The sequence below is a fragment of the Mesoplodon bidens genome (genome assembly GCF_964165515.1).
Source record: "Mesoplodon bidens genome assembly, contig: HAP1_SCAFFOLD_190, whole genome shotgun sequence".
Lineage (NCBI taxonomy): Eukaryota > Metazoa > Chordata > Mammalia > Artiodactyla > Ziphiidae > Mesoplodon > Mesoplodon bidens.
Window position 1 is genome coordinate 406987 of NW_027671870.1, and position 71437 is coordinate 478423.

Sequence of the window (71437 nt, forward strand, 5' to 3'; positions counted from 1 at the left end):
AAGCTGTTTTTCAGTCTGTGTGAAGGGTGCTCTATTTCTGTCTTGTCCTTCCTCTACGGGTGTTGCCCTTTGGGATTACCATGTGAAAGTCTGGATTCTCCCTATTCCCAACTACCCTTGTATTTGTTAGGCTTTAAATGTAATGGTTCCCCCAGCCCTCTGAGACTAAGGATACGTGTAGCTTGTCATTCCATTCGTTGTTGCTTTTAGCTTGAGCTCTTGCTGTTTGGCTTCTGTGGTTACAGTCTTTTGAAGTCATTGGCTTTTCAGCTCCTAGGCTGTATGAGTTGAATCAGCAAATGCCTCAAGGAGAAAAGCTGCACCAAATGTCAAGCTTGCGTCTGTGTTTCCCTTCTCTCCAGAACTTGGCCCACTTGTCTTGGTGTCTCTCTAACATTCAGATGCTGGCGAACAGATGTTTTCTTACTGTATCCAGGTTTTCTAAAATTTCTTTAGACTTCACCTGATCTTATGTTATTATTGAAGTATCATCTCAATTATCCCTAGGAAGAAAATGTACAATTTTATGTTTTTTTAATTTTCTATATTACCTCAGTTTCTGTAGAGACCTTTTACCTGATTGTTCAGTCTAGTTCCTGTGTTACCAGTGAGATGGAGATAGGTGGAGTCTAAGAATATTGGGGGGAAATCACTGATGAATGATATGGCTCGTTCTTTTTGTTTATCCTCTCCTTATTTACCCTGGCAGCCTACATTTGCCCTTCTTGATTTGACCCAGTTGCTCAAATAAGCAACCCACTCTGGCAAAGACCTGACTTTACTCTCATAAATGTCTGCATGTTAGGATAAGTTAGATGATGAACACCATGCCAAAGTTCTTTCTGTGACCAGTCAGAATGGCCATCATCAAAAAATCTACAAACAATAAATGCTGGAGAGGGTGTGGAGAAAAGGGAACCCTCTTGCACTGTTGGTGGGAATGTACATTGATACAGCCACTATTGAGTACAGTATGGAGGTTCCCTAAAAAACTAAAAATAGAACTACCATAGGACCCAGCAATCCCACTACTGGGCATATACCCTAATAAAACCATAATTCAAAACGAGACATGGGGCTTCCCTGGTGGCGCAGTGGTTGAGAATCTGCCTGCCGATGCAGGGGACACGGGTTCGTGCCCCGGTCCGGGAAGATCCCACATGCCATGGAGCGGCTGGGCCCATGAGCCATGGCCGCTGAGCCTGCGCGTCCGGAGCCTGTGCTCCACAGCGGGAGAGGCCACAACACTGAGAGGCCCACGTGCCACAAAAAAAAAAAAAAAAAAAAAAAGAGACATGTACCACCATGTTCATTGTGGCAGTATTTACAACTGCCAGGACATGGAAACAACCTAAGTGTCCATCGACAGATGAATGATAAAGAAGATGTGGCACATATATACAGTAGAATATTACTCAGCCATAAAAAGAAATGCAATTGAGTTATTTGCAGTGAGGTGGATGGACCTGGAGACTGTCATACAGAATGAAGTAAGACAGAAAGAGAAAAACAAATACCGTATGCTAACACAGATATATGGAATCTGAAAAAAAAAATTCTTCTGAAGAACCTAGGGGCAGGACAGGAATAAAGATGCAGACGTAGAGAATGGACTTGAGGACACGGGGAGGGGGAAGGGTAAGCTGGGATGAAGTGAAAGAGTGGCCTGTACATATACACACATATATCCACTCCCAAGTGTAAAATACAAACTAGTGGGAAGCAGCCGCATAGCACAGGGAGATCAGCTCGGTGCTTTGTGGCCACCTAGAGGGGTGGGGTAGGGAGGGTGGGAGGGAGACGCAAGAGGGAGGAGATATGGGGATATATGTATATGTATAGCTGATTCACATTGTTATATGCAGAAACTAACACAGCATTGTAAAGGAATTATAGTCCAATAAAGATGTTAAAAAAACAAAAAGTTAGAGAGTAAAAAAATTCAAAAGAATTAGCCACACTCCTCCAACAGATTCTCTAACATTTAGCAGAACAGAATTCACACTGAATCTGGTTTATGAGTAAAAGACAAGTCAACTTGAAAGTGGATCAGAGATGACAACATTTCTTTTCCACGTGCCTGCTTTGGAGCCATATTTCTGCGGACCACTCAAAACCTTCCTCCTGAGTATTCTGTGATATATTAGAACCAGGAATAAGGGGTGTTAGTGCTGGAAGGGTCAGCCAGTGGTCTGCGATTTAATTCACATAGCCTTTCTGCACCAGACTCTTTAAGATCATTGAGCTAGCCTAAGAATTTTGAAGCTGTAGAATTCAAGACAGTACATTACAATAGGCCAATATTACTATTCTCCTGCTCTGACATTCTCCACTGATGGGCAGATGAAGGAGAAGGAAGGGCAGTCACCAGTAAGTGAGAGTAAATGAAACTGGAATATTATAATTCAGTATCATTTGAGTGACTGAATTGGCTGGCAGAGTGTTCTCCAGTTAAGGGTGAGGGAAGATTAATTCTGCACATGACACCACCACTGTATTTATACAAGTCTATTGGGACAGTTGTTTGCCTTGAATTGTTTTCTTCATTCATTTCAGTCAGAGAGTTGTGTTGACTGATTTTCCTTTTTGATGTATGAAATACCTGTTTGACTGAATTTACCATGTAATTTACACTAATGCACTGGAAAAATGATACATTAGTCAAATTGGATTGGCAGGTATGAAAATGTTGACCCCAGAACTAGACAGAAATATAATATTGCCTTCTACAGAAATTAAGTCATATGCCCTGGATTTTGGGGAAATGTTCCAATTTTAACTATTTTGCCACGTTTCAAAAATGTAGGGCCACTGATCCCATAGTAAAAATAAGAAGATCTGTGAAGTCCAGAAAAACATAGTTTTGTGTGACTCTGACAATCACATAACACAAGAGAAAAAACTATTATGATAAATTTTACTGAGTTTCATACTTATCCAGAGGTGTTTCTAGGTTAAAGTTTTGAGTCTTACTCTAAAAGTTCTTTAGGAACAAACACTACAAATATATTCATAGAAAACCCTCTTTATTTATAATTCCATTCTTCCAACATTTATAGTTACTATGACAGACCATTTCTCCATGACCCATCCTGTGATTCTCTGCTCCTATCAAACATTTGGAAATTGGTGGCATGAGCAGGAAAGTGAAGCAGTTTTTGAGATTATTGAATAATGCTGATTTTATAAAGACTGCTTTCTTCCATAGTTGACAAACTTATGATGGTACCGACGGTTGGATACTACTCTTAGTGATGAAAAAGTTCTTAAGGAATCTTCCATTCACCAATCTGTGTTCTTGTTGAAAGCAAAGTTAATTCCTTTCAAAATTAACATATTAGCTTAATAATAATTTTTAATCTTAAAATAATCTATCTGTGAGAATGGGAAGTTTGGGTAGGAAAAAGTGACAGAAGATGGGACAAAAAGAATTCATAGAAAGACAAAACAGAATTGTTAAAATGGTGGGTATGAACTTCTGTTTCCAACTATATCAGTTTACCTTAGGCCAGATAAATCATAAGCAACATTGGACTGTGAGCGTTAGAAAGCTACTGAGGTAGCCATTACCTAGAAAGGTAAAATAGAGAAAGAAACTCACTGAAGTGAGAACAATATTCTGCACATGCTTTTTCTAGCCCAGTTATTTAGAAACTACTGATGAAGAGCAAAAGTCTGAGAAACCAAATGTGGCTCCTAAGAGATAGAAAAGCCAGTAGATCTTAGGACAACGTCATAGGACTAAGGAAACCAGAGTTGGAATTGAGAAATAACAAGGCAGCTAGAATTTTAAGGACCAAAATCACAAAGAGAGTAAAGATTCAGAGAACGGAGCTGGATTCAGCAACAGTGTTCCCTTGCAGTATTTTCCATGCATAATAGGTAGAGAAGGCAAGATGCTAAGAAGTCAAACAAAAGCTAACTGAAGTCAAAGCAAAGACTTAGTTGGCTCATAACGCTGAAGAGACAAAATTGGGGTTCAGAACCTATGAAAGATTTGTGGCCCAATGGAAAGCTAATGAATTAGGACATTGAAAGTCTCTACATATGTGTGTGTGTGTATGTGTGTCTGTGTTTGTGTGTGTGTGTGTGTCTGTGTGTTAGGAAGGTTGGTGCAACATCTACACTGAACCTTATAAAGAAGGAAAATGAGTATGAATTTGGTCCAGTGACTGAGGTGATCTTTCCTTCTGCTCCCTACCTAAGAATAGGAAATTCTCTACTCAGGAAAATACAGTTGACCCTTGAACAAGGTAGGGGTTAGAGACGCTGACTCCCTGTACAGTCAAAAATCCACATATAACTTTACGGTCGGCCTTTCTTATCTGTGGTTCCGAATGTGAGGATTCAGCCAACCACAGATCATGTAGTACTGTATTACTTATTGAAAAAAAATCCATGTATAAGTGGACCTGTGCAGTTCAAATCCAGGTTGTTCAAAGGGCAACTGTAATGTCATTCAGATTCTCTACAACTTGTCATATCCCAAGTCTGGTATTCACTGAAGAACCACCAAGACTACCAAGAAAAGGAGAATTAGAATAAAAAACAAAACAGAATCAGAATCATAGATGACCTAAACATTAAAGTTCATACATATTTTGGTAAATATTATCAAGTTCAAGAAAATAGATGACAAGGTGGAGAACTTAACTTGACAACTAGAAACTATAAACTGATTGAAGCTGAACTGATGGAATTAAAAATTATATGAAATTTAAAACTCGGTAGTGGATTGGACACAGGTAAAGAGAGGTAAGTGAACTGAAGATAGAATAGTAACAATATTAAGACTAAAGCATGGGAAACGAAAAGAATAAAAAGTACACAAAAGCGCATTTGAGACACATGGGCCACAGTAAACATTTTTATCATATGTGTAAACTGGAGTCCAAAGAAAAAAGGAGAGAGAGATTGGGATGAAAACAATATTTCAGAAATATTAACAGCTGAGAGTTCTCTAAAACTAAAAAGAATATATGGAGCCATAAATTCAGTAAGCACTAAAAAATGCAACAAGAACAAATACAAAGAAATCCACACCTAAGATCACCACAGTACAATTCATGAATAGTAAAGAAAATCATGACATCTTAAAAGAAGCCTGAGGAAAAAGAGAGAGATTACTTTCAAAGGAATAATAGGATTAAGATTACAGCTTTCTTCTCAATGAAACTGACTGCATACTAGAAAATAATGGAATAACATTTTTAAGTGCTAAAGAAAAGAACTGCCCATTGGGAATTCTAGAGGCAGAGAAAATGTTGTTTGGAAGGAAAGATGAAATAAGGCAGACAAACAAAATTTAGAAAATATGTTCTCATCAGAACTGACTGAATTAAATTATAAAGGGATACCTTCAGGCAGAAGGAAGATTATCACAGACGAAAATAAGGACTTTATAAAGAATTATGTATAACAGCAAGGATAAATAAGTGGATAAACCTAAATAAAATCTAACTGCACAAAAGAGTAATAAAAGTATATCAAAAATTAGAATGCATTCAAACAAATGGAAGAGGAAAAAGTAGTAAAAGAAATTTAAGATCTCAGCATTGCTTGAGAAGCAGTAAAAGAGCTAATAAGTCATGGTACATGTGTAACTGCTACTTATGTAAAAATAACAAGCTAATACAAGGGAAAATGGAATTTGAAGAAATCTAAAAGGAAGAAGGAAGAGCAGAAGGAACATAACAAGGTGAGACAAATAGTAAACGAGGAGTAAACGGTCTATAAGAAAATACATTAACTGTAAATACTCAAATTAAAGGACAAGGATTATTGAAATAAAAAACCTAATTCTATGCCACCTACAAGAGACAAGAGTCAGATTGAAAATTAAAGGATTCAAAAATGATGTCGTAACAACAATAAGTAAAATTGAAGAAGATTTTTTAATGTTCACATAGATTTGAAAGCAAAAAGTATCACTGGTGATAAGGCAGGATAATAAAACCCACTGTTACTTTACAAGCAATATATTATAAATCTACACTTTAATGCAATAGATGAAAGGAAATTCCAAAAAACTAAGTAGAAATAGAAAAATCTAAATTACCTAGATCAGTAACATAGAACCACAGCAACAAATCAGCAGATTAGAGAAGATCTGAATAACATCATTAATAACTTTGGCCTAAGTTTACATAAAACACTACACCAACAATGATGGAATATATACATTACGAAGAAATTTTTAGGTGCACATGGCACATTTATAAATTGACTATATTCCAGTTATAAAACAAGACTCCGAATAAGCAAGAAATTTAAAAATATATAACCAATATTTTACCAAATAGTTGGATATTAAAAACATACTTCTGATCATTATGTAGGTCAAAGATAAAGTCGCAATGGGAATTAGAATTTTATTAATTGAATGATAATGAAAATATGCCATAACAAAACCTGTGGGTTGCAAATAAAGCTGTGGTCACAGAGAAGTTTATGTCTTCAAATTATATTCTCTAAATGTAAAAGGGAAAGGAATAAAGCAACTAACTAGAAGATCACCTATCACCCTGAGGTAGGCAGCTCCTGGACTGTACCTGGTGGGGAAGGCAGGGCAGAACTTCAGGAGGCCAGCTGAGAGCACGGTGAACGCCACGTCAGGAGCAGTCTCCAAGAAAGGGCACTTAATGTACAAAGGGATGACTAAAATATATTTAAGAGCTAGCACCTGACTCCTCTTAAGGATGACTTAACGTTGCTGGGGAAAAAATAAGTGCTCAGTGTAGAAGGTGAATAGCTTTATAATTCCCAGGAGAATCCTGGTACCAGGACCACACAATGAAGAACTTGGAGTCCCCGTGGCTAATCCAGCAGAGAGAAAAGGAGAAACAGAGACGCGAGAGAAACTGAAGGGAACTCTTGGTGCAATTTGGTGCTGCTGCAGGCCCAAGTCCAGGTGTGTGCTCTCTAGCTCCCCATCTTAAATAAAAGCCACCATGTTCCTCAGTCCTTCAGGTACTTAGAATTTCTCTTTAGAACCTGAAAATGGGGTCAGGTTTCCTGTCTGCATTGCTACAGTACAAAATAGAGGCAGGATGTTTGAACTAGTTCTCCATCTGGCAGAGGAGGCCTTGAAGCTGTGAGCCACTCACTGCAAACCAGCAGGACATGAAGGATTCTTGAGCAGATCTGAAGCTACTGGGAGGCCTTTCAGGAGTTAAATCCCATAGTAAATACTGTACCTTCAATTCTCCCTCTCTTTCCAGTCTTCCTCCACTCCCATGGGGGCCCAAAGGGGCTAAATGAGCACTCTTTGACTTGTACTTGGTGGTCCCAGAACTTGACTTGGGCTTGAAGACTTCCATGAAAAGTCTGCCTTCCACCTACTGGCTTGGGTTTCTTGGTCTCTCTGCTCCAGGCTAATCCCTTCAACCTGATTTTTCCATTTCTGCCAATAATCCCCCTCTCCAGACCTTCCTAATGCTCTTCTGGGGTGGGAGGAGACTTACTGAGGGCAATGGTTATTTCTAGAGGGAGAGGTGACCACATGACTTCACAGTGGTCATGCCCTTGATTCCTCAGTTTCTGTCTAGATTAGTCGTGGGTGTCTGTGCACCCCAGCCTCACCCCCAGGGGGCTGTAGACCACTGTCCTTATCTCAGCCCTGAGCCGCTCTCTATCCTCCTTCCCTCTCTCTCCTTACCCTTCTTTACCCACAGACTCGCAGGCTGTCTGGACCTCTGAGGAAGATAAGCACGTCACAGAACCTCTGCTACAGAACAAAACATACTGAAACAAAGCTACTGAAACAATAGAAAAAGAATACATGAGGATTGTTTCTCCTGAGCGTTCAATTACCTAGGGGGCCTTTAGCAAACTTTGATTGATAAATCTAACCTTTCTTTCCTTGGCAATAGTTGATCACACTGTGAGGAAAACAAGTTAGAGAATGGAAAAATAATATTTGGATTTCAAGGAAATAATAAAGATGCAGGGACTATCTTTGACTTTTGCAAGGTGAGAAGAGAGTTTACATTTTGATTATTGATGGCAGGAATCCCTTTTAAAACAGGGCCAGTCTGCATGATGCATTTAAAAATCAACCTTTTCAAATATAGCCATAGCCCCCACAAGATTTCTTGATTTCTCTGGGGTCAGATAAACCATCACATTTCACAGTGGTGCCCTGTATATGAAAGTGATAAACATAATCTGGAAGCATGGCAGGGGCTAAAAATATGGAGCTGGCAGCCACACGTTGAAAGGATTTTTTGCTTTTAATTCACTGCATAAAATGCTAATGTCCAAATTCAGGCAGGTAGATCTTACCAACCATCAAGAGCTTCAACCCTGCTAACAGCTAAGTATGCACTTTTAAACCCTACTTTGACTGCTCCAGAAATTTACTGGGTTTCTTTAATGCCTCTGTTACTATTTCCTTTGTGTCATTTTGTTTTTCTTTAAAAACATAGCTGTGTGACCTTGGCGAAGTTATATTATTTCCTTGAGACTTGGTTGCCTTCTCTGTGAATATCTGGGTATAATTTTAGTATTGCTCAATAGAATTTTTGGTGATAATGAAAATATTCTATATCTGTACTATGCAAAGCAGTATTCAATAGCTACATGGAGCTAATAAACATCTTTGAAATATGGCAAATGCAACTGAGGAACTGAATTTTGAATCTTATTTTTAAATTTGTTTACATATAAATAATGCCACATAGCTAGCATCTGTTGACAGTACAGATCTACATAATATTTTAAGGACACTCTCCACTCAAAAACTCTACCATTCATTAACTCAATCTAAATATTTTTGCCCTCTGACAAACAGAAAATAATTTATGCTTCCCTTGAAATTATCTGTCAAGACCTTTATCAGTTTGGGGACATTATATTCTTAAAATTGACTTTGCTTTATGAAACTTTAATAATGTTGGAGTTCCCTGCCCTTGGTATCACCTTTGTGATGATGGGAAATACTGTGGATGATCAAGGACCATTTCAAGAGATCATGGAGAGAAACCTCCTTCTGGATTTCATTTCATTATGACGATGTCAAAATGCTTAATTACTTAAAATAAAACCCATACCGTTTTTATGCTGTTATATTCTACATGTAGCTGGAAAAATGTTAAAAATATTTTTAAAGAACTGCACATCTATTTTTGAAGCTGATTTGGCTGTTCAAGGCTTGCTAGCACTCTATCCATCTCAGTACTATTTCACTTAGTAAACAAATGCAGTTGCCATAATTGCTGCATATGTGTCTGTGTTCCCTGCTAGGTTATATGTTTTTGAAGTAAGAAACTATATTTCTATCACAGCCCCTATGTATAGCACAATATCCATTGCTAATTCAGATTGTGTTTTAAGATATGAGACAAAATTTAAGACTTTTATTATAGTCATAAACATGTAGCAAACCAACCAGAAAATAAAAGCTAATTTTCAATTGGTTGGCCAAGAACAAAAAAGAGAGGAATACCTAGTGCAAAACCATATCTCTAATAACTACTGTTGGATTTGGAGCATGCAGATGCTAAACTTATTTTAAAATATCTTCTTATCAAAGATTTGAGGTTGGACCTGAAAAAATTATATCAAAAGTGAAAATAATCATGTGGTCTGACCAGCCTGGATCACACAAAGTAAGTGTATACTATATATAAAGTAGATAAACTACAAGGTCCTACTGTATAGCACAGGCAACTATATTCAATGCCTTGTAATAACCTATAATGGAAAAGGATCTGAAAAAGAAAGATATATATCTGAATCACTTGGCTGTACACCTGAAACACAACATTGTCAATCAACTATACTTCAAGTAAAAAAAACAAAACAAAACAAAACAAAGTAAGTGGAAAGGGAAGTATAGTTTTATAAATTCACCTCTGATATCCAATGGACCAACTTAAAGACAACAGAAGCTACAGCTTTCTAGGAGTCAGGACATAGAATATAGCATGCAAAGAGTTTTGTTCCGTATTCCCAGCCTACTGCCTAGAATAAACAGTGTATGTGGAATTGAGCTCTTTCAGGAGGTAGAGAGGGGGAGAGATGATGGATGTTTGGAAAGAAAAGGATGTTTTCCTCTTTCTCTGTAATAGGAGAAGGAAGAATCAGACTGGCCCCCAAAGTCTTCTGTGTACCTTGAGGTTTTGTATCAAATGGCTCAGGGTATCATAGCAGGGGCCCATTTGAAGGAAAGCTTCTAGGCTCTCCTTTTCTTCGTCTTCTTTTTTTTTTTGTTTTTGCGGTACGCAGGCCTCTCACTGTTGTGGCCTCTCCCGTTGCGCAGCCCAGGCTCCGGACGCACAGGCTCAGCGGCCATGGCTCACGGGCTTAGTCACTCCGCGGCATGTGGGATCTTCCCAGACCTGGGGCACGAACCCGTGTCCCCTGCATCGGCAGGCAGACTCTCAACCACTGCGCCACCAGGGAAGCCCTATCCTGTGGTTTTTAAGTATCCCTGCACACTCTGCCTGTCTCTAGAGTATTAAGTCCAGTTGCGCTGTTTTTACCTCTTTGTTTATTGAGATTATTATTTACTTGCATTAAAATGTACCAATTTTAAAGGTACAGTTTGATTAATTTTGGTAATTGTATACCAGGTGTAACCACCACCACGACCCAGATACAGAAAAGTTACTTACCCTTTAAAAGTTTTCCATCCCAATTTGCCCCAATTCAGTTTTGAGACACTTTATTGAGTTTTACTGCTTTCTCTAACATCGACTCTCCGGGTGATTTAGGAAAGTCACTTTACCTCTCTGGATGTGTTTTTGCTTTTATAACATGAAAAATGCCAGGACAGATGTGTTACCAAGGGCCCTTGCGATACTTTCAGGCAATGAGGGGGTTAGGGTAAGGGCGGGAATCTCAGCCTTGCGTCCTCATTCTTCACGTAGCACACGCATGTGGCAGATCCTAGTGGAAAGAGCCTGTGGTCGCATCAGAGAGAATTAGGTTTCCATCTCCTCTCTTGCTAGTGTGTATGTAACCTTTTGTAAGCATCAGCTTTCTCATCTCCAATATCAGGCTTATTAACAAGGCCTATTTGTTTACTGTTGCGAGGATGAATGGAGATGCACCGGCAGCCTTAAATGTTAGTTGGTATTTGTATTATGGCATAATATAAAGGCACTGCATTCAACCATCTCAGTTACTACACGTTTATGCAGGCTGATTCTCACAGCCAAAACAGACGCACGAAGTACACCCACCCATTTACCCACCTGGGGAAGCCCGAAGCCTCCCTGCCTGCCTGCCTGACGGGGCTCAGAGAAAAGCTGCGCATGCGTGCACGTGCTTCCAAAGAGCCTCGCTAGGGGGCGGAATGGGAAGCAGGAAGTTCTAACGCCTGTCGTACAAGCGCGACGTAAAGCGGGTCTGCTTTATGGCACCCTGCTTCCGCCGTAAAGCGCCGTTGGCAATCCCGCGTGAGTGGGTTGACGAGACTACTTCCAGGTGAAAAACGCGATTCTTGGAGGTTGGCTGACTTGACGTCTTCCCCATGGGCAAACGCGGGAGCCGGAGCCGGAGCCGGAGCCGGAGCCAGAGCCAGCTGCTCAACTCCCTAACTAAAAAGCAGAAGAAGCATCTAAGGGATTTCGGCGAGGAGCATCCTTTCTATGACAGGTATGGAGAGGCAAGGCTGGGCCCGGCGCTGCCGGCGTCCTTTCCCGGTGGGAGCCCGCGTGTCCCCGCGTTTGGTCCGCCGGTGCCCCGGGGGTAGTGACAGGGCAGCTCCCGCCGCGTCCCACGCTGCCCCGGCGCCGGCCTAGCTCGCCCGGGGATCCTGGCGGCTTCCCGCCTGAGATGGGGTTCTTCACCGGTCTTCCTACCCTTTGTTGAGCCTGTGGTTTTATGCTAGACGGCACGCCTCCTGTGTGGCGACTGGGCAGAGATTTTATAAGCTTGTTTTCGTTTGATATGTTTTTAAAGAATTGCTTGGGGGCTTCCCTGGTGGCTCAGTGGTTAAGAATCCGCCTGGCAACGGAGGGGACAGGGGTTCGAGCCCTGGTCCGGGAAGATCCCACATGCCGCGGTGCAAGTAAGCCCGTGCGCCACAACTATTGAGCCTGCACTCTAGAGCCCGCGAGCCACAACTACTGAGCCAGGGTGGTGCAACTACTGATGCCCGCGAGCCTAGAGCCCCTGCTCCGCAACAAGAGAAGCTACCTCTCGCCGCAACTAGAGAAAGCCCGGGCGCAGCAACGAAGACCCATAGCAGGCAAAAATAAATAAATTAAATAAGTTTAAAAAAAAAAAAAAAAGAATTGCTTAGGACCCTCGACATCACCTGTCTATTCAATGAGCATGAGGAAACTAATGTTTGGGTAGTTGTGGGTTCCTCTAGAAGTGTCCAGACTCTCAGTTATGATCTTAGTGCTCATCTCACCCCTTTGGGGTGCTTTAGCAACAGTTAGAGGGATAGTCTACTTAAGAAATTTGCTAGAAAAGGTGGACCCCGAGGGCTTTTATTTGCCCAAATTTCCCATCTTTTGGATGCGAGCCTGTTACTGTGTGACTGTAGTATTTGTCATGTGGTCTTGTTAGACTTTTTCATTCGTCTCTTATTATCTATTTGGCATATCCTTCCAAAACCTGTCCAAATGCATATGGAGTTTTTACTTGACAATAGATATAATGTATTTATAACGGTATAGTCTGCCATGTTCATTTAAAGTTGTATCATTAGACTTTTCCTAATTGCTACATACTAGTAGTTAAAGTTTAACATTGCCTGTTTCTTCTCAGGGTTTCCAGAAAGGAAGCAAAAGCACAGACTTGTCAACTGGTAATGCTTTATACCTTCTTTATGATAGTAGATTCTGGACTGTTACTTTTAAGATTATATATGGTAATAAAGTTTGGCTACGTTTCCACTCTTTTTGATTTTAGATGTAAGCTATATTTTAGTAATATTGCTTAGTTTTAAGTGCAGATGTCTGTTAAAATGCCATTGTGATAACTAATATAGTTTAGAGTATGAAACTGTCCTGAGAGATTAGCCTGTTAGAACCTGTTAAGGAGGCTTACCAGAGGGCTCTTGGTGAATCCTAAGAGGGAATGTCATGTTTGCTTAACATAAAATAGAGTGCAAAATCATCAAAGGTCGTATTTCATTACCACAGACTCAGAAATAAAGTACACTTTTTTGTTGTAAGTTTTCCTGTTGCTCCTTTAAAGGTGCCAGATGTCTGACACATAGGTTAGATCGCCTTATAACCTAAAGCTCCATGTGTTTAGTTTGCTGTCTTCCCATGTGGAACATTAGCAGTTCAAAGAAGAGGAAGCGCTTCTAGAATCATAGCTAGATTAGCTGTTTTAAACAAATTTGGTGCTAGGTTTGGTTGAATAGATAGGGTTGCATATTTGCAGAAAAGCTAGTTTTTATTTAGAAAAGTCTGAACTTGGTTCCACTGTGGGCCTGATGATAGTCGTGGGGTAGCAACAAGAACAATATAATTTTTGTTTTCAAAATCCCCATTTTCCTTTTAGTCAGAGAGTTTATAGATACTTCAAGTTCTGAAAGTGAAGCACAGAGTGAACCAGAACAAGTTTCTGGTTACAACAGACTACTTGCCACATTAAAGGATGTTTCCAAGGAAGATGAGGAGGAGGAAGAGGAAGAAAACAGTGTTCTAGATGAGACAGAAATGAATCTTGAAGATGGCGACAGTGACATCGTTGTGGAGGAAGAGATGGCGGTAGAGTCTACTGACATGCAGAAGAGTAAGTGTCTTTGATGTGGGTTTATCATCTTTGCAGGGACCACAGACAGATTGCCCCAGGGGCAGGGTGTCTTGTACCATAGAGCTGGGTGAAAGCACATGGATTCAAAGCAGAGAGCCTTAACATGGTTGGGCCCTGTGATATCTTCAAGAATCTGATGAAAACACAGGACCCTCTGGCCATAAAAATGCAGAAATGACATTTTTGCTTATTATTTCCAGGATTTCATCAATCCTACTTCAAATTCCCCTGATTGAGAGGAAAGGGAACATAATTCTGTTTTTGTAATGGTCTCAATTTATGAAAGAGATGATTGTTCCTGCCTTAGAGGAACCAAGTTTAATGGAAGATAGACATAAAATATACAAAACTTTTCAAGCATCAAATCTGAATGGAACCGATAAATACAAGGTGTTAAAGAGATGCAGTGTGGTCCCATGCTGCCAGGGTGCATGAGGGGAGGCTTCAGAGAAGAGCTGGGACTGAAAGCTTAAAGGAACTCCGTCTCACTCAGACATCTAGGGGACTATTTTTTTTAAAATTATTATTAATTTATTTATTTTTGGCTGCATTGTGTCTTTGTTGCAGTGCGCCGGCTTCTCACTGTGGTGGCTTCTCTTGTTGTGGAGCATGGGCTCTAGGCACGTGGGCTTCCATAGTTGTGGCACACGGGCTCAGTAGTTGTGGCTCACGGGCTCTAGAGCACAGGCTCTGTAGTTGTGGCGCACGGGCTTAGCGGCTCGGTGGCACGTGGGATCTTCCCAGACTAGGGCTTGAAGCCATGTCCCCTGCATTCGCAGGCGAATTCTTAACCACTGTGCCACCAGGGAAGTCCCCATCGGTGACTTTTTAATGTAACTTTAAAATCAACTTTATTGAAGTATGAATTACATTCAACAAGGTGTACCCATTTTAAGCATGTAATCTGATAAGTTTTGACAAATGTGTATATCTATATTGTCATCGCCAAAGTCAAGATACAGAACACTTCCAATACCTGCAAAAAGTTCCTTCTTGTCCTTTTACAGTCCGTTTCCCAGGCCTGGCATCAGGCAACCACTGACATGCTTGCTTTCACTATGTATTAGTGTTTCCTAGTCTAGAAATTCATATGAATGGAAGCATACAATAAGTACCCTTTTGCACGTGGCTTCTTTGGCTCCTCATGTTGTTGTGACTCATCCGTGTAGTTCATATTAGTCATTCATTTCTTTTTATTACTGGAATAGTAGTCCATTGTCTGAATATATCTGGGTAACTTTTTATATTCTATTATCTTAATGCCTATTTGCCTTACTGTATTTTTTTCTGTACTTTAAGGTGTCACACACCATTCTTAGTATTTTCATTCATCACTTGTACTCGGATAAAAAAAATCGTTGCCTCAGACTTAGGGATTTTTAAAATTTTGTTGGTTTTCCAGTTTTCTTTCATGTTTTAGGTTTTTAAAAATGAAAAGTTTGGTTTTTTAAATTATAAAAGTAATATATATTTACTGTAAAAATTTAAGAGGGTAATATAGTTAACGTATATCTCCTCCACCCTGGGATGAACACCTTTAACATTTTATAGAACCTTCCAGACTACTTTTTTATGGATGTATGAGTGAATATATATTTGTGTATATGTGCATAATGGCCTCATACATTTCTGTAAGTTACTTTTTCTTTAATAATATAACGTGTGTAACTGTGGGTTACTGCAGCTAGAACCCTGGTGTCCAAACTCCCAGGCCAAATCTCCTTCTACTACATTACACTACCATGGGGAGGTTTAAAAAAGAAAGGGAAAGTATGAAGGGTGATTTTTCCATGAATTAAATCAACTTTAAAAGGCGCATTTGGAGAGTCAGAGAGTACTAATATTGTTAGAAAGAAGAAAGGTTTAAAAGCTGGTTAAATCTCATTTTTAAAAAATCCATATGTAGCACATTGTGAAAAAGAGAAGGAAGACGGCATTCATGATTACTGGGCTGGCAGGGTAGGGGACAGTTGCCTGCTGGGGGTGGCTCTCATACTGGCTCTTCCACTCTTCACACTTGTGCTCGGCCAGAGCCAGGGACCGCTGAGGGAGATCAGAGGAGGGGGTGGTGCCTTGGGGGTTCCAGGGGGTGGTGCAGCTGGCTCCCTTGCCACCCAGACTGCCCCAGGGGTCCCAGCCCCAAGGATTATGGAGCATCCCCACACCTGTTTGCTCTGCAGTTGCTGTTCTGCACGCATTTTCTCCTCCGGCACTTTCTGCAGTGTCTCCTTGGCCTTCTGCTCATAGCTGTTTTTCTGGTCTTCCATCTGTAATAGCAACTTATTCATTCCCCAAGAAGTGTATTTCTGTAAATTTGAGGCAATTCAACAAATACACATTGACCTACTGTGTGCTAAAGCCTGAGCAGGGATACCGAAATGAAAAGAAATTGGTCCTTGCCCACAGGGCAGAGATGTCAGTAATCTGGTGGACCTTCTTCCAGGCTGGAGGCAGGCAGGGAGAGCCCCTCAGGTGATGTGAGAGGTGAGTGGGGATAAACAACTGCCCTGGGCATGCTGGGCCTTCTCCCCTAGGCCTTCCACAGGCACTTGAAATCCGACATTTCCAAAGGGAAATCATCTTTCCAAACCTGCTCCTATCTCAGTGGCCAGCATCACCACCCACCCAGTCTCCCAAACCCTACACCAGGGAATCCTCCTTGATTTCTCTCTCACCTTCTTCAAGGACTCAGTTCGTCCTCAAGCTTTGTCAAGTCAACGTCTCTAACGGCTCATCACCTGTGTCCTCTATCCCTACTGCCTCCTCCTTAGTCCAGACCCTAGTGACACTATTCTAGGGGTTATGTAGAGACTATGTAGTATCTTCATGCCTTGCCTCCCTTCAAACCCTCTTCAGTCCTGCAACTAGAGGGTTCTTTCTAAAACTTAAATCTGATTCCATCACAACCTGCTTAAATCTCTCAGTGGTTCTCAGAGTTCTAAGAATCAGGTCCAAACTCCTTGGCATGGTTCCTGCTTACAAGCCCAGACTTTCATCTCATGCTGCCTCCACGCAAGCTGAACTGCTTGTAGGTCCCCTAAGCACTGTGCTTTTCAGCCTCTGCCTTTGCCCATAAAGCTTCTTCTGCTTAGAGTATCGTGACCCACGCTTCTCACCTGGTTAACTTCTACCCATGTTCAAGATTCAGCCCTAGAATCATAAATTCTGATAAACTTGGCCACCCCTACCTCCCCCCCGACTCTTTATGGATTAGGCAGTTTTACTGGTGTTCACATAGTATCTATATTGCTAATCTATTGACTCATCTGTCTCCTTTAAGGGATTGTAAACTCCTTTGGGGCAGGGAGCATTTTTTAAAAAATAAAATTATTTTTGTAGGCTTGGGGATCTGAACACTATTCAGTAAAGTCAAGTTTTAAAAATGAATACATTTGTATTTTTAGAATTTCTCCTGGCTTCAAGGTCAAAAAGAAAAAGACACAAGAGCAGCTTTGCAAATTCACTGGGGGTCTTGCCTTTCCAGTGCTTTTCATTTTTATGCCCTGTGATTTTTGGGAAAGCAGGAGCCTTTTAGTGTCGATTCTGGGTTACCCACCTGGGTAAGAGATAGTCTAGATAATGCAAATTTAGAGTTCAATATCAAATCATTTCCATTTAGCTTTGGAGTCATCTGAAAATTTGGATTTAAATGTTGAGTGGGTCTTATGTTCTTGGAATTGTCATTAGAAACCAGATACAGGAGTTACTGGTTGAGATCATACATGGTTATGTCCAGGTTATTGGACTTAACCATGCTGGTCACTGACCAGCTTTATCCCCCATTGAAAACGAGTAGACTGGCATTCTGGATGATATGTCAGTCTCTTATGAGCTTGGTTGGCATTACTGAAAAAATAAAAGTTGTGGATCCGCAAACCCATAAACTATATAGACTGTGTTCCCCTGCAGAATTCTAACTACGTGGTCACCTTATCTTCCTAACGTCAAGTGGGAGCAGTCTGGCCGGTCCATCTCGTTCTCTTGATCTTGAGTCCTCTGCGAAAGACATCCCCCTTTTCTGCACCAGCACATACGTCACAGCCCTGAAGAACGTGTAGACATCTGAGATATGTTAACAGTGGGGGAGGGCTGATATCCCGTGAACAGACACATAAATGCCTGTTAGACCTGGAAATTGAAAACCAGAGAGGCAGGGCCACACTGGTTTTGGCCCAGACCACCAGCCACTGGTGTTCCCAGCAAAATGTTCCCAATGTGGGAGTTTGAGGAGGCAGGGAAAGGCAGGTGGTGTGAGTTTATTAGGACTTGAGGCCCTCAGCCTCGCACTGAGGCCAGCTGAACCCCCAGAGCGTACTTCCTGCCCTCCTATGGGCTGCTCCTCCTAAGGGTACTTGGTTTCAACAGTTATTTGTGCATCAGATTAAAGACTGAAGGGAGAGGGAACAGCAAGCCTAAATTCTTCATATCACACGCCACCTCCCTTTCTTTTATTATATAAGCAATTCATGTGAAAAACAAATAAGGCCAACAAAACAAAACAAAATTACCTGAAATCTTGCTATCCGAAAGTTACCATGAGTATTTTGGTGTATACTTGTTCCAGACTTTTCTTTATTTCCAACCCTTCATGAAGGCCATTGTAGTCTTGACAGATGACGCTGGCACAAGCACTTGAGATGAGGCTCCTCTTTTTAAAAGACTGTATTTGCATTTGGCTTAATTTCTCCCAGGCCCTGCCTTGCCTGGTCCCCAGCGTGGTGTTTTCTGCTGCAGTCTCTGTCAATTGGAGTTGGGGTGATGGGGCGGTCAGGCAGGGCTGTGTGTATCTGTGTCTGTATGAGGGAGGGCGGGCACACTTTCCAGTGTTTCTGGGCAACAAGCAGGCACTCACTGCAGTTTCCTGTCCCTCAGGCCTGGGCTGTGCAGACAGGGGAAGTACCAGGAAGGGGTGGACGACCCCGACCCAGCTAAATGGAAGGCCCAGCTCCGCTGTGCGCTCAACAAGAGCAGGGAATTCAACCTGATGTACGACGGCACCAAGGAGGTGCCCATGAACCCAGTGAAGATATATCAAGTGTGTGACATCCCCCAGCCTCAGGTGAGGCCCCAGCTGCTGGGGAGAAGGTGGACAGTGTGCCAGGTTCCGGGCTGGACCCTGAAAGCGATAGTCGACTTGAAAGTCGCCTCGCTTACGAAGTTGAAGACTGGTAAATAAAGCAAGAAATCCTGTCCCTAGAAAGAACCCAGAGAACAAAAGATATAAACTCAGCACAGTCTTCCTGCCCACCCAGTGGAACAGTAAAGCATTAGAAAGAAGAGGGGGTATTGAGTCCTATAAAAAATAACTTCTCTTGGGACTCAACACTGAGAAGAGAGGCCAGGTAGTTTAGAAGAAGGAGGGATTAAAACTTAGAAGGTCTGAGTTGCAAACCTCGGTCTTTCCATTCCGCTACTTGTGGGACATTGAATCAAGTCATTCAACCTTTTGAGCCTCAGCTTCTTCCACTATAAAATCTGGGTTCTCATCTTTCCTGCGTATTTCAAAGGCTGTTCTAAGAATCAATTGACATGACATTATGAAGGCTATTAAGTTCTCTTTATAAATGATGGGTAAGTGATCATTTAATTTGTATGGTATTTTTCCTAGGAGAATACCACCTGATCCCTATATTTACTCAATGTTTAGCAAGTTTGGACTAAGAGCCAGATAATTTAGACTTGACCTCCAGTGAATCTAGTGAGGGTCTGCCATGAGGGAAGGGTCTGTCTTCACAGTAAGCTTATAAAGGAGAGAAGCTGTGCTCCTTGGGTCCTTAGAAGGGATGCTAATGTGTAGAAAGGGGTTTAGAGTAGGAATTAAAAGATTTCTAGGAGAAGGGAGTAGGGTCTGCAGCTCCTGGATAGGGGAGGGGATGAGAGCTTGCACTGGGGCTCCGTAGGAGGAGCTGGGAGTGGGGTGAACACGCTTGGTTCCCACTCTTTGGCATTGAGGGTGCACACTGAACCCGAGGAACCTCTGTGCTGGCAGTGCCTAGCTTGAACAGTGGGTCAGCTGCAGGGGTGACAGTGCAACGTGGGCGCCTCACTTCTGACCTTCGTGTGTGTGTGTGTGTTTCTCGGGTAGGATCCACTGGATCTGCTCCTTGGGATGAGAAAGATAATGATGTGGATGAAGAAGATGAGGAAGATGAGCTGGACCAGTCCCAGCACCACGTTCCCATCCAGGACACCTTCCGCTTCCTGAACATCCATGGTGAGTGGGGTGGGGGGCGGGACAGAGGCATGGAGAGGATGTAAGGGGCTTTGATTTTGCAACCGTTGACACCATATCCACCATTGCACTGGGAGCAGCGACCAGGCCCTGGGGCCAGGCTGCCAGTCTGTTAGCAAGTAGGAGTCCTAGGCAAAGGAACTCCGTAGGCATAGTTATCCCAGTGGGGTGGCTTCTAGGCAGAGAGAGCATCTTCTGAATCTTATGTGATAATTCAGAGAAATTAAAAAATTAAATTCATTCTCAATCCCGCATACAAATACACAAGCTGTTATAAAGTTTGCTGATTTCCTTCAGGCCAAGTGCAGGGATCATTTTCGTGAATTGTAGGCAAACTCTTCTGCTATTTCCCTCGGTACAAATTTTCTGTCACTGCCTTAACAGCCTCTGCTAAGGCTGTATCGTGGGAAACTTGTGGCTCTACAGCTCTTAATACGAGGCTCTGATAAAATTTCTCTACTAGAGACTTTTATCTTTTTAAAAATTTATTTATTTATTTATTTATTTTCTGCGGTACGCGGGCCTCTCACTGTTGTGGCCTCTCCCATTGCGGAGCACAGGCTCTGGACGCGCAGGCTCGGCGGCCGTGGCTCACGGGCCCAGCTGCTCCGCGGCATGTGGGATCTTCCCGGACCGGGGCACGCACCCGTGTCCCCTGCATCGGCAGGCGGACTCTCCACCTCTGCGCCACCAGGGAAGCCCTATCTTTTTTTTAAATTGACTTTTTGAATTCAGCTTCCCAGGAGAGATGAGTTTAGAGGCTGGAGGGTCACTGAGACACAGCAGGTACTGCACCTCCCACTGCACATTCTGAGGAGGCTCGAGCACAAGGGGAACTGCTCCTCCACAGCATCTGCACTTGAACTTGTCACTGACCTGCTCCTAGTCTTATATCTTGCATTCAGTTGAGTAGCTTTTCGCTACTTCTCTAAGTTCCATCTGGCTGCTAGGGTCCCATGAGATCCTTTGGCCACCTAGAAGATTTAGTGTATCAAGAGGATTCCTGTAGGATTCTGGAGTCCCTTCCCGAGGTGATGCCCCTTCTGTTGAGAATCAGGACGTGACTCTTACCTGTCTACTTGCCCTCCTTCACTTACCCTGTCATGTATAACCTTGCAACCAAGTTATGAGTAAAGACAACGATCATAGAGCTCTCTCAGGTTAATATTGCCACGGCTACATTCCCACTTGGTGCAATGTTAAGATTTGGACATTTGGAAATGTGAGATCCTTTCCCAAATCTTTGGCTCACTCATTCTGTTATTCTCACCCCTTAAAAGGATGCAACCCATTTCCAGGATCATGATTTCCCTTTTTTTTTTTTTTCATGTTTTTTTAAAGCTAATATTGTGTGTCCTTACATTATGGGCCACCTTGGATCCTTTATGGAAACATGTGAACATATATTAAAAATAAAAAAGTAAAATGTGGCCACACCGGGATTTCATTGCCCTGAGAGAGGAGTTGGGGCGCATCAGTGACTTCCACAAAGCCTATACTTTCAAACAGGCTCCGGGCCAGCCAGTTTCCGGCTTAAGCAAGGAGAATGTTCCAGTGGTAACCAACAAGGAGAACCTGGCGACGCCGGTCTCGACTCCATTCCTGGAGCCAACCCTGGGGAGCAACGGCTCTGCGGTCACTTTCGGGAAAACCCAAGAGGATCCCCAATCATTTTGCCTGGGCAGTGCCCCACCGAGTGTGGACGTCACCCCCACCTACACCAAAGACGGAGCTGACGAGGCAGGATCAACCGATGGCAAAGTTCTGAAACCGAAGCCATCTAAGCTGGCAAAGAGAATCGCAAACTCCGCTGGTTACGTGGGCGACCGGTTCAAGTGTGTTGCTACCGGACTGTACGCAGACTCCAGTCAGCTCAGCCAGGAGCAGCGGGCATTGCAGGTGAGCCCCCCCGCCACCCGAATTTCAGGAGCCTGACCAGTTGTCAGGTTTTTTTAATGTGTGAAGAGGAGGGGGCCGGGGGTATGATAGGGCAGGACACCGGGCTGATTTGGTTAATGAAGCTTAGGATAATTTAAATGTTTGAAATGTGTCCAGTAAGGGGACGTAAGTGGATACTTTAAGTTATTTTGTAGATTTTAAGCGAACTCCACTCGAATGCCGATAACGGAAGTTTTAATTATTGCAAAGGATGTCTAAAAGACTGCATGACATTGACCTATCAATCACTTTGATTTCTCTGCCGTTACTGTACGTTAACAAATATACCTAAAAGCGCTGCTTAGAATGCCTTACGTGATACTTGGTGGAGGTGTGTAGCGGCCGCATGTCTGTGAGATTCGTGCAATTTTTTTTTTCCACCAAAAAAACAAACAAAAAAAAAACAAAAAAAAAACCTTGCTTAAAGGGATAGAGTATGTATTTAACTTGCTAGTGAATGATAGATGTTGTATAGGAATTTCCTTAAGATGTTTTACTTTTAATTAAAAGACAAATAAAGCCAAATTGTTTTGCAATGTTAAGAAAAAAATTGGTTTATGCTTATAAAAATGGATGAAGTTATCTAAATGATCCATTGAGTGCCCATTTTAATTACATAGATGGAAGGATTACAAGAGGACAGTATTTTATGTCTACCTGCTGCTTACTGTGAGGTCAGTTCTTCAAATTTTTATTACTAGAATCTTACATAAACCTTTTGAGTTAAATTTCATTTCCAAATATACAAAGGGAAGTTTGTGGGCCATGGTCGTCTTTATTCATTGTGCATTTGTTTTCTTTTGTGCTTTTGTTTTGCTTTCTTTGCGTTGTGTTTTTGTTTTGTTTTATTTACCTTCGAAAGAGAATGTCTGTCTCTATGCCACAGTGTATGTATGGTTATACATACACACCACATATACCTCTACATACATATGGCTTTACGAATAAAGAGTGTGTGACTAGTTACACATAGACACTCTTACATTTTTATCGTTCAATTTTAAAATATCTCAGTTGTATCATAAATTGTGGTTGGTTTTGGGCAAACTTTTCTTTGAAGATACTTTCCTTTAAGGTAAGGGCAGTGAAATAGCTTTGGTGGTAAGGTGTGTCTTTTTTCCATCTCCGTTCTCTTTCTAGCGTGCAGTGATGCGCTTCTCAGAGTTGGAGATGAAAGAGCGAGAAGGTGGCCACCCCACGACCAAAGACTCCGAGGTGCGCAAATTCAGCCCCGCTGACTGGGAAAGGCTGAAAGGAAGTCAGGACAAAAAGCCAAAGTCGGTCGCCCTGGAGGAGGCCATTGCCGACCAGAACGACAGTGAGAGATGTAAGTGAACCCAGGCGGCTCGCGTGTGGTACCACGTCGGTGGGAACGGGGCGGTTCCGCTCCCAGTGCCGAGGGAGGTGAGAGGAAACAATACGCTTCCGACGGCCCAGCGTCGGGGTGCTGGCTGTTCGAGAACGGGCTGCTCTGGCCACCCTTCCCAGCTGTGGATTGCAAGGCTGGGTGTCCTTCTGAGCGTTGCGGCATCCAGGAGTGAAGCACCTATGAAGTGTTGTTTCCTGGCACGCATCTCCTTTGTCCGGAGAAATGCTCGTCCTGTAGTTAGTAATAGTCTGATAGAGCAGAGCAGAGGAATGGCAGTGCAAGACCTCCAGCGTCGCAGGTACGCGTTCTGTTTTGTAGCAGGTACGGATCCGGGTTTTGGGTAGCAGTGGAATGACACTTGCAGCCAGAGCCAGACCCTCCAGGGTGACAGTCTCGTGTGGGAGGGAGTGGAGACTACTCGGATTCTCCCTCCAAAGGCAGAGGTTTCGTTAAAATGCGATGAGGGCTGACGAAGGCACCAGAAGGATGAGCATAATTATTTTCTGTGGCAGGCTCTGCAGTCATTAGGCGTTGACAGTGCGCTCCAAGGGCGTGGGGTAGACGAGGGCGTTCTTCCTACCCGGCGGGGTGTATTAGGTTTTGGAGGCAAAATGGAGAGAAAGCTCGTGTTTGCCTCGAGTCGCACTCTGCGGTCCCATCAGCTGCTCCCCCACTGGGGTTGACTTCGGGCTTTGCCCTCGAGACTCCCTGGGCTAATGAGATGTGTTGGCAGCCAGTGGAGGTCTTTCTCCTGCTTTCTTCAGTGTGCGTGCTTGTGGCCTGCAGCCTGCTCCGGACCCCGGAAACCTCACCGGTGATGGTGAGTGAGGGCACCTAGGTGAACGTCGAGGACAGGGTGGCCGTGACATCCTCCTGAGACGGGACAGTCGGGGGTGGTGGGCACGTTTGGGAGGTCCAGGCCCTTGGACCCAGTCGTAGGGTCGGCTTTCACCTGCACGCTTAGGTCGTGGGTGCCTGATGCAGTTCGGGAAAATTGTGGTCAGCAACAGCGTGTGCTTCTCTCTGCTGCTTGGAGCACTGCCCTCCCCCAGCTCCTCTTTGGGGTCAGACAAAGGCCTGTGGCCAGGGGTCTGGGTAAGCCACACCGGGACCGGTTTGTCCTACGTGGCTCCCGTAGACGGGGATTTCTGTGGCTAGTCAGTGGCGGCCTTACCCGAGGGATGGGGCTCTTGATGTGCCTGGAGTAGACGGTTCCGAGCTCCTCCCCCTCGGGACTGGAATGAAACACGGAGGGTCCAGGCCACCCCGGAGTAAAGCAGCAAGAAGGCCTCCCTCCTTGCCTGTGCTCACAGCTGACACGCAGCCCTTACCCTCCTGAGTGGCCTCATAACTCAGCCCCTGGGGAAGTTTCTCAGAGAGAGGTGATAAAAGTGGGCAAGGCCAAGTTCACGGGGATGCGCTTTTCTGAGGAGGGGATCTGCCTGTTCTGGGTGGACGGTGAGGGAGGCTGGAGGAAGGGAGCGGGCAGTTAACCGGCCTCGAGTCTTCTCGCCCTTCTCTCCAGCAACGTGGCCAAACCCAGGGTGGCCGCTGCCCTTCACGTCTCAGTGGCCTCACCCGCCCTTCTTCCCAGAGACGTTTGTGTGCGTCCTTCCCAGTCGTTCCTGCTGAGTGTGGAGACGAGAACTCGGTGTGGCTGATGGGGAGCAGGGCCTGAGCCCCAGATGATTCTGAAAGCCCCCTCCCCCCACCGCCTGCCTCCAATCTCAGACCGACCGACGGGTCTCTTCCTGGAGCACCCGGGACATGGCCCAGTGAGCCATGAATCGCCACCATGGGAGGGCAGGAGAAGGGTTGGGGAAGGTGAGGGGCTCCGTTTGAAAGGTTGGGGCAACGGAGGTGGGTTCCCCATCCACCCTCTGTCTTGTAGAGACGTGGGGTTTGTAAATAGCTGGTCAGGAAAGGTCACCTGAAGGGGCCACTGTTCTTATTGCGGCCTCCACATCCAAGGCACAGCAGGTGTTCATTCCATTCAGCTGGAAATGAATGGGCCTTCTTGTTCTTGGGCCATCATGTCTTGAACTGATACGGGCTCAGGTCCTGCTCATGGGTGTCGGTGTGGCCGAGAGCCGAGCTGTGAGCACATGGGAGCTGGGGCGGGGATTTGGGGCGGGCAGGGGTCACAAAGAGGGTCCAGGACGCCTTCAAGATGCCTTCCCCCTTCTGAGGCAGCCCCTACCCATGGAGGGACCAGGAGCTTCCAAGGTGGTGGGTGCTGTTTGCGTGGACCTGGTTGTCCTGGTGTGGGTGCATCTTGTTGCTAGGGGCTTGTTTAAAAAAGGAATTAACTTGAAAACACAGTGGCCGAGATACTCATTTATTCTTTATGATCACATGGGTGGCTGAGTGACATTTTTATTTTGGAAGTTCACCAAATGAGTTTGGAGGTTCCTCAGACTTGGAAGTTCATCACTAGGAACCCTCAGTGGCATTTGAAGATGGGGCGGGGCCAGGAGGCATTGGTCCCTTCCTTCTCAAACTTGGAGTAACCATCTCCCTTGCCAACCACTTGGCTGGGACAGGCCTAGGACCTGCTCAGTGGCAGTGCCTGGCCAGGAGCTGGAGGAAGCCTCAGTCAAGGGGCTTCATGAAACTTCTTTGTTCAGGGAACTTCTCTTCCAGCTGAGCACCTGCACGTTTGTCAACTACTTTGGAACAGAGATCCCCTGCACTCCTTCTGTAGCGGGTGTAACTTTTAACAAGGTTAGCCCTGACTGGAGGTGCTATTATAGTTAAGCTACAGAGAAGGGGATTTTAATCCTGGGGAGCCTTCCAGCAACTCAGAACCCTCTCACCTTGTTTAGGCCTCACTGGGCATGGCTCAACCGTGGTGAGGGTGCTTTGCTGCCACAGTGACTTGTAAATGTTGCTGTGGTGATTGCTTCTGTGAGGTGATGCTATGGTACAACCATAATGAATTTGGGATGTATGTGCTGTGAGTCATAGGACCATGCTGCAGGGACCACGTTCACATCTTGCTTAGACTGGGTGACCAAGGGCACATGGCTTCCCACTTTTAGAAGGGCCAAAAGTAGCAATGATGGCAAAGCCTGATGGTTAGGATCCCCGTGTGTCTATTTATCTCCCCATCTCCTTTGCCCTCGAGGGTAGTCCTCCTGTGGGTCGTGGTTAGAACAGTCTTTGAGAAGCTCCAAGTGACACGGAGCCTCTATCCTATAGCTGGTGGCCATGGGTCTCTTGGGCAGTCGGGGTGGGTGTCCTTCAGGGTTATTACTGGCCTGGGTAAGGTCACACGAGCGTAAGGTCTTGGGGGGCCTTATCTGAGGGGAATTGAGATCTTTGCCCTAAAAGGCTCCGGGGTTGGGGGAAGGGTGGATGGACCTAGTTTGGAAGAAGAAACTTTCAAATTGGACATGGGGGTTCTTAAGGTAGCCCTTCCATTCCTCCGTGGATCCCCTCCCACGGAGCTTTTAGGGAAGGCTGATTGGACCAGAGAAGTCCGGTGGTGTGACCAGCAGGGCTCACCTCTTAAAATTTCCTACATTTCAGGCCTGAGGTTCAGGCTGGTCTGAAAGTCTTGGCATCTTTTGGTTAAAGGGATTTTCCAGCCTTTCTCTGTGCTGAGCCCGGCCCGTGATGATGAAGCCCACCCTGGAGGGAGGCTAGCGGTAACATTCCCACTTTACAAGTGAAGGGGGCCGAGTTGAAAAGCGGCGCCATTCCTGCCCGAGTGTTTAAGAGGGTCACAGAGCAGCCGGAGTGAGAGTTGCAGCACGCCCTTTTCACCGGGCCTGCGGCAGCCTGGGCTGCATCACCCGTAAGCACAGGCCAGGAGTTTGGGGTTTCTCCTGCTGCCATGACAGGAGACCCTCGCGTTTGGGGTGATTCCACCATTCCGGCAAGAGTAGATGGGGACCTGTCCCACCTTGGGATACCCTCGGAGAAAAGCTAAGTGTGTTCCACCATTGAGAACACAGGTCAGGCTAGCCCAGGCCAGGGTGAGGTTCATCCCCACAACTGACTGCCATTAAATGCTGGGAATGCCCCCCAAGAGAGGCTGATCAGGGGACCAGCTGGCTGGGCAGAAGTGGGAGTGATACTTGAAGTGGTCTAGGGAGAGGAGGAGGAATGCAAGCAGCATGTGAGGGTTGTGTCCATGATTTCATCTAGAAAAACGGGCTGTGGGAGCTTAGCTCAGGTGTTAACGAAATACCAAACTCATACACCCACCCCCACCCCCGGCCGGTGATGGACACAGGGTCATCTTCGGGGAACTCTTTAACAGCACAGTGATCATTATGGAATTATTTGTGTGTTAGAAACAATGTGACTGGCAAAGCAGTTGAACTGTTTCTTTGGCTAGAGCAAAAGTGAGGAGTGATGTTAGGCTGGAGTGATTGGAGGAAAAGCCCCAAGTGGATGCTAGATTGAGCAGAGGGGGCAGGAGCAGCACAGGCGGAGCTGGGGTGTGAGCCGTTCAGCCCTGCCCGCCGCCCCCCACCCCCCATGAAGGGGGTTGGAGTCTTGTCTTTGAAATGTCCTTAGATGCTTGTTGCCTGGGAAGGAAGGCCTGGAGACCTGCCAGGTGGGTGACTGGTGTCACTGAGGGCCTTCTTCCTAGACAGGAAATAGGAGCAGCCCCTCGATGGCAGTGAAATGCTTTTCCCCCCACGGGTGTGGAAAGAGGACAGACGGACTTGTAGCAATCTGGTTGAGTTCTTTGAAATTGCCGTTGACCCTTGTGTGTGCACCGGGAAGCCTTTCCTTTCCCTTGGCCAGGCTCCTCTTCCCTTGGTCTCCCCAGCTGCCCAGCCTCCCACCATTCTTTCCCTACCCTTTTTCTTCCCCCTCGCCCCTGCTGACCCAAGTGAACATTGGTGCTATGTCTGTGTAGATGGCAGGTGGGGGCTATTTGGTCTCTTGATGACATCAGCCTTTTTTGTTTACTAGCAGCTGTTTCCATAGTAATTTGTAGCTCCGCCCTGATGGGTTGGATCTTATTGTGAGGTCACTCACCCCCCTTTAAGAGTAAGCCACCTTGGAGAGTTAAGCAGTCAGGGAGTTATCTCACATGCCTACAGAGGGCTGGTGTAGATGCCTCACCTTGACCCTTGAAGGATGGATTGTGAGTGGGCTACGCGCCTCATTTTCTGCTTTCTTTGCTGGTTGTGTTCAGCTGTCCTTCCTTTGGGACGTCTTTCTGAGGGTTTTGTGCTTCCAGCGTGTGAGGCCCCTGGTCTCCAAAGGGGGGGGGGTGGTCTGTTGGTAGCAGATTGCCTTGGGCATGGGGGTCCTGCCTGCTCCTGGTGACCTTTGTTCCCTCCTTTCCGGGTTGTCTCCCCTCCCCTAGGGGAGTGTTATGATGGAAGCAAACCTGACCCCTTCAAAGCCCCAGAAGACAGTGATCTTCCTGAGGACATGGACACGGAGCCCCCCAGAGAGTCCCCGGACGCGTCACGCAGCCCCACCCTCCGGCTGAACAGAAAGCGCAAGGTTTCTGGTGATAGGAACCACACTGAGACCACTGTGCTCCCGGAGGACTCTCTGCTGAAAGCCAAGCGGAGACGGGTCTCCAAAGGTGAGCTCGGTTTCGCTTCGGGCCCGCAGGGCACCCTACGGAAGTCCTGGGGCGGAGCAGTGGAAAGTTCCAGTCCCACCCTGGAGCCCTGGGGGGAGCCACTCACACCTCCCCACCCCCCACCCCCCACCCCCCCAAAGCCAGGTGCCGGGGCTGGAGCCCAAAGGTGGCCAAAGGCAAATAGGCCCCCTCCCGAGACTTGGTGACAAGTTCCAGCCAACACAGTGACCACACCCCTCCCCTCCCCCACCCGTTAGTGATGTGTAAGACAGTTTGTTTCCCCCCCGGCCCGCCCCGGGGGGCTTCTTCATTAATTTGTAGTTGTTTCTCCATTAGCGGACTGGCCTGAGAGAGAAATGACAAACAGTTCCTCTAACCACTTAGAAGAGCCACATTATAGTGAGCTGAGAACCTGAGGTGTGCATTGAATTAACAGGGCTCCATCCCAGAAAGCAGCGCCGCTTGCTGCACCTTAGAGAACGGCGGGAGCAGAGAGCAAACCTGGCCGGTAGGGCAGGAAGGAAGTGACCCAGGCGGTTCAGCCTGCGGTCACCCCCCAGGGCAATAGCATCTCCGAAGAGAAACCTGGCAGGAAAAGGGCAGAGGCCAAAAGCAACAGAAGCTGGTTGGAGGAGTCCCTTAAATGCAGTGACAATGAACAGGGTACGCACGGGGCGGGGGGCGCTCTTGGAGGGTGGATCACCCGCCCTCTGTGGGAAACGGCCCTGGAGGGGACCTGAGCGCCATCCAAGTTGACAAGAGTAGCGTGTGGCGAGCGGGAGTTTTCTTCATGAGGTCCTTTCAGCCTGCACACTTCCTTATGGAATGGACAGTGAGACGGAAGCGCGACTTCCTGGGCTGCTCCTCATCACCCAGCCCGCGGCTGGGCAGCAAGGGAAGTCTTGGGTGAGCCCGGGCGCTTGTCAGTGCCCTCATTCCAGCCTCAGGCTGTCCCCAGTCGCCCTGTCCCGAGCCCCCAGGCCCCCCACGGGTGGGGACGGGAGCGCACGAAGGGCTGGCTTCTGCCCTCTCTTGCGGCCCTTTGAAGCGACTTGCCATTTGGCGTGTCGTGGCTTAGCCTAATTGCCGGTTGAATGTGGGATAATTAAAATATTAGTGCTTTGAAAACATAATCGGTATATCTTTAAAAACTGAAGCTGCTCCAACGATCCGTGCTCACAGTGGGCTTTTGTTTCCTCACCGGCTACAACTGTGTGACGCCCGCTTCTTCTCCCCCTGACAGATGTGCTGTGCGTGGACGAAGAAATGGATTGGCAGCCTTCGCCCCCGCCGCAGAAATACACCGACAACAGCGAGAAACCATCCGGGAAGCGACCGTGCAAAACCAAGCATTTGATCCCTCAGGAGCCCAGGCGGGGCTTGCCGCTGCCAGGGGACTCCTACGTGGACAACGCGGACGGCAAGGTACCTCTTGCCCCTGGCTCTCCCCCGCCCCCAGGCCTGTGCAGGAACACCCGCCTGCCTACTTCTCTGCTTCTGGGGACAAAGCTTTCCTTTCCCTGAACCCCTCCCCCCAGAACGTCACTGCCCCTTCCTAGGGGACCTGTCTCCTGGGTGGTGGTGAGGTTTCCAGCCAGTAAAAATGCACCCCCTGCCCCCCGCCCCGCCTCCCCCACACAGAGAGGAGGAAAAGTGCTTTCCTCCACTCAGGTTTGTACCTCAGGGAGGAGGCGAACCAGGCGGGCGGTGGAAGGACAGCCTGAAATGTGTGCGCTGCCTGGTTTCGTGATAGGTGACCGTCCGGAGATTTTGAAAGCGGCGTGAGCCCAGTTCCGACTATGATCTTTCGCCGGCCAAGCAGGACCAGAAGCCCTTGGACCGTTTGCAGCAATTGTTACCAGCTTCCCAGGCCTCGCAGCTGACGTGCTCAAGCTCCCCTCCAGAGACCACCCAGTCCCGCCCGATGCCCCCGGAAGCGCGGAGACTTATTGTCAATAAGAACGTGGGCGAAACTCTCCTACAGCAGGCCTCCCGGCTTGGCTACAAGGTGAGCATCCTTGTGGGTGCCCCAGATCAGGATCCGCCGGCTGCTGCTCCTTGGGTGGGGGACACACTGGCTGGGGATGGGGGGCGGGTCTCAGAGCCCAGGCCCCTCCACGTGGCGGGCTGGGCTGGGTGTTCCAGCAGGGTGTTTGTGTTGGCCCCGCTCACACTGCGGGCTCTTTGGTGGCTTGTTCAGTCGTGGTGTGAAAAGAAAGGCAGGCCTCTCTGATGTTCCGTTCCCGTTCAGGCAGGTAGGCTGCTTCGGCCAGTCCGGCTCACTTATCTCTGATATAAAATCTGACCTAACCCAGGGCTTGGCGACCAGGGGAATTTTAATGAGCCCTTTTGGATTCTGAATAGCAAGAGGGAGAGTAGTTATTAGCTCTAATAACTTGTGCTGTCTGGGGCAGAGTGATGCCCCTGTGGGGTAGCGGGTGGGAAGTGTCTGTGCAGAGTAGGGGTGGGAGTGGGGCAGACCTGAGCCGTCTCTTTCTGAGAGGGCACGGGAGCCGAGGGCTGATGGGCGGGGAGCAGGGGTTGAGCCTTGCACAAAACTCCCTGTCCACACTGCTGTATCCCAACCCAGCACGGCTGATGACAGTGATGGCCTCTATTGCTAGAGCAACATAGAAAGATAGCTGATGTCTGCCTAAGCCCGTGTGATCTGTAGTAACTCCTTTCACCCTTTTAACATCTTCACTTGGGAGTAACGAGTACTAGCCCACTCTCGGATGAGGAAACGGAGCCTCAGAGGGGTTGGCTGATACCTGTACAGGTAGCAATCCAGCAGTGCTCCACAGCCCACCACGCTCCTCAGCAAGACGGGCTTACATTGGAATTGCCCTTTTTACAGTTCAAAACCTCTGTGAGACACATGACTCTCTCTGCCCTGTGCAGTTCCCCCACCATACTTGTCAGGAGCAATCGGGATGTAATAGCCCACAGGGCAAAGGCATTTTTCTGTGCTGCCATCAGCCCTCTGGGAGTTGAACGGTGACAGTAAAAGGCGGTTCAGCAGGCTGAGCGTGGAGGTGTGGCTGAGCACTGGGGTGGCAGGACCCAGGCTGGCCCGGAGCCCTGGCGCCCACACCCTCAGCCAGCTCCGTGCCCCTGTCCCCCGTCCCCCGTCGTGTCCCCCCACCCCGGTCCATAGCGCCGTGAGCCCTTCAAAGTGTGCCTGCCTTGGCCCTAAGGCATGACTGGGGGTGGGAAGTTGGAAGCACTAGGGCTCTGCTTAGTTTGGGGGTGTTTTTTGTTGTTGTTGTGGGTTGAATGTGCTGTTGTTTATATCTGCGCGTCTCTTGGAGACCTCTCCATTAGCTAGAGAGCACTTTCTGGTAGTTGGCGCAGTTACTTGCAGGTGAAGTCCAAGGAGCACCCAGTCGGTTTCCCAAGAGCTGAGAGCGGCTGAGAGCGGGCGCCTAGGAGGACAGAGCAGATGTTGCACAAAGTGCTGAGCTAGACCCCCCGTGGTTGAGAAGATCGTCTCCTTGCTTCCAGCAAACGCTGGAGGTGGGGGGGAGACCCCTCACCCCAACTTTTGGGTTAGGGTTGAGAAAGTAGACTCCCGCTTCCAGCAAGTGCTGGAGATGGGGGGACGGGGTGCTGCTGCACCCGCCCTGGAGGGCGGGGCTCCGAGCCCCACCTGTGAACTCGGCATCATTTCCAGCAGCCTCCCTTTGGGACCAGAGACGTCAAAAGACCCTCGTTGGTCCTCTAAGACAGTTTCCATTTTGGTTTGGTGGCTCTGAGGCCTGGACCAAGGGGCACTTGATCCATACTGTTTTAGGCTACCTGGCCTTTGATTGCACAGGAAGCCTTGGGAATGTTTACGGTGGGATTTGTTTTTTTCTTCAAATGTAAATTTCAATATGTAGATTACACAGATCACCAGTGTTGATGCTGAACATTGTGACAAGTAGATGAACGCTTTCAACGTTGAACCCAACTTTCTGGGACTTCTCTGGGCAGAATTTTAAATGTTGGGATGATGGCCCAGTTGGGAGATGTGTCAGCTTAAACCTTTTAAAATGGAAGGAGAGTTTGTTTAACCAGAGAAGGGTGTGGTTTGGGAGGGTTTTCCTGAAGTTTTGTCTTCAGCATTCTTGGTTATTTTCTTCTGCTTAGCCAAAGATACCATGTGCAGTATAAAGGCTGTCTGAGCTTTATGTCGTGGTAATCTGGTTCTGGAAGTTTAGAAACACACTCTGGCTTCAGATCCGCGTTAAACAGATCACTTGCGTGGCCAAAGACCTCAAACCTTTCCCTCCTGGGAAAAAGGCTTCTATTTCTTAGGCTAAAACGCCAGTGTGCAACCACATGCTTGTGCCTTTAGCGGTGATGGTTAAATTTTGTATGAATTGAATAAGTCATGTTTTTTAAAAAGTTAATGAGGCATTTAATTAGCTAACAACGTTGGGCTTATGGCCTTTATGGTTACATTTTGCGGGTAATGGCATTCGGCTTATAGCCGCCGAACAGAGAGCTGTCCGACAAAAGCAGTTTGACTTTGCTTGGGAATGGCTGGGCTGCCCTTCAGACACTCCCGTTTATTTCTAGCGGAGAAAATAAACCAAGGAATGTGTTGCGTCGACAGACTCGCCCCGCCTCTTCACCTTTCAGTTAGAGAAAGTGTTGGTGGCGACGGTTGCCATCCATTTAGAGGCCATCACCCTCGTAGCTAGGAGAGTGTAGTTAGCCCACTTGACCCCCAACGGAGAAGGCCTGTGGGATGCTCGTCACAGCTGGATTGCATCCCTCTAACTGGGGCCCTCTTGGGCCTTTTGAATCTTCCCAGCTGACCAGGTACCAAAGACCTGAGTTATAGGTCTAGTACTTCATGTTAATTGAACTTGGGGTTTAATATCTCTGGGCCTCAGTTTCCAAGTGTTGAGTGAGGATAGTACTACCTTCCTTTCCTGCTATCTCCTGGGTTCCTGTGGGTGACAGAAGACGTCCTCATCTGGGGAAATGAGAAGCACTGTGTAAATAGTGGGATCAACGTGGTTGAGTTAGGACAGCCCGTGGCAAAAAGTCTGACCTGGCCGTGGGGCTACTGCTGCCTTTGCTGCCATCTTCCAGGAGAAGAGAGTTGACTTACCCATCGGCTTGGACGGCCTTTCATTTCTAGGTACCCTTGAATCCGCCCTAGTAATGACGAAGGTTTCCAGGTGAAGGCCATGATTGTCACAGCAAATAAACCCTGGGTTGAGTAAATTGATCTGTGCACAGCAGTTGGTGGCGTTCAGAGCTGATCCCAGAGCCACGTGACAGGGCCTCTCCCTGGCTGGGGCACACAACTCATTAGCTTGCAGCCGTCCACTCAAGTCTGGCTAGTGAGGGCCTGCTAAAAGAGCAGCAGCTTCATGCGGTGTCCTGGATACCAGGGCTCGGGGCAGGTGGCCTGGGAGCCCAGAGGATTGTGGGCTTTCTGGCAGGTTGGGATGTAAACGGAGAAACGCATTCGTGGGCGTGCCTTTTCTCTTCCTCCTCTTGTTTTGGAAGGGAGCTGCTGCAGTGACCTGAAGTAACGGGGCACCGATGGCCAGGTTTACCAGCATGCCCCATTAGGTTCACGTGGTAAGCAAATGGAACATTCTAGTTCGCTCCCAAGTGAGCGGTCACCTTTGATTGGCGTGTCCTCCAAAGGGCATAAAAGGTTTTACAGAACCCATCTCGCACTTACGGGCGGCTAGAATGACCCCCGTTTTAGGTTTAACAGATGAGTTACCTGAGAGATGTCACAAGGAGGCCTGTTCTGACCCCATCCCATCCCCCCTTACCCAGCAGACCATGTGCTGGGCCACATGCACGTTCTGCCTACTCCCAGCTCTCAGAACCTGACAGCTCTCTGCTGGGCACGACTTACCCAGTATAAACAGTATAACGTGTTTTCTGGTGGCAAATGCTTTCGATGTGTCTGAAAACTTTCTTAAGGTAATAAAACATGGAATAAATTCCTGCTCTGCTTACTGGGAGTGGTTCATATTAATATTTTAACAAGCCAAAGAAATAAGGTTAATAACAGTGATTCTAATGCACAGTGATGACACAGAACATCTCCGGGGGGGTGGGCGGTGAACGTTTTATTTGATTCTTGAAATGTGGAGGTTGCAGCCTGTGGTGTATCAGGTTCCTGTCATTAACTTGAGTAAATATGAAAATATTAGACTGATTCTGCCCCGAGAGGCTGGAGTGAGGCAAAATAGAGGGTGGGGTTATTGGAGGCATTTTGTGTCATTCCTTGAGGATGGAGGGAGAGTGCTTCTCTTTAACTCTACTTAACATACAGACAAGAGCATCTGAGGCCCAGGTTCTGATTTGGGGTCTTAACAGGGGGCGCGAGGATGTAGCTGACCTGGGTGTCCCTGCTTCTCTAAGCTGGGGAATGTTCTCCGGCTGATTTAAGCTCTCTTTAAGTGTTGGTCATCCATACTTTTATCTAAACTTGTGTTATCGTCCACTGCCACTGACTGAACAGACCCATCAAGTGAGAATGGTCTGTGCTTGGCAATGTGTCATCTAAGATGTTAGCAGCCGTGACACCTCTGTACTGGTCACGTCGGCCCCTGGGCTGAGGGCTTTCATCGCTATCCGAATGCGTCCTCTCAGCAGCCCTGTGGAAGCTTGGAGAAGTTCAATGGTAACGTGCCCATGGCCAGGCCACTGGTGCAGCAGAGCCTTAGAGAACACTGTCTGCATCTCCAAGCCCTTCACACGCACTCTCGCCCCCCACCAGGATGTCTGCCGCCTGCCCGCGCCATGGTGGGCTTTTGGTCCCAAGAATGTATGCCTTTGAAAGTGGGCACCGCCAAGCTATGGGGAGGTCACCCTTACAAGGTTCACTGTATGGTGGTCTGATGGTATTTCCTCTCCTCTCCTCTCCTCTCTCTGTAGGAAGTGGTCTTGTACTGCCTGGAGAACAAGATTTGTGATGTGAACCACCGCAACAACACGGGTTACTGTGCCCCGCACGAGGCTTGTGCAAGAGGTTGGCTCAACATCGTATGACACCTCCTCGAATATGGCGCCGATGTCAACTGCAGTGCCCAGGATGGAACCGGGTCAGTGGTGGTCTTGCTCTTGGCCTGGCCCTGCTGGGGCATAGGCAGTGGTTCTCAGGGTGTGCGGGGAACCCCAGAAGGAAAGATGGAGAGTGAATGCCATGTAAGCACACTGATGGCGGAGTCCTCTAGAATGGAATCGGACAGATCTTTCTGGCAAATGTACATAGAACTTTAAAACTCTGTGACGCTCTTATGGACAGAAGTCCCTGAAAACGTTGAGCCTGCATGAATAATCAGGGGTGTTCTCTTTTAAGACCCTGGACTCTTCACCAGCGTCTGTTGAATCACAATCTTGAACGTATATGTGAGTTGAAAGTTGCAGGAGTTCAGACAGGTCCAGTGGCACCTGGCTTGATAGGACCTGCCGTGTCCACCCACATCCCCGGGCCTGGCCCCCACCCTGTCCTTGACCTCGGTTTACTGGCCAGAGGCCCAGGTCTGCGTCAGCCCAAGCGTCTTCCCGGTTGTACCTGGGACGCCACCACGAGGCAGGGCACCGGGGCTTTCCTGACGGTCATGAAATCAGCAGAACCGTGAGGTGTTTGGTGGTTCATGGCGTCCACAGAGCATCCTTTCTGGATGGGGCTGCGGCCAGTGTTCCCGACCCCAGCGGACACGGGCAGGAGGACTCTGTGCCCTCCTGAGGACTCGCCCTGCCTGTCGACTGCTGCTGGGCGAGAGGGTTGATCACTCATCTCCACGTTGGTTTCAGGAGAGGTTCCACTTTGCCCCTAGTTTCTTCTACAAACTGCACTTTTGGGGTTTTGTTTGTAATGGTGTAACAATGGCTTCTCGTATCTGCTTCTGTGATGCTGGGGTTCTTCCCCCCACCCCGCCATACTTTTCCTTCTTACAGTCTGTCACTATTTAAGTTCATTGGAAACGTTTTCATCGTGGCCTGAGTTCCTCCTTGGGCCATGCATTAAGAGAGATTTGCATTGAAGAATTAGGCCTGAGATGGTCCCTTCACCTGCCCCGTAAAGGGTTATGTGTTGAAATAACAGAGTAATTTGTCGCAGCGACCGTACGCTCACCTCCTCGGTGAAATAGCGCGCCTACGAGGCTTGGCCGCACACGCTCGATGTTGCCCCGTGTCCTTAGAAGCAAGCGTCGCGTGCACAGGTGTAACCCCCCGCACCTCTCCTAGGCCTCTCCACGATGCTGTCAAGAATGATCATCTCGAAATTGTCCGCTTGCTCCTCTCCTACGGTGCTGATCCTACCCTGGCTACGTACTCAGGTAGAACCATCAAGAAAGTGAACCACAGCGAACGTCTGGAGAAGTTCTTAACAGGTATGGCAGAGGTCAAGACACGGTCTTGTTCAAGCATCTAGACGGTGACTTCACAGCCTTTCACCTGGGTTCCCCCTACCCCCACCCCCCGTTTACTCTAAGTGACCCTTTACTGGGAAAAGCGGTCCAACGTTAGTCTGTCAAAGAAGAGATCCATACTTTGAGTTTTGCAAGGTGGGGGGCTGGAAAACTCTTAGCTAGCCAGGCTAGCTTTTGTTTGGCAGGCTGGGGCGGTGAGGCGGGCAGTCCCTCAGGAGGGCGGGTGGACGCGTGGGGAGGTTTCAGTCAGATACCTGGAGGCGTGTGCAGTGGGACTTGTCAGGAGGTGACACCAGCCCCAGCGTGAGATGTTCTCGAACTCCAGCAGCATTTGCCTCTTACCAGCAGGCGTTACCTTGTTTCTCTCTCTTTCTCTCTGTCCCCCTCTCTCTCCAGACTGTTTAAATAACCTGCAGGCTCCTGACAACGTAACCCCGGTTGCTCTTCGGAGTTCTCTGGCAGCTGTGTGTGGTGAGCAGCCTTGTTCGTTTCAGTTGGGCTTGTGGGGGTGGGGGTGGGGGTGGTGCTGTGAGCAGGGCTTGCTTGGGAAAGAATTTTTCCAGGGTCCTTTTGGAGAACAGCTGGAATCTTGCTCCAGCTTACTGACCTCTCTCTTGTTTGCCCCCCCACCCCGGTTAGAACCAGATGATGAAAGTGGTTACGATGTTTTAGCAAATCCCCCAGGACCGGAGGACCAGGATGACAGCAACGAGGCCTATGGTGACCTATTGGAATTTGAATTTTCCAAAGACCCCCTTTTGCCGTGTTACAACGTCCAGGTGTCCGTCGCTCGGGTGAGCGTGGCCAGTGTGTGGTCGAGAGCCAGCCCAGCTGCTCTGTGGGGTGGCAGGAGTTAGAAATCCCCTTCAGCAGATGAGGGTGGATGGGTTGGGGGGTGAGTGAATTCCTCACCAAGTGTCCACCGACCTCACATAATGCAGTGGAACTTTTCCAGAAAAGTTTGGGGGGTGGGAGGGCTCCCCAGCCAACTGCCCTCATTGGAACACACCCCTAGAGCCCAAAGGACACGGGAGTCAGTGACTGCAATTGCACAGTTTCAGTCACTAAACTCTTGGGGAAGGGATCCTCCCCAAACGGCTACCATAGGGGCCTTCCAAGGCACGTGAGGTCCATGGGACGATACTTATGTGTACCCTCTTCTCGTATAAGATTAGAGAAAGCCGTATGTGGCACCTGGGATCTTATGTGTCTTCAGATTTGCTTAGATCGAGTCTTGTCCCCGCGGTCAGGCCACTGTGCCCCATGACCAACCCTTCGGAGTGAACACATCAGGAGACCTTGCTCTGCTGTGTGTTGACCCCGGTGCTTAAGGAGAAGCATCCTCCTTGGACTCTGAGGCTGGGAACGTGTCTGCCTTTGTGGTGACATTCTATTCGGGATAGAGATGATAAAGCGTGGCAGGGTATCAGGAAGGATTGTACCACCTCCCTTCTCGAAAAAGCCTCACTCCCGGCAGCATTGAGGGGCGGGTTGGAGGTGTGGGAAAGGAAAGGAAAGCCAGGTGACCTCGAGTGTTTCTCATGCTCTCTCCGTGAGGGCTGGAGGAGAGGAGAGGTCAAAGAGGTGTTTGCCATCTCCCTTGGGTTGGCATACAGACTGGTTTTCCCCAGTGACTAGAACGGGGTGCACTTACTTGGAGAGGGGTGACCTGAGTTGTGGCCAGAGCCAAGGCAGCACTGGGGTGGCCTGCAACGAGGCTCGTTCAGGGGCTCTGCTCCTGCTTTTGTCTAAGTTGGCTGATCCGCCCTAGGTGGTATCTTAACACATGCACATGAGTCCAGAGTTCCCCCACTAGAAGTAGATCTTCCGGGCTTCCCTGGTGGCACAGTGGTTAAGAATCCGCCTGCCAGTTCAGGGGACACAGGTTCGAGCCCTGGTCCGGGATGATCCCACATGCCACGGAGCAACTAAGCCCGTGCGCCACAGCTACTGAGCCTGCGCCCTAGAGCCCGCGAGCCACAACTAGAGAAAGCCCGTGCACAGCAACAGGCCCATCGCAGCCAAAAATAAATAAATAAATAAAATTAAAAAAGAAAAAGAAGAAGTAGATCTTCTAAGGACAGTGAGAAGTGGGGTGGGGGTGGGGTAATCAAAGGGGAAGTAGCAGGCCCTCTCACCGCCAGGAGACGGGTAGTTCATAGTTGGGAGCGCCTCTAATTTTGCCGGAAACTCAAACCACTGTCCTTTCTCTGGTGTAGGCCTCGTAACTTGCTGTTGCTCTCAGACCTGCTCAAGAAACTGCAAATGTCCTCCTGCATATTCCGCTGCAATTTCCCAAATGTGGAAATTGTCACCATCGCGGAGGCCGAGTTCTACTGGCAAGTATCAGCAAGTCTCTTATTCTCTTGCCCCAAAGACCTGGAGTCCTTTAATCCGGAAAGTAAGGAGCTCTTAGATCTGGTGGAGTTCACGAACGAGCTTCAGACTCTGCTGGGCTCATCCGTGGAGTGGATCCTCCCCAGAGACCTGGACTCAGACGACGACTGGTGAGCTCGCCGGGGCCCACCGTGTACAGTGTGTCATGGTGTTAATCCTCGTGCATATGTGTCATCATACGACTATTTCTGTAAAGAAAGGACACTATGAGACACGACTCCAGTCGGAAGGACTTTGAAACATGTTTTTTTCTTTTTAAAATTTTAAGTCAGTTTTTATGAAGTTGTTAATAAAGTTTCTTTACTTTTCAGTGTACACATGCTTTGGAATATGTTTGTTTTTACTCGGAACAATTGTTTCTTTTCTTTTTTAAGGAGAAAAAAAAAAAGGAAAAGGAGCTCCACACTTTGACTTAATTTCATACAAAGCTCCGACGACAGAGGCCATAACTGTTGAGAGCTGCTTTTGGGGCAAATTAAACCAGTAAAATTTTAAACTCTTCCTCCATATTAAAGGGATTGAATAAATTGGCCACTTTGGTGCACCTGTGACCTGCGAATTGTCCAATTGGAGATGGAGGTTTAGAAAGTGAGTTTCAGTCTTGTTTAAGTCTCTTCCCATCAGACTGGTCTCGTGATTTCCTACACACCATGACTGTCTACCTTTTCCTGTCTACCTTTTTTGTTGGTGTTGTTCAGGCCTGGATTGTCTCCTGTACCTGCTCAAACCTTGGTCCATTCTCATTTGTACCATGGAAGTTTGTCATGCTGGATACTGTCAGAATTAATCTTACTTAAGTTTGTGTTAAGCCACAAACCACATGTTTTGTATATTTTCTGTTTTCTCTGTTTGTTTATATTTTTATGGTTTCTCTTCAAGAAATAGGAAGGGAAATAGCAAGATGAAGAGCAAAAAAGTCATCATTCTCTTTCAATTGTTAGAACATCTATCTGCAATCATAATTATGCTGCACTGTGGTATGTGTTAAAATAGTAAATACATGTAACGTCCCATAGGAGCTGCAAACTCCGTGGTGTTGGTGAGGGTGTGTCATGGAAGTAATCACAAAGCAGGTGACTCTTGATTAGGGTCCTGAAAGATTAGTGTGCCTTCCCTGTGTCCAGTAGTGGTCTGGAGGGGTCAGGAAGCCTGCCTTTCACTTTGAGGGAACAGAGGGTTTGAGGTCCTCTCTCTTCTATTGCTCTAGTACACTGCAGAGCAGCTAATAAAATACCGGGTTTATAGTTGACATTTGAATCGCTGATTGATCATTAAGATTGGGATGTATCTTTGGAAATGAAAATAGGAAGAATCGTATGCTTTTTCTTTTTTTTCTTTTTTTCCCTATATCTGAAAAGGTATGTAGTACTTTACTGAGTGGTTGGGAATAAAGTTTGCAGTATTCAGTGTATTCAGTTTTAGTATCTAAATAGAATTAAAATGTTGCTGTAAACTGGAATAGCATTTTGTTACTGACAAGTTTTAGAATGCATCTGTTCGTCAATTACCTGTTTGGGAAGATTGTAGTTAATGATTTTGAGAATGTGGCTATAAACCTCCAACTGACTCAAGAAAAGCAAATAAGTCAAGATTGACAAATGTATAGGCTATTCATCTTATTGTGTGTGGGGTTTTTTTTTTTCCTTTTAGTTACTTGTCAAGGTATAAAGAATTCTATCACACTTAAGACAAGTTAAGTAAACTTCACGGGGTGTATTCTGACATGGCATGGAGCAAATCACATGGCCTAGATCTTAAAGGTGATTTTATGTTTAAACTTTCATGAAAACATATGTGATTGAAATACTTTAATATATTGATACAGAGGGCAGTTAATTTTTGTCTTTTTGTGTGTGTGTGTGTGTGGTACTGTTGTGGCCTCTCCCGTTGCGGAGCACAGGCTCTGGACGCACAGGCTCAGCGGCCATGGCTCACGGTCCTAGCCGCTCCGCGGCATGTGGGATCTTCCCGGACCGGGGCACGAACCCATGTCCCCTGCATTGGCAGGCGAACTCTCAACCACTGCGCCACCAGGGAAGCCCTAATTTTTGTCTTTTGATACATGTGAGCGCAGCTTTCATTTTGCTGAAAGAATATGACCAGTTTTCAGTTTGGGATTCTACCATTTAGTAAAGATAGTCCACTTAATTTTAGAAATAAGAGATTTAATATATAATACCTAATAATACTTTTATGTATGTTTTTTTACTGAAAACATTTATTGTAATACTGTGAAGAAACTATGCCATTCTAGTCTTCAAGACTTAAATGAATCAAGTGTTTATTAGCTGTTGTAGTTTTTAAACTAATAAAAGTCAGTACATCAGCAATTTGTAAATACAGTTTTTAAAATAATGCCTTAACAACTTTACAGTGGTTATAATGACTGTATTTAGGCCTAAAGTTAGTTAATAATTTGACATGAAGGCTTTTTAATAGTTTGATGGTGCAGATCAGGGATAGGTAAACCCTGGCTGGTGGGCCAGATCCAGCCCGTCGCCTGGCTTTGTAAAGGAAGTTTTTCTGGAACATAGTCGCACCCATTGTTTACATGGTAGTTATGGCTACTTTCACCCTACACCAGTGGGGCAGGGTATTTGCAACAGAAACTGTATAGCCCACAAATCTGGAAATGTTTAAATTTCAATTTTAAAAATTGAAAAATTCTTTGAGCCTATACAGGGCAAGTCCATTGACCCCTGAGGTAGAAAACAGTCAGGAACTTGGGTGTGGAAGCCAAATGGCCTAGGTTCAAATTCCCTTTCTCCCATTTCATAGCTAGTGACCATGGGCAAATCACTTAACCTCTATGCCTCATTATGAGGTTTAAATGCACTTATTTGTATAAATAGTGCTTGGCACATACTAAGCACTGTGTAAGTGATTGCTGTTGTTTCTGCTTGGAGCTTTAATAAGTTATTGTTAATAGAAAAATGACACTAATGATTTTCCTTTTAGAGTAACAAAGGCACTTTGAGTCTTTTACTTTTTTAGGAATGTAATAAGACTTTTTTCATTTACAGTCAGTGTTCCCTGTTACCAAAATTTACTTTATGAATATAAAGAATTGAATGTCTTCAAGACAGTACTTTTGCTTAAATGTCAAACCATTATTTTCCCAAGGCACATCAAACTGGCTCTGCATAATCCAGGCCTCTAAAGCTTGTGTGCATACCTTAGGTAGCATGTGAGATACATTTTGTAAATATAGTTTTTTAAATAATGCTTGAGACTTCCCTGGCGGTCCAGCAGTTAACACTATGTGCTCCCAATGTAGGGGGCTTGGGTTTGATCCCTGCTCAAGGAACTAGATCCCACGTGCCTGCCATAGCTAAGAGCCCACATGCCACAACTAAAAGATCTGGCATGCTGCAACTAAAGACCCGGCACAGCCAAACAAACAAACAAACAAATAAATAAATAAATCTTTATAAAAAATAAGTAAACTAAAATAATGCCTTAGGAGTTAGGAAAAGAAAATATTAGAACATTTTTACCTTTGTATTATTTTAAAAAATCTGTGTAGTTTATCATGTACATAAATTATATGTATGGAACTTTGTGTATATAATTTGTTAATAAATAAGATGCATATTAAAAAGTTTTCTTATGGTTTGCCCAGTCAGGTGTTTGGAGGCATTGGAGGACAGGATGATGAAATACAGGGCCTCAGCAAAGATAGACTTTAGAACCAATTCCCTGACTTAGAAGATAAGGAAAATAATTCATAGACTGTAATTGAGTTGTCCAACTTTACATAAGTGTTCAGCAACAGGAAATCCAGTGGCTAGAATCTAATCACTGACCGAGCAGAGTCTGGGTCACTGGACTCGTAAACCAGAAGTGACTGTTGAATTTCTCAGGTTGATGCTCCTGGCATATATGCTTGATATGTGTGTGTGTGTAAATCTCTGACATAATAAGCCATACTCAGGCACACCCTGTTTCCTTATCCAAGCATCTTAATTTCATCCCATTAAATCTTTGAAGTATCAGACTACCAGAAGGCATGAAGAAACCTGGGCTGAGAGTCTTCATTCCAGGAGGCCTGATCTTGACTGCATGGCTGGTTTGAGGCGCATCACTCTGAACTGCAACACGCTCATTGGTGACCTGGGTGCAAGTGCTTTGGCAGAATCTCTTAGGATTTATGGCTTAGAGGTGAATTCTAAAATTGAAAATATTGAATTTTTAATATGAAACATGCTTAGCTTTTGGCATGATACTATTGTGATAGGATTTTTTAAAGCCTCATTTTACTGATAGCTTTTATTTTGCTTTTAAACTTTCTCTAAGAGTTGCATATATCCCTTATAGAAAATACAGAGTAACAAGAGAACAATTACCTATAATTTTAATACCCAGATATAATCACTGTTCATTTTGGTGTATATACTTTCAGTCTTTTTTTGTCTACAAATATATATGTACACTTAGGGATTACAAAAATAGAATTGTAGTATACTTGCTATTTCATATTCCTGCTTTTTTCACTTAATGATGTATCATGTAGTATTGTGTCGTATTGATGTCCCATAGTTTAATCAATTCTTTGCAATTCTATTTAGACAGTTTGCTTTTCCCTGTCAGAAACAATGTGAATATGTTGTATATACATCTCTGTGTCCATCGGGATTACTTCTGTAGAATAAGGTACTACAAGTGGAATGACTAAGTGCGACATATTTTTAAGACATTTGATACACATGGCCAAATTACCACCCAGAAAGGCTATGCCAATTTGTAGTCCACCCCAACAGTAGATGTGAAGCCTGCCTCTCACAAACACTGGCCTGTAGCACTTGTAAAAAAATGTGAAACTACAAAAATGAGTACCTCTCCATTTTCTATGCAAGTGGGATTACTCCAAATTTTATAACTTTTTTCAATTAATTTAGTATGAGCATTTTAGCAAGTCAGTAAATTTGCATCTCCTACATCATTTTTTGTGATTGTTCGGTATTCCATTATATGAATATGCCACAGTGCACATAGCTTATCCATTCTTGTATATAAGCTTTGTCCAGTTTTTCAGTTACAAATAGTACTCTGATATATATCCTTACCTATATCTCTGACTATTTCTTTTGGTTAAATTCTTAGAAAGAGAGTTGTTGGATCCAAAGTGTATAGACATCATTTAAAGGCTTTTCTTACAGAATCTTGGCTTCATCTGATAGGAGAATAACCCCATTTTGTTTGATTTGTATTCATTTGATTGACTGGTGAGGTTTACTGGCTGTTTGTATTAATTTGGCTATTTGGTTAATTATACCCTGTGTCCGTTCTTCCGTAGTGAGAGTTTGTGAGGGTTGTATCATATCCTGCCAGATCCGTATGTCTGACTTGCTATTTCTGTGTGTCATGGGGGTGTTGAAAGACTCCAGTTATTTTAATGTGATGGTCCACACAACACTTAAAAAAAAAGACTCATGATAGTTTCCTTTCATGTAATATTTTTTAATACCTGTGCTTTAGTGATGATCCCTTTGGTTTAAATGAGTAGGTTGTTCAGCCCCAGAAGTACTAGAATTCATGATCAGTTTTTCTGGGTTTTGTCTGACCTTTTACTGCGAGGGTTCTTGACCATCATACTTTCATGATAGGTTTTTAGTATGTATTCTCTATTCACACATTGTTTAAAGTTTTTATTATTTGTATCCTCTTAGACTTGTCTTTTTTTCCTCTAAAACTAACAGTTATTACCTTTCTTCTATTTTGTTTTCCCCTTTGAACTAGTTTCAAGTGTGATTTGGAGCTGAAGATCATGATCAAAAGAATGCAGTGCATTTCTGAGCTCCACCAGGTTTTGCTTGTGAGGTTTACATGCCCCTGCCGCCCTTGCTAATTATGAACTGAGATTCATTTTGTGATGCTTTTTGCTCATAGGTTATATACAGTTATTCTTCAGTTCTGTAATTGTAAAATATGTTGTATGATTTATTGGTACTAAAGCCAGGGTTATCATTGCACATGCAAGAAGAGGTTTTTAAATTGGATTATGCATTATGTGTGTGCGTATATGTTTCTGTTTTTTTCCATACCCAAAATTACAAACCTGCCATGACTTGTCTTGTGCAGGACTCTTCCACACGTGAGAAAATGAGAGTTGTCTATATGTTAAATCTGTAGAGTTAGCAAGTGACCTTTTGTCTTTCATCGAAAGCACTTGACCTGCAGCAGTGCGGCCTCACCAGTGAAGGAGCAAAGGCTTTACTAAAGGCCCTTGAAACCAACAGAACTCTGCTCGTTCTGGATATAAGAAAAAATCTGCTTGTTGGTATGTGGTCACTTTTTTTAAATTGATAAACACATAGCAAAACAAAAAGAATTTGTTCAGGTATTGACAGTTTTTTAAAACTTAATGTGTTTAACTTTCCTCTTCATATACAGTTGGCCCTTGAACAACGTGGGCTTAGGGGTGTCGACCCCTACGCAGTTGAAGATCTGGGTATAAGTTTATAGTCAGTGGTTCCACATCTGTGGATTCAACCAACTTTGGATCATGTAGGACGATAGTACATATGTATTGAAAAATATGCGTGTGTCAGTGGACCCGCGAGGTTCAAACCCATGTTGTTCAAGCTTCAACTGTACTTTTCTAGTGTTGCATTTCCCTTATGTTTTTAGCAGATAATGTACTAATTAAAGTGAATTATACTTGTAAATTTTTCTTATCTCTACTCTGAATAGAGGTGAACCTAGATACTAAGTCTGCTTCCACCAAGAGCATTATTTCTTTCCTGTGCAACCTCTGAATTCTTGCCAGGAGTACTTTATTCATTTGTCAGATTCACAAGTAATTTTTTAAATATCTTCTGTGTGCCAGATACGGGTTTAGGGACTAGGGATAAAGCAGTGAACCAGACAGACAAAAGTCTTGCCCTCATGGAGCTTACATTCTAGTGAAGGAGGTCAGGTAGAAATGAGTAAACAGATAAGTAATATAATTTTAGAGAGTAGGAAGTGCAAAAATATCTTAATGTAAGGAGAGAGGGAGAGCAGGTAGGACTCCATTGGATAGGTTTGTTAGGGGACAGCTTCACTGGAGAAGTGGCATTTGAACGGAGCCCTGAATGAAGAGAGGAGCAAGCTATGGAAGATCTGGAGTAAGCACATTCCAGGACAGGGAGGCCATGAGTATGTAGGCATGTAGGTGGGTGGAGTATTTAAGGAAAAGCAAGGAGGCCAATCTGGGCAGAGTACTGAGTGAAGAAGAGTGTGGTATGACATGAGGTCAAGGAGCTAGCCAGGGGTCTGCTCTTGTAAAGTCTTAAAGGCCAGAGTAAAGATGTAGATTATTCTAAATGAGTAGAGGGGTTTGAACTGGAAAAAGGCATGATCCAAATCGTATCTGAATAAGGTGACCTGGTATAGAGAAGGCACTTGGGAGGATAAAAATGAGGAACAGGGGGCTTCCCTGGTGGCGCAGTGGTTGAGAATCCGCCTGCCGATGCAGGGGACGCGGGTTCGTGCCCTGGTGCGGGAAGATCCCACATGCCACGGAGCGGCTGGGCCCGTGAGCCATGGCCGCTGAGCCTGCGCATCCGGAGCCTGTGCTCCGCAACGGGAGAGGCCACAACAGTGAGAGGCCCGTGTACCGCCAAAAAAAAAAAAAAAGAGGAACAGGGAGACCAGTTAGGAGACTATCACAGTGCTCCAAATAAGAGATTATCACAGTGCTCCAAATAAGAGATGTTTATGGCCTAGGTTAGGTTGGAAGTTTGCAGCAAGTGAAAAGTGGTTGAATTCAGGTTGTGTTTTGAGGGTGTAGCTATCAAGACCTGCAGATAGTTGTGAGGTATGAAGGAAATAGTAACAAGGAGACAAGTCGTTGATGATTATGTGTGCAACTGGGTAGTATCACTTAGAAGAAGGGGGCTGATGGGAGGAGCAGCTTTTGAGGGAATATCAGGACTTGGTTTGTTATCTTGGATGCCCTGGTTTGATATCTTAGATGCTCTTTAGGTATCTAAGCGTCTGGACGGTGCTCAGACTGTACTTTGTATCCAAAGGTATCCAAAGCCACTTTAGATGCAAAATGTTTAAAGTTGACCTTTGCTGCTGCCGAAATAGTAGCCACTGTGGGCAGTCTGCAAGATGGCATCTTAGGTTTCTGAGGAAGAAATTAGAATACACAAAGGGGGAAATAAGTGTCTAATTATATAATGTAGATTTCATATTTAAATTTATGGGAAAAGCAATAATTAGTTGGCTTTTGGTTTTAAATGGAAATAGCCACTCATTGGAAAATAATTACTCTAATTTCAATTCGTTTTACTTTAGATCATTCTGTGATGAAAACAGTTACCAAAAAAGTTCTCCAGATGGAAGGAGTGCCAAGTCAGAGGTATATAACATGTTTCAGTTCTCTCGGAAGAATTTCTCTTTAATGGCTTGGTTTTCTTTCTTTCTTAAAAGAAAATTATCAAGGTACTTTCTGCCATCTTAAAACTAAGATTTTAGTCAAATCAAATGGCTTTTCTGTTTTTGAAAATGTTGTGTGATGCTTTAATTTAGGTTCCCAGATATGCAGATTGAAAACCTTTTAACTTTTTACTTTCTGTAACATATTATCGTTAGTCACAAATAGTCTTTTTTTTTTTTTTGGTGATAAGAATGAATAGCAGGAGCAGCATTTGTGAAACCAAATCTAATATATGAAACTGACTCTTTCTTGTGAGTAAATTTGAATTTTGAAACAGCAAAACAATAAGGTTTAATAAAAAGGAAAATAAATTTTTTATGTTTATGATCTGCCAATTTCCCAGAAAGAGTTTTGTGGTGACTTTAGTTATATACCAGATACATTAAAATCACCAGTGGACAACACATCTTTTATTCAGGTGCCCTCTGAAAGTTTTAAAAATTTGTTGACTTCATATCACTGAACGAACGGTCCACTTTAAAATGGTTAAAATTATAAATTTTCTTTTTTGTGTAGTTTACCACAATTTTTAAAAAATGTGTTGTTTGAAGATTTTTGGGTTTTATAAAGGTATTGTATTAGCATAAAAATGAAAAATTTAAAAGACCACCTCTAATCCCATTATCCTATCAAGCAATATTTACATTTTTATTTTCTCTTCCTGCTGTCTATAAACATAATTCCACATAGCTTCAATATAATTTGCCATTCTTATCTTTTCATACTAAATTTAAATTCTGTGATTCATAGTTAATACTTTTTAACATTGCATTCACAAGGTTTCATTGAGTAGGTCAATTTTTTAAATTGGTGAAAAATTGGAAATAACCTAAAATAAACTATTGTAAACATCTTCATAAATACAGCTTTTTTTTTCTACTTAAAGTTGTATGTTTTTGATTCTCTATTAATCAACTTGCTTGGACAATAGTGTATTAAATAAGTTGTTAAGAGTGTTTATGAAGTCAAAAAAAAGCTTATGATCGTCTGCCAATTGTTATTTCAAGAGAGTGATATTTTAATAATCAAATAGTACATTCAAAGAAGTTAAGATTTGTGATATCACACTAATTAGATATTATTATTAAAAATTTATATCATATGTAAAGCATTCTTAAAATAGCTACATTGACTTTTGCTATGATATTAGAAATGGAAATATATATAAATAAAATATGTATATGTAAAACATATTAGGAATTCTGTAAAATTAGTACAGAATAATAGGGCATCATGGAATGAGAACAGTTAAACATTTTTTTTTAGTTAGCATGATTAAACAAAGTGGAAATGTAACTGAAGTATACAAGCTCATTGAGCTCTTTTAAGAGTAATTTTATTTCTTGGGCTTTTTTTTGTATTTGCCTCCGTTATTTGGAGCAAATAACGGAGGTTATTTAGAGGTAAGCCAAATCAGTATCTGGGTATATACCTAGATCCAGGTGAGTATAGGGGTGAAATAATGGTGTGAATTGTGTCACATTTATATTGTACTTATGTATGCCTAATAAAAGATGGGAACTTTTATTAGAAATTTTTTAATCTTCTAACAAGAAAAGTGTAATTTAAAAAAAGTTTAATACAAATGTATTTGCATTCGTTTCTGAAAGTAAAGGAAGGGTATACACATAAAAACCATATGCATACAAACATTTTTTTTGATGGCAATTAAGTTAAAAAACAATAAAATAGCACAAAATGAACTGAGCTCCTATATATTTTTAAGAGGCATGTAAATCACACAGGATCGTGTGGTGATTATCAATAAGCTACACTCTATGAAATATTTGTCCTATATTACCGCATACACTCCATTTTACCCTGCATCCTAATGCTGCTAAAATATAGTAGAAAGCAGCAGCATAGCACAGGGAGATCAGCTTGGTGCTTTGCGATGACCTAGAGGGGTGGGATAGGGAGGGTGGGAGGGAGGCTCAAGAGGGTGGGATATGGGGACATGTGTATGCATATGGCTGATTCGCTTTGTTGTGTAACAGAAACTAACACAGAATTGTGAAGCAGTTATACTCCAATCAAGATCTATTAAAATAAATAAATAAAATAACATAAAATATAGTAGCTTTGAAGGATAAATATAACCATTTTAACCTATGATGTTTGTTTTCAGTAAATTTAAATTAAATATTTAAATGTGAATTTTAATATATGGCTTGTTCTAAGTAAAATATTAACACGTAGGTCTGGTTTTTGCAACCAAATGTTTCATATGAAGATACTTGCCTCTTTACTACTGAAATATAGGGTAAGTCTCCACATTTCACTCTTTCATCCAGTGGGTTTCATTTGTTTTTGTGTGTGTTTTCTATATGAAATCAAAGGAGCAGTGAAGGTTGACAGGCTTATAGGAGGGTAAAATTGACTCACCTACCCCCCAGCAACTTGCAGCCTTATAACTTGTATTGTTTTTACATAGAAAAATTCATCTTAACTTTAACTTTTGGTCTACTTCTGAAGATTCTGTTTGGCAGAAGTCATGGGTGTATCTGTGTTTCTGTGTCCTTGAGATTCAGAAATGCCAAAGGTGTTCTAAGATTCAGGAAACTTGAGTGTTTCTGCATGATACATAAAATGTATCATACTTTGGGATTTTTTTTAAACTTTATTTTTGTATTTCTGCACATCTCAATACTTTTGTTTTAGTTAAAATAACTTGTTACTGTAGAGAACTTATATTTTTTAAAAATGCTGGCTTATGTAAAACCTTTGTACAAAACCGATCCTCTTTTTAATGGGCTTGGCATCATTGTCAAGTGCCTTTTTGATTCCTTTCGACGTGTGCACGTGTGACAGTTGCTCTGTAGACCTTTGGTGCATCTTGATTCCTTCTTTTCATGCTTTGTCAAACGTAGTCTTGGCCGCAAAGAAGCCTGTAAGTAATGGAAGGAAACACTCTGCTGGTAAAGAATGTTACCCTCCTGAACCGCTACCACCTGGAGTGTCTGGTTTCCGGCCATTGTGTCCTGCAGAAAGTGCAAAAAGCAACAGGTAACCTGTTTGCATTCCCTGTCTTTTTCAGTCATTTAGAGTTCTTTATTTTGGGACTTCTATTATGTGGGTGGTCTCTGGTGCTTTCTGTAGAGGAAAAAAGGTAACTCACACATGGCTTCTGCCTAATGAGCCCTCTAAGGAAGAAAAATTAAAAGTAATGGGGAGTTTCAAGTTGTTTCTCAAGTGTCACAACAAAGGTAACTCCGTGGGAGTCTTGAGGAGACTAAAATTATCACCAATTGTGCATGTGAGAAAAGTTTCATTAAAGGCAGGTGTAGTTGAGCGAAGCCCTACAGCACAGAAGTAGGAATTTGGATACGTACAAATGGGAAAAAAGACATTTTAGGAACGGGAAATAGTTTAATGCAGAATGGATGAAAAATATGCATTAGACCTATTCTAAATCAACTGGCTTATTAACTCAGTAAATCAGATTTAGTGAGTCAAACTAGCATTACCTGATTTCTATCCAGGGGATAGCTGTTCATAGTAATTTTTGTCACAGAACAGTAAATAAAATGGTTGAATTATAGCTTTAGGCTTGGTAAGTGAAATAGATGGCTCTAGATGATCTTCAGTTGACTTACTTGGTAGTAATCACGAAATTGGGGATTAACAATTGCTTAAGAAAACAAAGAGAATTGATTTTGAATAGTACTTGAAGTAGTTACTGTGTAAAATATCTGTTCAGTTGCTCATGTTAAATGGATGTTTCTAATCCCCACTGGACAACCGACTACTTTTTTGCAAATGGTAATGTGAATTGCTGTTGCATAAACTATAGTGTTGAATCCCCAGTGTTTGCACTTGAGTTTCACAGCTCTGTGGTTTCCTATCTTCTTCCTGAGACACTTAATCGCAGGTCCATCCTCGTCACACAGAGTGGTAAATTAGAGAACGATTAATATCACCATTTAAAGAACTGAGACTGAAATCTCAACCATCCTGAGCATAGGCGCTGAAGGGGCCTCTCAGCAGTTCAGAGAGTTATTACCAAGCCAGTCGGCTGAATTCTGTTCTGTTTTCTCCGTAGCAGAGGCCTCCAGGTCCTTGTTTTGAGCTTATTTATTTTTATACACAATTCTGTATGGATACTGTTCATACTACTAAATAGTTGTATTAAGTGGGTTTAACTGGTGATGTATTTACATGAAGATCTAACTTCGTTTTGTTGATATCTTTTTAGGGGCTTTCCATTCATCAAAGCTTGTGATGTAGGTAATCAGTTGCTGGTGTGTAGCTATCATATTTATGATATATAGGGCTTGAACTGGGAAAGGTGGATGGTCATTCTTCTTGCTTTTTAAACTGACAGAGCCTTACAAGAAGCATTTCCCTCTCTGAAATAAATCCATGTAAAACATGTTTGGTCGCTCTCTCAATGCAACTGTGTAGTTGTGTGGATTTGGCACACAACGGGCAGCCTTGTGGCTATGTCTGTAAACAAGGAAGCCTGTTTTCCAGTCCGCAAATCAGCTGTTACACAGTGAAACGAACTTGACTGCCATTTCTGACCCCTCACACGGAGCTGTTATACTCAAGAATGTTCACACGTTTTCAAGAAACGTTGTTTGCGGGCTATATGTACAAAGTCCTGATCTGAAAGCCAGTATAAAGCAGCATCTCCCAAACCTCTGCTCTCTCACCAAGGCCACACACATTCCCTTGCTTATGGCCTCGTGGCAAGCTAATACTGTCAGTATCAGATTCTCCTTCCCAGTGGTCTTGGGAGACTGCGTAGTTGGTCTGTGAAAGGCACCACTGCTGAGGTTGAGAGAAGAGCATCTTGGGTGTCAGTCCTGGCCTTGCATTCCCAGAGAGAGGGGTGTGCACCTCGTTCTCCTGTTAGGGTTTTCCTATGCTGCAGGGTTTGCTGCTTGTTGTCAAAATGATGTCCTAGTGACTTGTCTTCTGCGTGGTTATATAATCCCAGCACAGTTCTTTATGATCTGTAGACTTTTATGGAGTTGTGGCACGGTCAGTTTTTAAATGTTTGGAAATGTCCTATTGAACAACATTGCAGTGGCAGTGAAGCTTGCTGGGAGAATTGTTGCCCTAGTTTTGGCTTAAGGGTGGTGAGAAGATGAAATTTTTGATGGGTCAGTTTTAGTTGTGTATGTGTATGTGATTTATTTTTTTAAATTCTAATGTCTGTTATTCACAGCTTAGATATGTTGACTTTCTGATTATTCATCAGTCCCTTTACTGATGTATTTTCCTCTGAAAACTACATTTTCTTCCAGACTGTTTTTGTCTGATGGTGAAGAATAAATTTTTCATTTGCAGTATAAAGTTGATCTGAGAAAAAATGTTTACCTTGGATCTTCACTTGGCTTCTGTGAAAGAAACTTAATAAAATAATATGGACAATTCCCATTACTAATCCTAAGCATGTACAACAGAGGTCTGTACAGTAACATAGCAAAAGTAAGTTCCTGTAATTTTACTTAGTCATTGCCTGTTTCAGACTAAGGAGCAGTGAGAGACATTTATAAAGAATGATACCTCAGATCACTTTTGTTAAATGTCCTCTAATATTTGGATACTTGGTATCTGGCTTGTGTTGTCTTTTTTTTTGTTTGTTTGTTTTTTGTTTTTTTGCGGTACGCGGGCCTCTCACTGTTGTGGCCTCTCCCGTTGAGGAGCACAGGCTCCAGACGCGCAGGCTCAGCGGCCATGGCTCACGGGCCCAGCCGCTCCGCGGCATGTGGGATCTTCCCAGACTGGGGCACGAACCCGTGTCCCCTGCATTGGCAGGCGGACTCTCAACCACTGCGCCACCAGGGAAGCCCTTGTGTTGTCTTTTATACAATCTTGTCTTCTTTCTTTGCACTTTAGTTTAACAACTCTGTGATTTCTTATCTTCTTCCTCAGACACTCAGGTCCATCAGAATTTCTTATGACTGTGACTGTAGAGAGTCCTTCCTCCTCAGAAGTGGAAGAGGCTGATGATTCCTCAGAACGTGTTCACGAAGAGCCAGAGAAAATCCGTTTGAAACAAGAAGCAGTGCAGGTACAAAGCTATCACTTTAAAGCCATAGAGAAGATTATTTTTCAAATGGAAGCCTGATTGCAACACTGCACAGCTTGTGTGAGGGTTCTGTTTTCTCCTCCCATCTGCATTGTATCCCCTTGAATGATTCCTTAAGCTTAGACCAAGGTGAATGGTGGACATTTGAACTCTAAGACACTAAAATCAAAACATGTCGTTAGTAATATATTTTCCTTTCCTTAGAACCTTAATATATTAGATTTAGGGAGAACCTCAGTGATCATAAGATAAGGAAATTGAGTTCTGAATGAATACAGTCAGCTGATTCAGTGATCTTGTTTTACAGATGAGAAAATTGACAGTTGTAGTTGAACTCTCTTTTTATAAGAGGAAAATATGGCCTCATTTTAAATAAAAGTAAAGTTGAAAAAAGTTTTGATGTTGATATTCTCCGTTCCTAAAATCAAAAATATCAAGAAGCTACATTCTATTACCAAATAAACCTGACCTCTAATGTCATTCCATACTTTTGTTTGTATGGACAGAAAAGAAAAATTGATTTTTATAAGAAATTTTTGCACCTCAAAATTAGTATATTTATTTTATTTCAACTTTAATGCAGAGCCGAACATTTCTAGTAAATAAAGGAACACCATTTGGGGGGGACCTTGTCTTTGTGCTACAAAGTCCATGTTTAATTTTTAAAAATTATTTAATATGACTTTCTCTTCATATGAAACATGACACTTGACAGGTTTCAGAACTAATTATCCCATTATTGTAGGACTACGGGAATTACTCTTTGATTTTCAAAAGAGAAAGTTAGATTTTTATTTTTTAATTAAAATTAATGATAATATAGAGAAATTTTAAGAAAAGAACTTAGAAAATTATGAAATGTTAGAGTAGGAGAAATCTATAGTTCATGTAGATTTACTCCTTTTCGTTTTATAAATGAGCACCTACAATTTGTAGAATGTAAGTGGTTTATTACTAAATGGCAGAGTATGAGAAGACCCTAGAGCATCTAACCCACATTCCTTGTTATTTTAGATGTGGTGTATTCATTTCCTTCACGAATAGACCACGAGATTGTATTTCTAAAAGCAGTAATAGACACTGGGGAAGTCCAAGAAGTTTAAACACTGGGACCACAGAATAGCAGATTCAGAATGCACTGAGAACCCTTTTAGCTCTTCTCTGTTGTTTTTTTTTTTTTTTTTTTTTTTTTTCTTTTTGCGGTATGCGGGCCTCTCACTGTTGTGGCCTCTCCCGTTGCGGAGCACAGGCTCCGGATGCGCAGGCCCAGCGGCCATGGCTCACGGGCCCAGCCGCTCCGCGGCATATGGGATCCTCCCAGACCGGGGCACGAACCCGTATCCCCTGCATCGGCAGGCGGACTCTCAACCACTGCGCCACCAGGGAGGCCCCTCTTCTCTGTTTTGACAAGACACTACAATGATGGTATCAAAGTGTTTCAGTATATAAGCCCACAACAATCAAGAGATTTCAACATAGTTTTCAAAGACAGAAGACAGGTGGAAGAGTGTGAAACCGAAGCAGTAGGACAGAGGAAAAGCATCACCTAGAATATGCACAGGGACCACCTGCAACTGAGGAGGATTCTGACCCCACCTGAAAAAGTAGCCCCATGCTCAGGTGCGCATGTAGGAGAGAGGGTGGAGTTAGTTAAAAGTGTGACTGAGATAGGGGAGCTCATTGAAGGGTTGTGTTTGGAGGAGTGGACTCCCAGCCCTGCCCTCACGCTCCTGAAATAAGATGATTTCATTTTGAAAACAGTGAAACTGGCGAGAACTGGGGCAGCTTGTGTGAGTTTTTACACCCTAGAAAATTGTGTTTGGGGGAGATCCTGTTACAATTACTCCCCACTTCTTCCTGCATAAGAAGCCAATCAATCGTTGACTTCAGGGAGCTTTCTGCACTCATTCTTAAATAGAAAATAACTGTCATTTGCCTGTTAGTTGAGTAAAGCTTACAACATGAGAGAGGGGGAAAGAGTGCAAACATATCCTAGTAGGACCAGGGACAATTTAGGGAACAGAATAATTTAAGAAAAAACCCTAATTAGTATCCTGAGAGAGGTTAAAAAAGAGCTAGCAACTATAAAATAAGACTAGGGTATTAATGAAAAGGAGGATGGTCAGAAAGCAAGAGAGGTCTCCTGGAAATGAAAATATGGTTGCTGAAATAAATTCAGTAGGAATTTAAAAACTTTCTCAGTATATAAAAAAGAAAGACACAATGGAAAATGTGATAGAAATATGTTAGAGAGGCTGCATCTGGGAGATCCCGCATGTTACTATTAGAAAGTCCAGACCCAGAAAAAAATGGAGGGAAGCTGTCAAAGGGCAACAAAATTCCCCACAGCTGAAAGTAGACATCAGGCCTCAGATTGAAAATAGTTATGCAAGATGAGCAAGAATAGCCTCATACCTAGGCACCCTTCATTGTGAAACTTTAAAATACTGAAAAAATAAATTAAAATAGAATAAAATACTGAGAGCATACATCCATTCCAGAGAGAAAACTACTGGTCACCTAATAAAAAGGTTAAAATCTGACTTTATCATACTTGTCATCAGCACCATGGATCCTGGAAGGCATTAGAAAGATACCTCCAAAGTTTTTCAGGCACATAATTTTCACCCTAGGGGTTTGTATCCAGCCAAACTATGAGTCATAAGTGGAGGCTGAAGAAGATATTTTGTACCCAAAGAAATTTGAACAATTGACCTCCTGTGCTACACCTTAAGCTATTTATAGAAATAATCCAGCAAAATGAGGCAATAAACCAAGAAGGAAGGTAATAGGGGATTCAGTGCAGATTGCAGCTAGTCTAGAGTGGAGAGACTTCTACTGATTGTGTGATTGAGAGCTTAGAAACACCTTGAGGCATATTGTACTTACTAGGTATTAGGCACTGTTGGAAGGGAGGAGGGAGACGAAGAGGAGAAGGAACTTGAACTCCAGAGGAGAAAGGGCTATACGGACATAAACCTGAAGCCAACTAAACTCTGGTTGATTTTTAACCTACTATTGGTGAGGAAGGGAAGAATCCATTTAAACTGGACACTATAGATGTCCCCCTTCTCAGTGACACACAGGGGTAATGACCACCTAATTTGTTGTCCAAACCGGAACTTGTCCAAACTCCTTCCACTTCAATAGTGTAAGGAGGCACTCTAATTCTGTAACATCAGGACAACAGGTATAAACTGGAACAGCCCAAGGCGGCTTGGGGTATGTGGTCACCCTGCACAAGGGCAGTGACACTGGCACGGTATGGAACGAGGTGTAGTCTATACACAGAGACACAGTACATCTGCAGGGGGCAATATTAATTTCATTGTAAGAATGGCAATGCTGTCTTGGTTTGCAGCTTTTATTGTCAACTTGCATGTAATCACAACTAACGTAAACTATACTTAGTATGTATTAGTATTAACTTGGTATGTACTGAAATGTATTGTGTACTAGTATGTACTTAGTATATATTAGGTTCTAAGTGTGTTTGCATATATTAACTCATTTAATCCTCTGAATAGCCTTATGAGGTTGGTGCTAATATCATTCCCACTTTTGAGAACAGGAAGCTAAGACAGGGAAGGAACTTGCCCAGGCTGTACGTAATTTAAGGTTGGATCGAGGCTTTGAGTTTAGGCTCTCTGCCTATTCTCTTAAACCTTACTCCGTACTGACTCTCAAATAACAGAAGACTTAACTGCACATAGAACAGAATATAAATTTCAACTTTGACAACGTAAAAGCTAGGTTTGGAAGGTAGACAGGAGGTAGAAAAAAGAGAAGATGGTATGAATGTCCTCATTTTACAAAGCGTGACGTTGAGAGAGTTTCTAGTTGATCAACAATGTAGGTTTTTAAGTATATCACTACAAGTCAAAGAGATCATGAGCAGTGGAATAACTCATGATGACATAACTTTACTGAGCAGTGTGGACATAGGAAAGAGTGTAAAGGAACTAAACCCTTACTTATTAGTAAGTTAGAAAGTGAACACATAATGCCTCCAATTTAGTGAGAAAATAATCATGTAAGAGTATTACTTGGAAATGGAGAAGAATTCAAAATAACAATAGTTGGACCTCCCTGATGGCGCAGTGGTTAAGAAACTGCTTGCCAAGGCAGGGGACACGGGTTCAAGCCCTGGTCCGGGAAGATCCCACATGCCGCGGAGCAGCGAAGCCCGTGCGCTACAACTACAGAGCCTGTGCTCTAGAGCCTGCGACCACAACTACTGAGTCCACGTGCCACAACTACTGAAGCCTGCACGCCTAGATCCTGTGCTTCATAACAAGAGAAGCCACTGCAATGAAGAGTAGCCCCCACTCCCCGCAACTAGAGAAAACCTGCACGTAGCAACGAAGACCCAATACAGCCAAAAGTAAATAGTAATAATAAAATAATAAAAAATAACAATATTTGACGTAAACCTCATAAAAAAGGAAATCCATACAGCCAGTAAACACAGAAAAGTGTACGACTTCATTAAGTAATAAGTGAAAAGTGAGTCAAAATCAAGGAAACTACATGTCAATCAGATTGACAAATACATAAATAAAAAGTCTGGTAGTATCAGGTATTGTAGACCTGGAGTACTATGGGAATCTTCTACCCTACTTACACTGGAGTATAAATCGACACAACTACTTTGGAAAGCATTTAGCCTCTCCATCAACTGAAGGTATATAAAGAGCCTGTGAGCCTGCAGCCCTCACCCCTGCCCTGTGTAAATGCACCAGAGTAACCGGTACAGCAGGATTCCTGTCCATGATTTGCATTAGCACAAACTGAAAACAAACCAAATGTCCTTAAGAGTCAAAAATTAAATAAATGATGTGTATTTGTACAGTGGGAAAACTATCCAGCAATACAGTTGAATGAACTAGAGCTACAGGCAGCAATGTGGATGAATTTTTTAAACCAATGTTGAGAGAAAGAAATAAGATAGAAAAGACTTCATATACTATGATCCTGTACATAAAGTTAGATGTTGACACAACTAAACTCTTTTGTTAGGGATGCATGCAGGTTAAAGGAAATGACTGTCAAGAAGTGAGGTTGGTGTTTAACCGGGAAGAGGGAAGGAGCTTGTGATGAGAAGATATGGGGGGTTTTTGCGATGCTGACAAGTATGAATACTTTCAGATTCGAGTAGTGCTTATGTAAGTATTCTCTTTTTATTTGTCACATTGACAGTTTTGTTCTGTGCACTTCTCAGTACACATATCGTATTTTACAATTAAAAACTGCATAAAGAATCGGTCGCTTCTTGAGTGCTGGATGTGGGAGTGGGATGAGACCGTTTCATTTTAAGCCCTTCACTACTGTTTGCATTCGCATGTTCATTCATTCAGCATTAATTGCACATATTCTATGTACCAAGCTCTCTTCTAATTTTATATGTGTTTTAACTCATGTAATTCTCACAAGAGCTCTGTGATATGGGAGCTTATCTCCATTTTATAGATGAGGAAGTTGAGGCCTAGAGTTATAGAAGTTGTCCAAGGTTATATAGCTAATGCGTAGTGCCAGGCCCATTTGCCTCAGAGAATCTGAATATTTACAATATAATCTAAAAGAGAAATTTAATTACTAATTATAAGCAAAAAAGTTGCACATTAAAGAAGATGACAAGTTTTCATCTATCCAGTTAGAGAAAAACACACAGTCTTTCTTTCACACACATACATCTTATATGTACGTGTGTAGCAGGGATTTTCCTTATTAAACAATTATTTATTGACCGTCTACGTTGTGCTAGGCACAGGTGCTGGGGATAAACACTTAATAAAATACACCCCCTATCTTCAAGTAACTTGCACTCTAAGTGAGGAAGTAAGCCAACAGTTATAGTAGAGGTTATATACCAAGTGATACATCGCTGATGGCAGTGTAAAATTTCAGAAATCTTTTGGAAAGAAGTCTGGAGATAGGTACCTCAGAGCCTTAAAAATGTTCATTTGCTTTGATCTCAAACTCATTTTTATGGATTTATTGTAATTATGTTATTCTCAATATGGAAAAAAGCCTTCATGCATAAAAACGGTTATTTTGTCTGATAATATTGAAAAGTTGGAAAGAATTTAAATGTGTAAAATGGTTAACCAGTAAACCCACTCAGTGGAATATTTTGTAGCCCACACAAAAAAATCAAGGTTATGAATCCCCTGATTATATGAGAAATGATTGATTTCAATGTTAAATGGAGAAAAGTTGAACATAAAATTTGATATCCAATATGATGGGAGCTTTGTCCCAGAAAAATCACCCTAGCCGGTGTACAGAAGGGAGGAAGGGAGAGCAGACGGCAGGAAGGAAAATTCTTCCAAAGCCTTATCATTAGTCTTACTTAAGTAATAGAATATCAAGCAATTTTACTTTCTAACTTTTTTGGTTCCATATTTCCCACGTAAGGGACACGAATTCTGAATACTTTGTAGGAGGAGGGTACACTTTTTCACAAAAATTTAACACTGTGTTCTAATTCCCTCCATTAGAGGGAGAAACTGTTGCATGTAATTGCACTTTGATGTGCTATTTCGAACCAGTCAGGAATTTTAGTCTTCTTTCCTCTGACCGTGCTGAGGGTTTTTTGTTTTTTTGTTTATTTGTTTAGAATTTCTTTGAAATCAGTTTTAGAAGATTGATTAAACCATTATATTAAAAGTAGAGGAATTTTGCAATTTTTTTCCCTTTTTCCCCATTGAAAACTTGACTGGCTTTAGTAATGAAACATTAAAGAATTTGAAGTTCTTAGACTCTCAATTTTTTAAACATGTTCTGAATATAAAAATATATGTTCATTGAGCAAATGTTTGAAAACAATGAACAACTTCTTGAAGGAAATAAAAGCCACCTCTGCATGTACACACACCTAATCTGCTCTTTTGTCTTAAAAAAGTATCAGAAATATTTTGCCATGTCACTAACTACTCTTCTACATCAGAGAATTTGATTAAGCTTATGCATCATCTCCCAGGAAAAACGCACAGATACATTTTGAATGTAGCACTCCTGAAGCCCATTCATTAACTCTGGTTGAGACCTCTTGTCATTCTTAGTGGCTTCATAGCGCATTCCTTCAGACGATGAGCTGTTTTTATTTAAACCAGTCCCAATTCGGAGGCTCTTAGCTTTCTTCTAGGGTTTGGTTATAAACAATCTTATGACATCATGTTGGTAGATAAATCTTTGCCCACATCTTTGATTTCCTTAGGGTAAACTCCTGATGTAGGATTGTTGTTAGGTACCAAAAGCTACTCTCCAGAAAGTGATACCAGCTCCTCTCCCAATGATGGCAGGTAATAGAGTTCCTCATTCTTTAAGGGATTGTTCAAAGCAGTTAACATGTATAAATATATCTTACTGTTTTCATAAGTATAGGTATTATGATTGTTTATCACTGCATAAGAAACCACCCCAAAACAGTGGCCTAAAACAATGACAATCATTTATTTTGTTCACGAACCTGGAGGTTGAGTAGAATATTAATTCTTTTACTACACTCTTACTGAGTGAAAACAATACCTATTTGACTAGCTCAGAGTTCTGTAGGTCAGAAGTCCAGGCACAGCGTGACTGGGCTTCCTGCTCAGATACACACGGGAACATGTGGGTTCCCTCCTGAGAGTGTTAAAGCATGTGAAATTTAAGTGTAAGATATTGAGCCCCAAACGTTGGATGTTCACCATAGTTTGTGTGGGCCACAGAGCTGAAATCAAGATGTCAGTCTGGCTGTGTTACCGTCCAGAGGCTCTGGGAAAGAATGCCTACAGGCTTCTTCGGCTTGTTGGCATAATTCAGATTCTGCAGTTGCAGGACAGAGGTCCCCATTTCCTTGCTGGCTGTCAGTCGGGGGAGAGTTTCAGCTCCTAGAGGCCTCTCGCTTGCCTTCCCTGCCGCAGCATTGGACTTCTTCAGAGCCAGCAATGGAGAGTCTCCCTCTTGTCCCTTTTGTACTTCAATTCAGGAAGAGTTCAGGTCCTTTTCATGGGGTGCCTGAGTAGGCCACATCCACCTAAAATAATCTCCCTATCTTAAAAAATCAACTGATTTTGAACCTTAATTCCATGTGCAAAATCCCTTCACTACAGCACCTACATTTAGAGTTTGATTGGATAAGTGGAAGGTTTGTGTACTTTCAGTAAGTGGCAATCTTGGGGGCTCTTGTCAGAATTCTGCCTATTGCAAGCAGTGTCCCCACTTCAAGGACCGAAGTGTCCTAGTTCCTAAAACTCCTAAGAGAGTTTATCAGTGTTCATTTTATTTCAGTGACCTTGGTGAAGGGAAGACTACCACCTCCGTGAGCAGGAATGGCAGCCAGCTTCCTGAGTCCACAGTGTGGCTCTGCTGCTTAGTGGTGTGACCTTGGCTGTGCTGCTCTGCTTACTCGACTTCTCTGCCTCTGTGTCCCTCATCTGTAAAATAACATGGAGTTAGTGATCGTTCTTTCCTCATAGGGTTTTTTGTTTTATAAATTTATTTTTGGCTGCATTGGGTCTTCGTTGCTGCTCGCCAGCTTTCTCCAGTTGCGTCGAGCGGGGGGCTACTCTTCGTTGCGGTGCGGTGGCTTCTCTTATTGCGGAGCACAGGCTCTAGGCGCGCAGGCTTCAGTAGTTGTGGCACGTGGGTTCTAGAGCGTAGGCTCAGTAGTCGTGACGCACAGGCTTAGTTGCTCTGCGGCATGTGGGTTCTTCCTGGACTAGGGCTCGAACCCGTGTCCCTTGCACTGGCAGGCGGATTCTTAACCACTGTGCCAGTAGGGAAACCCCCTCTTAGGGTTTTGATGATTCGATTATTTAATACCCAGGGAACTCCAGGAACAGTGCTTGACTGTAAATTGCTTTAAAAGTGATTACTTTTTTAAAACATGCTTTTGAATCTGCAATTATGCAATACAGGTATGCTAAGCAGGTTCGTTAATAGGACTTCCTGCTATAAAGAGACCCACAAATAAAAATAGAATTTTTCTTTCTTGGTCATAACTTCTTATTTCTGACTTACTATGTTATATGCATATGCCTTTTATGGTGGGCTGCCACAAATTTATGTTGGAAAGAGTGGAATTTAAATAAATCTTTGCCAATTTGATAGATTTTGATCATTCATTTCACTGGCATGGTGTGGTATTACCAGTAGCAGACTAAAACCTGAGTTCGCTTCTGGCTCTGCCCCTAAACCCTGATGAGACCAATAGCTGGAAAGGCTTTTGGATATTATACTATGAATTACTTATAATATTGACTCTGTTTGCTTGGGAAACCCTGGAGGAGTGCCTAAAGCAGTTAAAGGAGGAAAGAGTAATAAGACTGAAGGCTGATAGACGAGTCAGTGAGGTAAACACGTTTCATCTGCTTTTGAGAGTGTTTTGGTTTTATTTTGGTTTGATTTTAAGCCATATACACATATTTTGTAAGCTTTAAAACTGTAATATGTTGCAAATTGGTTGTATCATATGGACTTTTGCATTTACTGGTATTTAGTGATCATATGATCTATATTCCAGAAAGCATGTTTTTAAAGATGTGAAAATCTGGTTTTGTGTATGTGTGTGTGTGTGTGTGTGTGTGCTTTTATATGACATTAGCTTATTTCCTGTTCATGATTCTTTGATTCAAGAAGGCACTTTCTGTACATATATTGTATATACAGTAACATAAAAGACATGATGAGACTCTCCTGGCAATGAATTAGGAAGGAGAATCATTTAAATAAATCTAAGATATTGGAAAAGTTCTAAGAATGCAATGAAAGATAAAAATATATACTATGAGAATTACATTAGGTAATGTGCATGAAAGCAGGGCATAATCTAAAAAGTTCTATCTAAATATAATTTATCACAGGGTGAGTGTAGGGAGGAATTTTTGAAAGTGCATCCATTGGATTGGCAGACACTCACTCAATAAATGTTGAGCACCTGCTCATGTAAGGCGAAAGGGGCATCATGAACATTAACGGCCTTTCTGAGAAATACGAGAGCTGAGCTTATGGCGGTTTTAAGTGCATAGATGATGAGCGGAAGGGGAGGAGTGCACGGGGTGAATATTTTCAAGAAGCCAAAGAAAACAGTGGTGATTGGACATTTAATAAATCGGGTTGGGTAGGATTTAGGACTTTTAAACGTAAGCATGAGATATTTTGCTCACTAAAGTTAATTCTTAACATTCAGCAGAGTTGTAATATGTTTTGTTCAAATCAGATTCTATAATTCACTTTCTAATTTAAGGGAAACTTAAAGCAGGTAATTTTCTAATGTGGAATGAGGCTCCATTATGAATTGAACCAGTTAGAAATGTGATCTTTTGTGAAAGATCATTAATAAAACGGTAACTTTGGTTTATTTATATACCACCTAAGTGTTATATAGGAAACTTTGTTGGGTGCCTGTGGGTTTTGGTTATTATGTGATATGGTCTCTGTGTCTTTACTGGCGGAGGGTTACATTAATTATAAATTAATTACATTTTGAGTGTTTTAGTTTTGTTCCTTGAAACTAGGCGAGACTACTTTTTGTTTGTTTGTTTTTTGTTTTTTGGGGTTTTTTTTGCGGTATGTGAGCCTCTCACTGTTGTGGCCTCTCCCGTTGCTGAGCACAGGCTCCGGACGCACAGGCTCAGCGGCCATGGCTCACGGGCCCAGCCGCTACGCAGCATGTGGGATCTTCCTGGACTGGGGCACGAACCCGTGTCCCCTGCATCAGCAGGCAGACTCGCAACCACTGCGCCACCAGGGAAGCCCAAGGCAAGACTACTTTTGATGACAATGAGAAAAAATCATGTCAGACGTTTTCAGTCTTCTTGTATAGCTGGAACATGAAAATGCCCAGTTAAGAAACACAACTTTCTCTTTGTCTGAAGCCCTTCATGCCCACTCATTGACAAGCATGATCCTGGATGATGAAGGTGTTTTGGGCAGCACTGAGAATTCTTTTCAGAAGTTCCATGCTTTCCTGGTTCTCCTTAAAGATGCTGGGTTAGTTCATTTCTCTTCATGGCATTCTTTGCGACTATAATGGTAGTTTGCTGAGGAACTGGAGCAATTTTCATCACTTATGTGGCTATATTTAGCCAAATTTAGTGTAATTATAGGTAATATAGTTGACGTTTTAAAATGAGGAATTAAATTTTTTAAGAAATGCAAATAGGGAAGCCTGCTTTGGTAGAGTGTGGAGCCCATTATAAAAGAGTAACCTGTAGACAGAGTAATTAGTAGGTATAGTTGTTTTGTAAAGACTAAATTAAAGGCAGTTTTCATTGAAAATATTCGGGAATGCATAAGAATTTTCCTATCTTTCACTTATTTTGCTTGTTTGATAAGTTTGAATTAAAGTTATCTTTGCCTTAGACATAAAAATGATTATTAATCTGCAGGGGAGATATAGGTCAGTGGTTCTCAACCGGCAGCAATTTTGCTGAAAGAGGGAAGTCGAGATTGATAGTTGGTGGAGTGGTGTTTTGTCAGTGAATGAATTGGTGTTGGTGTTGGGAAGGAAGGAACAAACACATTCTTGGAAACTGGAGGAAAGGTGGTAAAGAAGTGTGGGAATGGAGGTGTGACAGGCAGTGGACAGGGTGCATGGTACATATTGAAGCTGCTAGTGAGACAGTGGGATGTCTCCTAGAGGATGAATCTGGAAAGGGCTGAGGATTTGGGGGAGAGAGAGGCTTGTAGTCTGGAGTAGGATGTTGGCTTTTAAGATTTTAGAAGTAGGGCTTCCCTGGTGGCGGAGTGGTTGAGAGTCCGCCTGCCGATGCAGGGGCTACGGGTTCGTGCCCGTCTGGGAAGATCCCACATGCCGCAGAGCGGCTGGGCCCGTGAGCCATGGCCGCTGAGCCTGCGCGTCCGGAGCCTGTGCTCCGCAACGGGAGAGGCCACAGGAGTGAGAGGCCCGTGTACCGCAAAAAAAAAAAAAAAGAAAGAAAAAAAAGATTTTAGAAGTATTTCATGATTGTAGGTCTGGGGTAATCTAAACTGCTCTTCTGTGATTATAATAACCTTTGTCTTTTCTCCTTTCCTCCTCTCGTCTAGGCTTGGGCAGTTGGCCACAATGGCTGGTATAGATCAGTCAGATTTTCATTTACTAGGTCGTCCCCAGATGAATTCTACTGTTAGTAGTCCACCTAAAGAAGAAAAGAAGGCACTTGAAGAAGGAAAATCAGAATCAAAACAGGGTGCCCCATAACAAATGCAAAATATCCAAGTAAATGGACAGAACAGCACTTAATGATTCTAAGAGTGATTAGCAAAAAGGAAATGACCGAGTCAGGGAGAAAAGAATAATGATCAGTCTCTAATAGTTCACATGCTCGGGAGCTAGAAGACTCTGGAATCCTTTCCAAATCTGAGATTAGTAAATGTGTGCCCATTTCATGATATTGTACTTTTGTAAATAAGGAGACTGGAAGTTCTTTAGAAAATTTATGAGTTAAAGCAAACTATCCTTAATGAAGAAAGAAGACATTAGAGAAAATATTGCAGATTTTAAATTGTATAAACGTCTATTCTGTTTATATTTTATCTAGGTTTCTATTTGTATGCAGTCGGCTTACAATGAAGGAACACTGATGAAGGTACACATACTGATGTAATTTTTAAAATAAGTAATCCAGAGGTAGCTAATAGGTAACATATTAGAGTGAATCACCTGGTTATGGGAATGGGGGGGGAGCCCGTCAGCTTTTCCTCTGGCCTCACTTGGAGCCCCCATCAGCCAGTCTCAGGGCGGTCTTGGGACCTGACAGCCTGAGAACACAGCCTGGTCACAAACTGTTACGGTTTGCGTGTGCCTGGAGGGTAGAAGAGGAATGAGGGATCTTACGGAACAGGGTGTCATTTTTAGTGAGGGAAAGGAAATGGGTAATAACCACCCCCGCCACCAAAGTCCGAACACGTAGCGGACATAGCCTTGGATATAGCTATAGGTTAAGCTGAGAATCACTTGGCAAGATATAATTACAAACAAAACTGGCTCTGAAATCTTCTGATTCATCAATTGACTGTGTTAATAATAAGATTACAGAGTAACATTGAAGTTTTGAGCTCTACTTTTTAATGGTTGGCTTTGTTCATCACTGAATTTTTGTCTTGTCTTTTGTCTTCCCCTCCACTTTCAGAAAACTACAGGTGATGCTAGGATTCCTTTGCCTCTCGACTCCTTCCGTGTCCCAGCGTCTGCTCAGGAGGCCTTAGAAACTTCCAAAGACAACCTGGGGGTCCCAGTCACAGAGCAGCGGCAGGAGTCTTTTGAAGATTTCATTGCTAGAACATGTTCTCCTTCAGCAGACGTCATTCCTGGAACTGGAAGTCAAAGAAAAGAAAAGGAATTATCTAGAAATAGCAGGTCTTCTTCAGAGAAAATGAGCAAAGCAGGTGAATATACCAAAAAATACTCTGCTAAGAAACAACCTGGGAAGGACCTGCATTCCTGCTCTGACTCACCTGTAAAGCAGAAAAGCAAAGGAATTGGGCAAAATAATTCTTTGGTTAATAAACCAATTAAAAGTGAGTCTTCGAAAAAACACATTTCTGTTAAGAAAGAGAGTAGAATAGTGACTGTTTCATCAGAGACAACTAAAAGTAAACTCAGTCTACTAGAACAGTCTGAAAGTGATACTCTTGGATCTGATTGTGAATTTCAAGAAAGCCTCCATACTCTATCACGCCTAACATAGGTCTAAATCTTTTAAAATTATGTTTTTGCCTTCAACTTTTAATAAATTACTTATGTTTTTATTATAGCATATGGTGTTTTCAGTTACTTGACTGGAAGCCATTAGAGAAAGATTTTTTATCTATACTTTTTTATTATAATGAAAGTTGTGGTGTACTTTTCCTTGTAACACTTTGCACCATTCATTCAGCTAGTGTTTACTGAGGGCTTCATATGTACAGTACTTTTCTGGGTGCTGTTGCTTTCAGCAGTGAACAAAATAAAGCCTTTACTCTCCTGGAACTAGCACTCTGTGGTGGGAGAAAACATAAACAACAAAGCAGGCTAAGGGTTAAAAAGAGATCGGAACAATAAATGGAATAGTTCTACCATTTGGTTAAACATCAAACTATTATAAATCACACAGCCAGAAGCCATTGACATATTTTAATTCATAATAACCAGAGAGCCTCAAACACTTACCAAGGCACTTAACCGTGTTTATGGATTACAGCAACGCTCTGAGGTAGGGAACTGTTACCATCCCCATTTTATAGATGAACAGTCTGAGGAGACATTATGTGAGTTGCCCAGAATTACACAGCTATAAGTAAGTGGGAAGTTGCAATGTGACCCGAACCCATGCTCTTTTTTTTTTTTTTTTAATGTATGGACTTTATTATCTTTCATTTGTTTCTGATTTATGTGAATTTTTTCTTTAAAGATTTTTTTCTGATGTCAACCATTTTTAAAGTGTTTATTGCATTTGTTACAGTATTGCTTCTGTTTTATATTATGGTTTTTTGGCCTCAAGGCATGTGGGATCTTAGCTCCCCAACCAGGGATTGAACCCTCACCCCCTCCATTGGAAGGCGAAGTCTTAACCACTGGACCACCAGGGAAGTTCCCCTTATGTGACTATTTTTCTGGCAATTTTTTTAAATTTTATTTTTTATTGACATACACTTGAATTACAATGTTGTGTTAATTACTGCTGTACAGGAAAGTGACTCAGTTACACATTTATGTACATTCTTTTTCATATTCTTTTCCATTACGGTTTATCACAGGATATAGAATATAGTTCCCTGTGCTCTACAGTAGGACCTTTTTGGGGTTTTTTTAAATACATGCACTTTTTAAAAATAAATGTATGTATGTATGTATGTATTTATTTTTGGCTGTGTTTGGCCTTTGTTGCCGCACGCGGGCTTCCTCTAGTTGAGGTGCACATGCTTCTCATTGTGGTGGCTTCCCTTGTTGCAGAGCACGGGCTCTAGGTGCCTGGACTTCAGTAGTTGTGACATCCGGCTTAGTTGCTCTCTGGCATGTGGGATCTTCCCGGACCAGGGCTTGAACCCATGTCCCCTGCATTGGCAGGCATATTCTTAACCACTGCGCCACCAGGGAAGTCCCATGTAGGACCTTTTTGTTTATCCATCCTGTATATACACCAGTTTGCATCTGCTAATCCCAAACTCCCAATCCAACCCTCTCCCACCCCCTCCTCCTTGGCAACCGCCAGTCTATTCTCTATGTCCTTGGTTATGTTTCTGTTCACACATAGGCTGTAACCAGGCTCTTAATTACTTTGTTATCCTGTTTCCTTGTTAAGAAGGGTTTAAGGCAGGCACTGAGAGAGAAGCCAGTGAGCACTAGAAGTGCAAAAACAGTGGGGCTGTCAGAAAGCACACCTGTCTCCTTCCCCCATCGTGAGCAGAATTTTTAAATGGCAGAGTATGTAAGAGTATGTGATGACACATCTCTGGATTAAATTTTGTCTCCCTGGTAAAACATGTACAGATAAGTCTTTAGTTCAATCAGAGTGAAAGGTGAGATCAGAGGAAAGCCGGAGTGTCAGATTTCTTGTAGAAGGTCCTGCCTGATTGTTACTAAGAGGGCTACTATAGTACTAGTTAGTTCATTAGTCATGGGTTGAGTGTTAGAGGAGTGAAACAATGAGCAAGATGTAGTGTTGGCCCTTTAGCAGTGGAGTGAGAGGGGAAGACGCACAGCAGATGTGTCATCCTGCACGTGACATGCTGTGACGGGCATATTCAGGGCGTTTAGTCAGTGTTTGTGGAAGAAGAGGGGGAGCCGTGAGGCAAAGAAAAGTCATCGGAAGAGGCAGTCCCTAAGCTAAGTCTTAAAGGGCTCGTGAGAAACTGGTGAGTCAGCCGGTGAAAGGCAAGGATACTCAAGGCAGAGAGGACAGCGGAAGTCCAGAGCCGTGAGTGTGCGAGGGGTGTGTTACAGAGCCACAGGCACAGGCTCTGGAGGATCAGTGCAGTGTCCCCAGGCGGCGGCAAGTGCCCCTAAAGGAGGCAGCGAGGAGGAGGAGAGCAGGTCTTAACCATCCTTGTGCGTGGAGCTGGTTTCCTCAGAAAATAGCTAAGAATGGAAAGGACAAGTTCAGGTGGCATTTTAGACCACTGACGTCAGTATGGATGAGGAATCTGAAGAAGCCTGGAGATAATTATGCCCCACTCTTCTGAGGAGCAGTGCTTTATATTTTCAAGTGGGATTTTCACGCTGCCACCTCCTCTGCTGTCCCTACTGAAAGGTTTATAGGCCGGCAGAAGGGAGAACCTGGCTTAAGTAAAGTTAACCAGGTTTCTTTACTGTACAGATTCTCGGGGCTGCTGTAGGCTAATGTTCATTCTGGATCGTCACAGCCATCCTCAAAGCTATTTGACCCTAGAGTCCTTTTTTAATGGAATGTGTAAAAACTGGTTCCACCAAACAGCAATTTCGTAACTTCTAGACCAGGTAATCGCAAGAAGAAAGGGGTCTGAAATAAGGTATAGATGAAGGGAGGAAATAAGTTCTAATTGTATTTAGGAAATTACCAGCAAGACTTGACCTTGGGAAGCAAGGAAGAAGTAGGAGGCGGAGGCTGAACCCCCATCTGTGTGACTAAGGTTGGGTGGTGGTATCACTGAGTTTGGAAATAGGGGATAAAGAACTGAAGTGGGGAAAAGACTTTAGTTCTGCACATGTAGAATTTTAAAGCACCTGTAGAATTCAGAAGACAAACTGGTAGATAACTGGACATGCACGTGAAGACATGGAAAGATAAAAATTTGAATGTCCTCAGCACATATCAGCAGTCACTGAAATCACGAAAATGGATGAGACTTCGGAGGACTGTGCGTCCTGACAACGTTTAAGTGATAAGCAGAGAAAGAACTCTGGGAAGGACATAGGTGATAGAGTTACAAGCAGGAGGAAGGAGATGCCAGCGTCGTCCTTCCGAGAGAGTGAGTGTCCATTGGATTTGGGCAGTTAGGTCCCCAGTGACCTTCGAGCCCTGCAGGGAAGTGGACAAAAAGCCAGAGGGCAATAAACCGAGGGTGTAGGGCTGCCTGTCGGGGCCAGGCGGGGCTAGTGAGGACAGTGGGAATAGGCTGCTCTCAAGGAGTTTGCATGAAAAGAGAAAATAATTAGCAAAAAAGAATTGTTTAGAATGAGAAGGACTTCTATTTTATATGTTGAAATGAAGGAACCAATAACGGAGATCCTGAAGATGTAGACAATAATTTAGAGAATTGGGGAAACATGGACATATGAATAAGAAAAAAAACCTTGCACAGTATATAAAAATCACTTGTATCCTTCGAGCTGGATGGATACTGGTAAGTTTGGGAGGAAATAAAGGTAAGAAGAGATAGAAGTTAAATAAGTTTATACCGATA

At 43.5% G+C, this 71437-nt stretch overlaps 2 protein-coding genes and 1 long non-coding RNA gene across 3 annotated transcripts; all 3 read left to right on the forward strand.

Annotated features, from left to right (window-relative positions):
• The first annotated feature begins 11382 nt into the window (after positions 1-11382).
• LOC308610884 (interferon regulatory factor 6-like) lies at positions 11383-21435 on the forward strand. Its single transcript, XM_081259883.1, has 4 exons — positions 11383-11601; positions 18595-18890; positions 19808-19936; positions 21296-21435. The coding sequence occupies exons 1-4, from the start codon at positions 11477-11479 to the stop codon at positions 21376-21378; spliced, it is 633 nt and encodes a 210-aa protein (XP_081116009.1). The 5' UTR covers positions 11383-11476; the 3' UTR covers positions 21379-21435.
• On the forward strand, positions 21380-40283 carry LOC308610883 (BCL-6 corepressor-like; the record flags this gene model as incomplete). The annotated part of the gene is made up of 11 exons (XM_081259882.1): positions 21380-21853; positions 22513-22566; positions 23033-23219; positions 28594-28821; positions 30065-30246; positions 30575-30829; positions 35722-35888; positions 37039-37184; positions 37620-37694; positions 37863-38017; positions 39443-40283. The coding sequence occupies 6 exons, from the start codon at positions 21380-21382 to the stop codon at positions 30593-30595; spliced, it is 1146 nt and encodes a 381-aa protein (XP_081116008.1). The 3' UTR covers positions 30596-30829; positions 35722-35888; positions 37039-37184; positions 37620-37694; positions 37863-38017; positions 39443-40283.
• A 5346-nt stretch (positions 40284-45629) lies between these two features.
• Positions 45630-59603, forward strand: LOC308610888. The gene is made up of 5 exons (XR_014014688.1): positions 45630-45900; positions 47907-47970; positions 50919-51054; positions 53932-54070; positions 59108-59603. It is a non-coding gene; the product is annotated as an uncharacterized lncRNA (long non-coding RNA).
• Positions 59604-71437: the final 11834 nt, after the last annotated feature.

What these genes read in the sequence shown, in the direction of transcription:
- LOC308610884 (XM_081259883.1), top strand. Translation starts at nt 11,477, where the DNA reads ATGGGCAAACGCGGGAGCCGGAGCCGGAGCCGGAGCCGGAGCCAGAGC. An exon ending in GAGCATCCTTTCTATGACAG is followed by an intron (nt 11,602 to 18,594) that starts GTATGGAGAGGC and finishes CCTGTCCCTCAG; the next exon opens with GCCTGGGCTGTGCAGACAGG. An exon ending in GCTTACGAAGTTGAAGACTG is followed by an intron (nt 18,891 to 19,807) that starts GTAAATAAAGCA and finishes TTTCTCGGGTAG; the next exon opens with GATCCACTGGATCTGCTCCT.